The sequence below is a fragment of the Myxine glutinosa genome, chromosome 9 (genome assembly GCF_964187855.1).
Source record: "Myxine glutinosa chromosome 9, kmMyxGlut1.1, whole genome shotgun sequence".
NCBI classification, from domain to species: Eukaryota; Metazoa; Chordata; class Myxini; order Myxiniformes; family Myxinidae; genus Myxine; species Myxine glutinosa.
In genome coordinates this window covers 140,971,340-141,043,428 of record NC_136269.1, presented here as the reverse complement: position 1 = coordinate 141,043,428, position 72,089 = coordinate 140,971,340, and the positions used below count along the sequence as shown (strand labels likewise).

The 72,089-nt window shown below is 47.8% G+C and overlaps 2 protein-coding genes across 8 annotated transcripts in view; both read right to left on the bottom strand.

The window, feature by feature from the left end:
* LOC137434762 (sodium-dependent noradrenaline transporter-like) overlaps positions 1-259 on the bottom strand; it is a 179,667-nt gene extending 179,408 nt beyond the window's left edge. Inside the window, exon 1 of the mRNA XM_068127875.2 lies at positions 37-259. Coding sequence (XP_067983976.1) covers positions 37-259 — 223 coding nt within the window. The remainder of the gene's footprint in view (positions 1-36) is intronic.
* A 35,666-nt stretch (positions 260-35,925) lies between these two features.
* RMDN1 (regulator of microtubule dynamics 1) lies at positions 35,926-71,598 on the bottom strand. Of its 7 annotated transcripts, none has more exons than XR_010985956.2 (11): positions 71,123-71,598; positions 70,479-70,593; positions 69,363-69,459; positions 62,290-62,449; positions 62,066-62,155; positions 61,930-61,985; positions 51,176-51,263; positions 43,608-43,638; positions 37,949-38,018; positions 36,622-36,719; positions 35,926-36,434 (listed from the first exon to the last, which is right to left on the bottom strand). XR_010985956.2 is itself a non-coding variant. In XM_068127982.2 (11 exons), exons 1-10 carry the CDS (start codon positions 71,213-71,215, stop codon positions 36,669-36,671), a joined length of 915 nt encoding a protein of 304 aa, XP_067984083.2. In that variant the 5' UTR covers positions 71,216-71,598; the 3' UTR covers positions 35,926-36,434; positions 36,635-36,668. The 7 variants fall into 7 exon arrangements, 5 of the variants coding, with proteins under 5 accessions (XP_067984083.2, XP_067984085.2, XP_067984086.2 ...); XR_010985955.2 differs by having other exon boundaries at positions 36,635-36,719; XM_068127982.2 differs by having other exon boundaries at positions 36,635-36,719; positions 37,885-38,018.
* Positions 71,599-72,089: the final 491 nt, after the last annotated feature.

Sequence of the window (72,089 nt, the reverse complement as noted above, 5' to 3'; positions counted from 1 at the left end):
ATGAAGGGTGCACCTGTAAACGCTAATTACACGTACCACCTCCGTTTTTGTAGCAAAGGAAAGGGAACCGCCACAAGTTCGACAGGTCCACTGCGAAGCCAATGACAGACAGGAGGAAGTCGATCTTTTTCTCCCAGGTCTCTCGTGCGTTCACCTCAGTCTGCTGTGACCTTGCGCACTGCACACGACCCGGTGGGGCCTCTGCAGGTATCAGCGTCAAGGTGTGTGTCTGCAGTTCCTCCATGAGTATCCCGTCCATGGGTTCGGTGGGCGCAGCCATAGAATCCTCCCGGTCAAACACCAATTTGTCTTTTCTTCACTCCTGATACGCAGCCACTGGGCCCTGGATATAGAGCCCTTGCTCGACAAACGTCTGTCCACCAGATCTTGATCGCCAAACAAACAGATGAAAAATTCGATGGGGGAATACCTGTGCTTTCCTGGCAGGACTCACCTGCAGGTGATAAAAAGGTTTCCTATACTATAATTTTAGCCAAAATACACAATTCCACAGTTGGTACAAAAATCCATGTACTTGTAGACAATTTACCAGCGAATGTTTTACAGTTGTCAGTGCAGTCGGAGAGACATGGGCTCACATTCGCTCACAAATCAGATTTTTGAGAGATCGGAGAGACATGGGCTCCCATTCGCTCACAAATCAGATTTTGAGAGTTCGGAGAGACATGGGCTCCCATTCGCTCACAAATCAGATTTTGAAAGTTTGGAGAGACATGGGCTCACATTCGCTCACAAATCAGATTTTGAAAGTTCGGAGAGACATGGGCTCACACTCGCTCACAAATCAGATTTTGAGAGTTCGGAGAGACATGGGCTCACACTCGCTCACAAATCAGATTTTGAGAGTTCGGAGAGACATGGGCTCACATTCGCTCACAAATCAGATTTTGAAAGTTCGGAGAGACATGGGCTCACACTCGCTCACAAATCAGATTTTGAGAGTTCGGAGAGACATGGGCTCACATTTGCTCAGAAATCAGATTTTGAGAGTTCGGAGAGACATGGGCTCACATTTGCTCACAAATCAGATTTTGAGAGTTCGGAGAGACATGGGCTCACATTCGCTCACAAATCAGATTTTGAAAGTTCGGAGAGACATGGGCTCACATTCGCTCACAAATCAGATTTTGAAAGTTCGGAGAGACATGGGCTCACACTCGCTCACAAATCAGATTTTGAGAGTTCGGAGAGACATGGACTCACATTCGCTCACAAATCAGATTTTGAAAGTTCGGAGAGACATGGGCTCCCATTCGCTCACAAATCAGATTTTGAAAGTTCGGAGAGACATGGGCTCACACTCGCTCACAAATCAGATTTTGAAAGTTCGGAGAGACATAGGCTCACACTCGCTCACAAATCAGATTTTGAGAGTTCGGAGAGACATGGGCTCACATTCGCTCACAAATCAGATTTTGAAAGTTCGGAGAGACATGGGCTCCCATTCGCTCACAAATCAGATTTTGAAAGTTCGGAGAGACATGGGCTCACACTCGCTCACAAATCAGATTTTGAAAGTTCGGAGAGACATAGGCTCACACTCGCTCACAAATCAGATTTTGAGAGTTCGGAGAGACATGGGCTCACATTCGCTCACAAATCAGATTTTGAAAGTTCGGAGAGACATGGGCTCACACTCGCTCACAAATCAGATTTTGAGAGTTCGGAGAGACATGGGCTCACATTTGCTCAGAAATCAGATTTTGAGAGTTCGGAGAGACATGGGCTCACATTTGCTCAGAAATCAGATTTTGAGAGTTCAGAGAGACATGGGCTCACACTCGCTCACAAATCAGATTTTGAGAGTTCGGAGAGACATGGGCTCCTATTCGCTCACAAATCAGATTTTGAAAGTTCGGAGAGACATGGGCTCACACTCGCTCACAAATCAGATTTTGAAAGTTCGGAGAGACATGGGCTCACACTCGCTCACAAATCAGATTTTGAGAGTTCGGAGAGACCTGGGCTCACATTTGCTCAGAAATCAGATTTTGAGAGTTCGGAGAGACATGGGCTCACATTTGCTCAGAAATCAGATTTTGAGAGTTCAGAGAGACATGGGTTCACATTCGCTCACAAATCAGATTTTGAAAGTTCGGAGAGACATGGGCTCACATTCGCTCACAAATCTGATTTTGAAAGTTCGGAGAGACATGGGCTCACACTCGCTCACAAATCAGATTTTGAGAGTTCGGAGAGACATGGGCTCACATTCGCTCACAAATCAGATTTTGAAAGTTCGGAGAGACATGGGCTCCTATTCGCTCACAAATCAGATTTTGAAAGTTCGGAGAGACATGGGCTCACACTCGCTCACAAATCAGATTTTGAAAGTTCGGAGAGACATGGGCTCACACTCGCTCACAAATCAGATTTTGAGAGTTCGGAGAGACATGGGCTCACACTCGCTCACAAATCAGATTTTGAGAGTTCGGAGAGACATGGGCTCACATTCGCTCAGAAATCAGATTTTGAGAGTTCGGAGAGACATGGGCTCACATTCGCTCACAAATCAGATTTTGAAAGTTCGGAGAGACATGGGCTCACACTCGCTCACAAATCAGATTTTGAGAGTTCGGAGAGACATGGGCTCACATTCGCTCAGAAATCAGATTTTGAGAGTTCGGAGAGACATGGGCTCACATTCGCTCACAAATCAGATTTTGAAAGTTCGGAGAGACATGGGCTCCCATTCGCTCACAAATCAGATTTTGAAAGTTCGGAGAGACATGGGCTCACACTCGCTCACAAATCAGATTTTGAAAGTTCGGAGAGACATGGGCTCACACTCGCTCACAAATCAGATTTTGAGAGTTCGGAGAGACATGGGCTCACATTCGCTCACAAATCAGATTTTGAAAGTTCGGAGAGACATGGGCTCACATTTGCTCAGAAATCAGATTTTGAGAGTTCGGAGAGACATGGGCTCACATTCGCTCACAAATCAGGTTTTGAGAGTTCGGAGAGACATGGGCTCACAAATCAGATTTTGAGAGTTCGGAGAGACATGGGCTCACATTCGCTCACAAATCAGATTTTGAGAGTTCGGAGAGACATGGGCTCACATTTGCTCACAAATCAGATTTTGAGAGTTCGGAGAGACATGGGCTCACAAATCAGATTTTGAGAGTTCGGAGAGACATGGGCTCACATTCGCTCACAAATCAGATTTTGAGAGTTCGCAACCAGAATGAGAACAGATAAAGCATATTGAATCTCCAAGAAGTTTTTCAATAAAATTGATAATATAATGGCACAGGTGCGACGAGCAAAGTAGTGGCACCTCGTCCTCGACACGGAGGATGCTTTGCTCACCTTTGTAAGAGTCGCTCACCTTTGTAAGAGTCGCATTAAATGTGTTGGCAGTTGAAACGAGTGCTCCTCGTGAAGACGAACTTGATTTTTGGAATGGGTCAAAAACACTTTGTTTTTGGACGTCCAGAATGTGATCGGTGGGAGGAGCTCCAAGTACAGAGCAGGTTTTGTGAATCCCGGACCCACAGGTGCCAGGGCAGAGTGAGCGGATCCACTTCGAGCGAGAGTCCCATTTTGGCGAAATCTCGATGGTGGGGGTTGGATGGGCGGAGTGGTCTCTGTTCAAATTGGTTGGAGGGGCGGAGTGGTATGATGGCTGGCCAGGTCGCTCAGACAGGGGGAGGCGCCACACCTGTCCATCAAATTTCGTCCGAATCCATTCATAACATTTTGAGATGTCGTGATCACTGAAAAACAAACAAACAGACGAACAGACAGGGATGAAAACACAACTTCCGTCCACTGTTGGTGACGGACGGCCATAAAAATTGCAACGAAATAAGCGTCTGCTCAAAGCACCAAAGATGGCAAGTTGGAAATGACGAAAAACGGGCTGGGAGGAATGGAAATCCGAGATTTGTATTACTTACGAAAATGGAAGATTTTTCAAGTTGAACATCAAGTTGACAAAATCAAGACTCTCTGCTCACCTTCACTCTTTCACTCCTCTTTACTCCCGCCTCTGGAACAAACTCCCTCACTCTCTTCAATCCCACTCCTCCCTCCAGGTCTTTAAAACAGCTGTTCACCACCATCTCTTATCTTCCCCCATCCAAAACCTTGATCTTTTCTACCCCCGCTAATTCACCCCAGATCCACTTTTTTGAAATACCGACTTCTTTCCTGGAAGTCCTTGCAGCGTCCATGTGGTTTTTTTGTTACCTCTCCCAACCGCCCACCCGAAGGCCCCCCCCCCCCTTCCCATGCCTCCTCACCCCCAAGCCCTCTCCCTCCCACAGATCTCCCGATGTCCCTGTTCTCTGCTGTTGTACTTGTGTGCTTCCCTCTCTCTCCCCATCTTGTCTCCCGCTCCTCCCTTTATTGTTTGTTTTATGTATCCGTTTTTTTGTGATTGATGTTAGTTCTTACACAAGCCTCAATCAATCTTCTATACAAAAAAGAAGAAGAAGAAAAAAGAAAAGTATATTGGTCGTGTGTGGTATTCTGTTATTATGTTTGTATGTCAATTGCCTACAGGTCACAAGTTTAAACCGATCTTCACGAAACTTCACCAATTGCAGAGTTGTTCATAAGGAAGAAGCATCTCGACTTTCAGGCCGACATGGGCCAAAAGGTTGACATGGGCCAAAGGTCAACAACTTGGGTGTAATTTCTAAAATCTTCAATTTTCATCTGATTGACTTGAAATTTGAAGAGGATTTGCCAATCGGTTCACTGGGTTCCAACACTAATTATGTTTCAGGTCGAAAGGTAAACATGGACCAAATTTCTAAAATCCTCAGTTTTCATCTAATTGACTTGAAATTTGAAGACGATTTGCAGATTTGGTCATTCAATTCAACCACCAATTATTTTGAGGTCAACATAGGCCAAAAGGTCAACAACTTAGGTGTGTTTCTAGAATCCTTAATTTTCATCTGATTGACTTGAAATTTGAACAGGATTTGCAGATTTGGTCATTCAATTCAACCACCAATTATTTTGAGGTCAACATAGGCCAAAAGGTCAACAACTTAGGTGTGTTTCTAGAATCCTTAATTTTCATCTGATTGATTTGAAATTTGAACAGGATTTGCAGATTTGGTCATTCAATTCAACGACCAATTATTTTGAGGTCAACATGGGCCAAAAGGTCAACAACTTAGGTGTGTTTCTAGAATCCTTAATTTTCATATGATTGACTTGAAATTTGAACAGGATTTGCAGATTTGGTCATTCAATTCAACCACCAATTATTTTGAGGTCAACATAGGCCAAAAGGTCAACAACTGAGGTGTGTTTCTCGAATCCTTAATTTTCATATGATTGACTTGAAATTTGAACAGGATTTGCAGATTTGGTCATTCAATTCAACCACCAATTATTTTGAGGTCAACATAGGCCAAAAGGTCAACAACTGAGGTGTCTTTCTCGAATCCTTAATTTTCATCTGATTGATTTGAAATTTGAACAGGATTTGCAGATTTGGTCATTCAATTCAACCACCAATTATTTTGAGGTCATTTTTTTAGGGGCTTCACATGTATCGTGCTCTGCATGACGTCTTGTTTCATTATTTTTATTGGACGTGATCAAATGGTGATGTGATACTGTACACACAATCCTGGAGGCTGTGACGTGGCCTTCGGTGAGGCAAGGTCATGACGTCACACAGCCAATTGACTCGAGTGATACTTTGCATATCGCTCGAGGTCGCTCCAGGTGTATGGTAGGAAAACCCACGAGTGGAAGGGAACATTGCGTTTTTAGAAATGATTCGTACTTTCCATCCAATACGGGTTTTGCCCACAATACAAGGTGAGCCATAAGTCACATGACACGGTTTTAGCTTATACAAGATTTGTTAATACCACGGATTTATCGTTTTTTTTCAGATAATGCAAGTAATACATTAAACCAAGATGGCATACATCAAATTCATTCATAGTGGAAGAGAGGCTGGTAGCAGTTGGGTGATGCTACGAGAGGAGAAACACAAACGACGATGAAACACGTGTGAGAAGACTTTTTTTTTCTTTTTTTCTTCTGTATACAAGATCGAGGCTCGTGAAAGAGCGAACATTAATCACACAAAAAGTCAAACCGACACATAAAACATATAACATGGGGAGCGGTAGACAAGATGAGGAGCGAGGGGGAAGGACACAAACAAAAAACATTTGAGAGCAGGGCCATCGAGAGATCTGGGGGAGGGAGAGGGCTTTGGGGGGGGAGGCATGGGAAGGGTGGGGTGGTGTGGGAGAGGTATAAAACATATGGACACTGCCAGGACTTCCAGGAAAGAAGTTGGAATTTCAAACAAGGTGGATCTGGGGTGAATTAGCGGGGGTATAAAAGATCAAGGTTTTGGATGGGGGAAGATAAGAGATGGTGGTGAACAGCTGTTTTAAAGACGTGGAGGGAGGAGTGGGATTGAAGGGAGTGAGGGAGTTTGTTCCAGAGGCGGGAGAAAAGAGGAATGAAGGAGTGAAGGTGAGCAGAGAGTCTTGATTTTGGCAGTTTTACCATCAGAGGGTTGCAGGCAGATCTTGTGCGACCTGTAGGAATATTTGGGGGACAGGGCCCAGAGAGAGCTGGAGGAGCAAGGCCGGAGAGGAGTCGGTAGAAGACAGAAAGACCACCTACCTGCCTGCGGTGAGTGAGTGAAAGGCCCTCGGAGTTAGCTTCATCGTGGGAGATTCCAATGATTCTGAAACCTTTGGTTTCAACAGCGTGAAGACGAGCTAGGTGTGAGGCAGGAGCACCGGCCCAGAGGGAGAACAGTATTCCATTGAGCTGTAGATGAAAGCCTTGTATGTGGTGAGGAGCTCAGGTGTGCCTAGGAAGGACTTCGCACGACGGAGGATGCCCAGTCAGCGACTGGCTTTGGAGGCCAGCTTAGAAATGTGGTTTTCCCACGAAAGATTATGGCAGATAGTGAGACCCAAAAGCTTGAGCGACAGAACTTCTTGGAGAGGATTGTTGAGAAAGTAGATGGGAGGGTTTTCCAGTCGATCTTTTCGGAGAGACATAGTAAGAGTGTGAGATTTGTCAAGATTGAAAGACATGTTCCACTTGTTTGACCAGTCTGTGATTTTGTCCAGGTCTTCAGAGAGTGAGGAGGCTGCAGACTGCCGATCTGAGGGATGAGGAATGGAGCTGCAGATAGTGGAGTCATCAGCAAAGAGATAGAGAGGATTTCCCAGAGAGTCGGAGAGATCATTGATGAAGACCAGAAAAAGCACAGGGCCCAGAACACTACCTTGGGGAACTCCAGCCTGAACAGGAAGGGGAGATGAGAGAAATCCATTCAGGGCTACACATTGACTACGACCAGAGAGGAAGTCCGCAAGCCATGCATGGAGATTTCCATGGATACCATAGGAGGAGAGTTTGGTGAGCAGAGCTGGGTGCCAGACCGTATCGAAGGCACGTGATATGTCAAGGGAGACAGCTCTGATTTCCTGTTTGGCATTGAGGACCTCCATCCATTGTTGAGACAGCAGAAGCAGCATGTCCAGAGTAGAATGACCCGGTCTGAATCCAAATTGATGATCAGAGATCAAGCCATTGGAGAAGAGGAAGGATTTGATATCCGAAGCAATTATGGATTCCATGACTTTGCTGATAATTGGGAGCAGGCTGATTGGTCTGTAGTTCCACGGATCTGTTTTTGCACCTTTTTGTGTAAAGCGGTAATGTTTGCTGATTTCCAGGATGCTGGCAGATGACCTTGAGCAAAAGAGAGGGTGAAAAGAACAGAGAGGGGGTGAGATGGAGCGGCAGAGCAGGATTTTAGGACCAGTGGGGCTGATGTCGTCTGGTCCAGTTGCAGTATCAGAGTCGAGGTTTTTTTTTTTTTTTTTTTTTTTTTTTTTTTAAATACTGAATCGAGGCTCGTGAAAAAGCTAACATTTATTTCACTAACAAAACAACCAGACAAACAAAATATACAAAAAGAGGGAGCGGAAGACAAGATGGGGAGAGAAGGGGAAGCACACAACCACAACATTTGAGAGCAGGGAGAAGTGTGGGAGGGAGAGGGCTTGGGGGGAGGAGGCGTGGGAAGGGGGGGGAGAGGTATAAAACACAAGGCGACCGAAATTAGCGGGGGTAGAAAAGATCAAGGTTTTGGATGGGGGAGGATAAGAGATGGTGGTGAACAGCTGTTTTAAAGACCTGGAGGGTGGAGTGGGATTGAAGAGAGTGAGGGAGTTTGTTCCAGAGGTGGGAGAAAAGAAGAATGAAGGAGTGAAGGTGAGCAGAAAGTCTTGATTTTGGCAGTTTAACCATAAGAGGGTTGCAGGCAGATCTTGTGCGACCTGTAGGAATATTTGGGGGACAGAGCCCAGAGAGAGAGCTGGGGGGGGGGGGCAAGGCAAGAGAGGAGTCGGTAGAAGACGGAAAGACCACCAACCTGCCTGCGGTGAGTGAGTGAAAGGCCCTTGGAGTTAGCTTCATCGCGGGAGATTCCAATGATTCTGAACGCTTTGGTTTCAACAGCGTGAAGACGAGCTAGGTGTGAGGCAGGAGCACCAGACCAGAGGGGAGAGCAGTATTCCATAGAGCTGCGGATGAAAGCCTTGTATGTGGTGAGGAGCTCAGGTGTGCCAAGGAAGGACTTCGCACGACGGAGGATGCCCAGTCGGCGACTGGCTTTGGAGGCCAGATTTGAAATGTGGTTTTCCCAGGAAAGATCATGGCAAATAGTGAGACCCAAAAGCTTGAGTGACAGAACTTCTTGGAGAGGATTATTCAGAAAGTGGATGGGAGGGTTGTCCAGTCGGCCTTTTCGGAGAGACATCGTAAGAGTGTGAGATTTATCAGGATTGAAAGACATGTTCCATTTGGATGCCCAGTCTGTGATTTTGTCCAGGTCTGCAGAGAGTGAGGAGGCTGCAGACTGCCGATCTGAGGGATGAGGAATGGAGCGACAGAGAGTAGAGTCGTCTGCAAAGAGATAGAGAGGATTTTCAAGAGAGTCAGAGAGATCATTGATGAAGACCAGAAAAAGCACAGGGCCCAGAACACTATCTTGGGGAACTCCAGCCTGAACAGGAAGAGGAGATGAGAGAAACCCATTCAGGGCCACACATTGACTACGACCAGAGAGGAAGTCTGCCAGCCATGCGTGGAGATTTCCATGGACACCAAAGGAGGAGAGTTTGGTGAGCAGAGCAGGGTGCCAGACCATATCGAAGGTATGTGAAATGTCAAGGGAGACAGCTCTAATTTCCTGTTTGGCGTTGAGGACCTCCATCCATTGTTGAGAAAGCAGAAGCAGCATGTCCAGAGTAGAGTGACCAGGTCTGAAACCAAATTGATGATCAGAGATCAAGCCATTGGAGAAGAGGAAAGATTTCATATCTGAAGCAATGATGGATTCCATGACTTTGCTGATAATTGGGAGAAGGCTGCTTGGTCTGTAGTTGCTAGGATCTGTTTTTGCACCTTTTTTGTGCAAAGCGGTGATGCTGGCTGATTTCCAAGCAGGTGGCAGATGGCCTTGAGCAAAAGAGAGGGTGAAGAGACAGAAAGAGGGAGTGAAAGAGCGGAAGAACGTGATTTTAGGACCCGTGGGCTGATGCCGTCAGGACCAGTTGCAGAATCAGAGTCGAGGGTTGACAGAAACTTTTCCACCTTGTCAGGAGGAAAGGACACAGAGTCCAGGAGCAGCTGGGTACGACTGGGTACGGTGGGTACAGAGAGGGATGGATTTGGGACACAAGATTTAGAGGCAAACACAGAGTTGAGGCATTCAGGTTTTTCACGTGCGGAGTCAGCCGTTAAGCCATTTGAGGTGAGGGAGGGGATGGAGGGGGAACAAACACCAGAAACAGATTTGACCAGATGCCACCAGGATTTGGAAGAGGGAGACAGATAAGAGAGTTTTTTTTTTTTTTTTTTGTATACAAGATCGAGGCTCGTGAAAGAGCGAACATTAATCACACAGAAAGACAAACAGACACATAAAACAAATAACATCGGGAGCGGTAGACAAGATGGGGAGAGAGGGGGCAGGACACAAACACAACATTTGAGAGCAGGGACCGAGAGACATGGAGACATCGAGAGATCTGTGGGAGGGAGAGGGCTTTGGGGGGGAGGCATGTGAAGGGGGGGGGGGTGGGAGAGGTATAAACATATGGACACTGCCAGGACTTCCAGGAAAGAAGTTGGAATTTCAAACAAGGTGGATCTGGGGTGAATTAGTGGGGGTAGAAAAGATCAAGGTTTTGGATGGGGGAAGATAAGAGATGGTGGTGAACAGCTGTTTTAAAGACCTGGAGGGAGGAGTGGGATTGAAGGGAGTGTGGGAGTTTGTTCCAGAGGCGGGAGAAAAGAGGAATGAAAGAGTGAAGGTGAGCAGAAAGCCGAGATTTCGGCAGTTTAACCATCAGAGGGTTGCTGGCAGATCTTGTGCGACAAGACGTGGTATAATACATAGAGTTCGGTCTTGAGAACGGTGAGATATTGTTTCCTGTTTCCTGAGAGGTTTGACAAAAACTCCTCCACCTTGTCAGGAGAGAAGGACACAGAGTCCAGGACACACAGAGTCCAGACTTCGAGGAACGTTTTGGAAAGCAAGCACCGTCAAAATCAAATCTTCATCTTTGGAGAAAAAAAGGATTTCAGAATGGCGTGTACTCGACAGCAAACACGGTGGACAACCATGAAATCGTGATTTGGGAAATCAAAACATTAAAAAACATCCGTTCTCAGATCTATGGAAAAATCATTACAGAAACGTTCTGCGGAGTTTGGTGTTTCCTGTTCATCATTAGGTCTCTTGTGGTCACACAACGGTCACATAACGAAAGAAAACCTTCACATGAAACCATATAAACCAACTGTCATTTGTGAATTGTCAGATGGAAATCATGAAAGCAGGTTGAGAGCTTCTGTGACCACCACACAGTCCTGACCTGATCACCTGTGCAATGCTCTGTGTGATGCATCAAAGCTAAGGTTGCAGAACAGCGCATGGCATCTGTTGATTAACTGAAACAATGCATTCAGGAAGCATTTGGACCCATAATACATGATATTTTGGTACATAACACGTGGCAGTTTGGTACATAATACATGGTATTTTGGTCCATAACACATGGTATTTTGGTATATAACACGTGATATTTTGGTACATAACACGTGGTATTTTGGTATATAACACGTGGCATTTTGATTCATAACACGTGATATTTTGGTACATAATACATGATATTTTGGTACATAACACATGGTATTTTGGGACATAACACGTGGTATTTTGGTATATAACACGGTATTTTGGTATATAACACGGTATTTTGGTACATAACACATGGTATTTTGGTACATAACGTGGCATTTTGGTATATAACACGGTATTTTGGTACATAACACATGGTATTTTGGTACATAACACGGGCATTTTGGTACAAATTACATGATATTTTGGTACATAACACATGGTATTTTGGTACATAACACGTGGTAATTTGGTACATAACACGTGGTATTTTGGTACATAACATGTGGTATTTTGGTACATAACATGTGGTATTTTGGTACATAACACGTGGTATTTTGGTACATAACACATGGCATTTTGGTACATAACACGTGGTACATTGGTGCATAACACGGTATTTTGGTACATAACACATGGTATTTTGGTACATAACACGTGGTATTTTGGTACATAACACGTGGTATTTTGGTATGTAACACGTGGTATTTTGGTACATAACACGTGGTATTTTGGTACATAACACGTGGTATTTTGGTACATAACACATGGCATTTTGGTACATAACACGTGGTACATTGGTGCATAACACGGTATTTTGGTAAATAACACATGATATTTTGGTACATAACACATGGTATTTTGGTACATAATACGTGGTATTTTGGTACGTAATACGTGGTATTTTGGTATATAACACGGTATTTTGGTACATAACACATGGTATTTTGGTACATCACACGTGATATTTTGGTACATAATACATAGTATTTTGGTACATAACACGTAGTATTTTGGTGAATAACGTGGTATTTCGGTACATAACACATGGTATTTTGGTGCATAACACGTGGTATTTTGGTACATAATACGTGGTATTTTGGTACGTAATACGTGGTATTTTGGTATATAACATGGTATTTTGGTACATAATACATGGTATTTTTGCACATAACACGTGGTATTTTGGTACATAACAAATGGTATTTTGGTACATATCACGTGGTATTTTGGTGAATAACACGTGGTATTTTGGTACATAACACGTGGTCAAGCCCATGAAATGTGGGTCACGTGCCATCTATGTCCAACCATCTCATCGACAGAACTTGCCAGGAATGAAGGAATCATTCGATGCCAAGCTCATATAATCAATCCCCCGCCCCACCCCCCGCCCTACAGCATAGCGCTTATTGCTGTTCAAGGGTTTGTTTCTACAATCGGTGCCCCCAATTGAATGGTCCCACAGATTTTCTTAGACCCCCCCAGGAGTACTAAACCACCATTTAGAATTTTTTTCCCTGTGCTCCCAACACTCCAATTTTCCGAGCTGTATTAATTAGGGATGAGCAGGGACTTTCGAATGCAATTTTGCATCAATACTGGTAATATAAAGTATGCGGGTTTGACATAATTTTGAATGTGACCTAATTTTAAGGTCATGACCTTATAGTCATTTTAACATTTCTCACCATAACTCGACTCTCGTCACAATTTTAAAACGATCTTCACAAAACTTACCAAAAGGGTATAGTTCGTGGTCCGACAAAATTCTATATATTTTAGAGGTCAAAAGGTCAACATCGGCCAAAGGTCAACCACTTTTTTCAAATTTCAAAAATCCTCAATGTTCATCCGATCGACTTGAAATTTGAATCGGATTTTCATATCTTAACTGAATTCAACCGCCAATATTTTTGAGATAAACATAGGCCAAAAGGTCAACATAGGCCAAAAGGTCAACATAGGCCAAATTTCTAAAATTGAGAATTTTCATCCGATTAACTTAATTTGAAGAATATTTGCATATCAGGTCACGTAATTCAACCACCAAATGATTATTATTTATTTATTTTCATTATTAATCATTTATTTATTTTCTTTCTCATCTGGGCAATATCTCAGGCACCTTTTGAGCTAGAAAGTTGATATTTGGAAACGACAGTGACCAAGTGATGTGGCTATAAAGGATATTTTTGATTTATTGCTTAATCAATTAATTATTTATTGATTCGTAAATTAATCATTTAATGAGGTTGTTTTTTTCGATTAATGACTTGTTTAATTAATTTTGAAAAAGTTACAGCTTCTGATGAAGCACTGGTGGTTTAGGTAGGCTATTAGCCAATTGATTAAGAAAATATTATATGATCATTATTTGTTGATTTTAATTATGCAATTAACGAATCAATTATTGCACACCTCTCCCTCCCAATGCAGTCTCTATGAGCTGCACGGCAGCATCCCCAGCAATGCGATGCTGGAGGATGTTATTTATTTATTTGGCATGGGGCGGTGCACTTTGAATGTATCTGTACTTGTTCTCATTTTTTTTCTACCAATATCCGAGCTGGATCTCGGATCCGGCTGGGACTTTCCAAATTAAATTTTGCATCAATAATGGAAATAGAATGTATGCAGGGTTGACATAACTGTTTTTGATCTTGACCTTATTTTTAAGGTCATGACCCAATTATATACATTTTAACATTTTTCACTGCAACTCGACTACGGTTTGTCTTGTGGCGGACACAAAAGCCCACTGGCTTGGTGACATCATTCCGCGCACCAAGTGGGCGGTGGCCACGCCCGAGGGGTAGGCGTGGCCTCATGATATACACCGGGCGCGCAGCCCGGAGCGCGCCAGTGTTACAGTGAGCTCCTGAAATAAAGACGCTTATAAGTTACCGCTTGTCCGCTTCCTCCTTGCTCGCAAGCAGCGCGCGTAACGCCGCGCTTTACTGGTGACCCCCTTGACGTTGGATCTGCCGGAGCGATCCTTCCACACGCGACGCCATTGCCATGGCCAACTTCATCAAACTTCCCGAATTTTGGGAGGCTCAGGCCGAAGTCTGGTTCGTCCAGGCCGAAGCCCAATTTCAGCTTCGGCGCCTCACCGGCGATGACACGCGCTATTGCCACGTCGTCGCCTCCCTCGGGCCCGGCACGGCCGCTCGAGTTGTGTCCGTCCTTCGCCACCCACCGAACGGCCACAAGTACGAGGCACTCAAGCGGCTACTCCTAGCCACGTTCGGCCTCACGGACGACGCACAGGCCGACCGCCCCCTGGATCTCCCCGAGCTCGGTGACACGCGCCCGTCGGTCCGAATGGACCATATGCTGTCACTGTTGGGCGACGAAGCCCCCGGTTCTCTATTCCGGGCGCTTTTCCGTCGCTAACTTCCAGCGCAGGTTCGCCTCGCGTTGGCCGGGACCGGGCTAACGGAACCCCGAGCATTGGCGGCCGAGGCGGACAAGTACTTCGCCGCTTCGGACACGCGGGCGAGAGTCGGCGTGGCCGTCACGGCCCTCGTGGCTGATGCTGCTGATGCTGCTGCTGATGCTGCTGATCCACAGCAGCTTATACAGCATACGCAGCATGCTGATACGCACCTCGTGACCGCCACCACGCCCCGCCCACCGCCGCGGCTAAAACCGCCACCGCGGGGAAACCCGCCAACTCCACCGGCCTGGCGGAGCCAGCCGCGCTCCTCCAGCTCCACCACCTGGTGCTGGTTCCACGCCAAGTTCGGCCACGAAGCTCGGCAGTGTCATCCGCCATGCTCCTTCAACAGGTCAGGAAACGCCTGGGCCGGCGCTCAATAGTGGCGATGAGCGCCGGCCGTTCGAGCAGCCTGCTGTTCATAACGGACACCTTCTCCGGGCGCCGTTACCTGTGCGACACGGGAGCGCAGGTGAGTGTCGTTCCCGCCGGCACGTCAGACAAGCACGCCGCGGGTGGGGGCCCCGCGCTGCTTGCCGCGAACGGGACGCCCATCCGTACGTACGGAAAACGCTGCCTCTCTCTGCGGTTCGGAGGGCAGGTTTTCCAATGGACGTTCGTCACCGCCGATGTGCCCATGGCACTGCTTGGCGCGGACTTCCTGTGCGCTAATGGGTTCCTGGTCGACGTCAAGCGCAGACGTCTTGTCCAGGCCGAGACGTTCAGCTCGCTCGCTTGTGTGTTGCCCAGCTCAACGAGCGGCTTGCCAAGCGGCTTGCCGAACAGTTCGGTTCCGGCCACGTTGGTCTGTACGCTTCCGGCAGCGGACGCATTCACCCGCCTCCTCGCCGGCTTCCCGGCCCTCACGCGGCCCACCTTCTCGGCGGGGGCCGTCAAGCACGGGGTGGCCCATCACATCCCCACCGTTGGGCCACCGGTCTACGCCCGGGCACGCCGCCTCGAGCCGACGAAGCTGGCGGTGGCAAAAGCGGGGTTCGCTACCCTGGAGCGACTCGGCATTGTTCGGCGCTCAGAGAGCGCTTGGGCGTCGCCGCTGCACATCGTGCCGAAGCCCGGCGGGGGATGGCGACTGTGCGGGGACTATCGCCGTCTCAATGACGCCACGACTCCCGACCGCTACCCCGTCCCCCACATTCAGGACTTTTCCGCCCGTTTGGCGGGCATGTCCTTCTTCTCGAAGGTGGACCTCATACGCGGCTACCATCAGGTCCCCGTCAGGCCGGAGGACGTCCCGAAGACGGCGGTCATCACACCATTCGGACTCTTCGAGTTCCTGCGCATGCCCTTCGGTCTGAAGAATGCGGCTCAGGCGTTCCAGCGACTGATGGACAGCGTCCTGCGTGACTTGGATTTTGTCTACGTCTACCTGGACGATATCCTCGTCGCCAGCGCGTCCCGCGAAGAGCACCTACGCCACCTCCGCACGCTCTTCGAACGCCTGGGCCAGCATGGCCTGATTGTGAACCCCGCAAAGTGCCGGTTCGGCGCCACCATAATCGATTTTCTGGGGCACCGTGTCACCAGGCACGGAGCCGTCCCCCTGCCGGCCAAGGTGGAGGCGGTGAAGGGGTTTCCGCGCCCCCGCACGATCAGAGGGCTGCAGGAGTTCCTGGGCATGGTGAACTTTTACCATCGGTTCCTGCCCCATATCGCCCAGCTCCTGCGCCCCCTGCACGAAGCTCTCCGAGGTAAGCCGGGCAAAGGCGACGTTACCTGGACCGAGCAGATGGACACGGCGTTCACGGGCGCGAAGCTCGCCTTGGCTAACGCCACCATGCTCGCCCACCCGGCGCCCGATGCACCGATCGCCCTCACCACCGATGCCTTGGACTACGCGGTGGGCGCGGTGCATGAGCAATGGGTGCGTGGAGCTTGGCAACCGCTGGCGTTCTTTAGCCGGCAGCTTCGCCCGCCCGAACGCCGTTACAGTACCTTCGACCGCGAGTTGCTCGGGCTTCACTTGGCGGTCAGGCACTTCCGCCATCTGCTCGAGGGCCGTGCGTTCACTGCCTTCGTCGACCACAAGCCGCTGATCTTCACGATGGGCAAGGTCACCGAGCCGTGGTCAGCCCGGCAGCAGCGTCACCTCTCGGCCGTGTCCGAGTACACGACGGACATCCAGCACGTCGCGGGGAAGGACAACCCGGTGGCGGATTGCCTTTCCCGGGCCGTCGCCCACGCAGTCCACCTCGGCATCGACTATGCCCGGATGGCAGCGGACCAGGCCGCTGACCCCAACGTCCAGGCCTTGCGGACCGCTATCACGGGCCTCCGCGTCACCGAGGTGGCGTTCGACGGCGCGGGCGCGGCCCTCTTGTGCGACGTCTCCCTCGGGCGTCCTCGCCCCATCGTGCCCGCGGGCTGGCAGCGCCAGGTGTTTGACGCCATCCACGGCCTGTCCCACCCGGGCGCGAGGGCCTCCCAAAGGCTGATCGCCGACAAGTTCGTCTGGCATGGCCTCCGGAAGGCCGTCCGCGGCTGGGCCAGGACGTGCCTCGCGTGCCAGCGCGCCAAGGTGCACCGGCACACCCAGGCCCCGTTGGCCCCGTTCACGGTGCCGGAACGCCGGTTTGACCACGTCCACGTGGACCTGGTGGGACCTCTGCCCCCCTCGCGGGGTTTCACCTACGTCCTCACCATGGTGGACCGCACCACCCGGTGGCCGGAGGCCGTGCCCTTGGCATCGACAACGGCGGCCGATGTCGCGCAGGCTTTCATCGCCACCTGGGTCGCCCGGTTCGGCGCCCCCTCAGACATCTCGTCCGACCGCGGCCCCCAGTTCACCTCGGAGCTCTGGGGGGCAGTCGCGCAGGGGCTCGGGGTCCGGCTGCACCGAACCACGGCCTACCACCCCCAGGCTAACGGCCTGTGTGAGCGATTTCACCGCTCATTGAAGGCCGCGCTCCGGGCCACCCTCCGCGACGGCGGCTGGGTCGACAGGCTCCCCTGGGTCCTGCTGGGCCTCCGGACGGCGCCCAAGGAGGACCTGCGCGCATCCGCGGCGGAGTTGGTCTTCGGGCAACCGCTGCGGGTGCCGGGCGAGTTCCTCCCCGACTCCACGGCACCATGGTCCGCGGCACAGCAGCGCTCCGCTCTGCAAGAGACCGCCCAGAGGTTCGCCCCGGTGCCAACGGCAGGCCACGGGCACCCACCGACGCACGTCGCCCCGGAGCTTCGCACGGCGGAGTACGTCTTTGTCCGCCACGATGCCCACCGGACACCACTGCGGCCCCCGTATGACGGGCCTTTCCGCGTGCTGGAGACCGGGGCGAAGCACTTCACCCTGGACATCGGCGGTACTCCTGACCGCGTTTCGGTAGACCGCCTCAAGCCGGCCCACCTCGACGTGGACCATCCACCGCCAGTGGCCCGACCCCCACGTCGGGGCCGCCCCCCTGCGGGCGGACCCCCGGCACCGCCCAGCCCCGCCGCCACGCCGCCCCCCGGTCCTGCACCCATCCCAGGGGCAGCCAGGGGCATCCCACCTGGCATCCCTGCACCCCGGACGCCGCCGATCGCCAGGGGGCGCTTCGGCCGGGTCATTCGTCTGCCCCGCAAACTGGCCCTCCAGGTGCGCGGGAATTCTGGGGGGGCACGTGTGGCGGACACAAAAGCCCACTGGCGTGGTGACATCATTCCGCGCACCAAGTGGGTGGTGGCCACGCCAGAGGGGTAGGCGTGGCCTCATGATATACACCGGGCGCGCAGCCCGGAGCGCGCCAGTGTTAGTGAGCTCCTGAAATAAAGACGCTTATAAGTTACCGCTTGTCCGCTTCCTCCTTGCTCGCAAGCAGCGCGCGTAACGCCGCGCTTTAACATCAAAATTATGTCGATTTTAACGTTAAACTTTATTGTTACATGAGATACATTAATGGATTAGGTTTGCATAATCAATAACGGCCCAAATAATGTAAAACTTGTCGACAAATGCGTATGGAAATATCCTCATAAATGAAATACCATAAAAATAAACGAACAAAAATACACAAGCATTTCAGCACTTGGTGAACATCTCGACTAATTCAGAACTTTCCTTTCCTGGCCTTCAAAGCTGCGAACTTGTTAATGAAAAAGTTATTGATATAGGTTCACAAATACCAATTACCACAATATTGTAGCTAAAACACCAGAAAATTTGACAAAAGCAGCGACTACAAAAACACCAGCGCAAACGAAAACAGCGCGTGCTTGTGGCACGTGCAGACGAAACCAAGTGATTCGAAGCGTCATTGTAATTGGGTAATAATGACCGCTCTGACAGGAGCGCATTGGAAGGTTCAAAAAGGGAATTAGCATAAAGTTTTAGCCTTGTAGGTATATCGATACATGTAAGCTGAGCTTACGGAAAATGTTTTTGTTGTTATAACTAACTACAGGGATATTTTAATAAAAATTAATAAATTTCTGCTGAAACTGCAAAAAATTGGTGTTACCCCCTCAGATATTGTCACCCGGTGCGGTCCCGCACCCCCCGCACCCCCCTAGTGACGCCAGTGCTTCCAAGGGAGGACGCTGATTGCTGCTCCTTCTTCTTCTTCGTGCCGGAGGACATGACCCACCAATCTCAAACGCCTCTTCCTCACAACATCAGAAATGTTTGGCAAATTACCGAATATTCGCAACAATAACTACACCAACAACAGAATCGCGCCTGAAGAACAAACATTACCTCAACATTACCTTCACAACAGCATCGCTCCTGAAAAATATATTGTAGCGGTTACCGGAAGCATGACACAATCACCTTGCACCGGCCGATGACGTAACCGGCGGGCGGTTACTTGCCCGGACGTGTCCGGACTTGCCTTGCCCGGGCGGACTCACGATTTGCATACCACGCCTCGTTGAGAGGCGTGGCTGACTTATTTGCATACCACGCCCCGCCTGAGAGGCGTGCCTTTTGTGTGGTTAACTTTTGATATAAATTACCGCCCGTGTTAACGGGCTATTCAGTGCTTTTGAGTTCTTTCGAGTTGAGCTAGAATAAATAGCTCAGTGAAACTTCGTTCCTGGTGTCGTCCATTTTGTCCGGCTTTATCGTGCGAGCATAGCTCCACAATTGGTGACCCCTTTTCAAGAACACGGCGATGGAGTCATCTGTAGCTTTGAAGCTCCCTGGCTTCTGGGAATCACACGCAGCCGTCTGGTTCGCCCAGGCAAATTCTCTCTTCGCCCTGCGGAACATCACGGAGGACATGACGCGCTACCACCATGTGGTCTCCGTGCTCAACGCCTCCACTGCTGCCCAGGTCCTGAGCTTCCGACAGAACCCGCCGAGCGCCGACAAATACGGCGCGCTCAAAGGCCTACTCCTCGGTGCGTTTGGACTCACGGAGACCGAACGCGCGCGACAACTGCTCGACCTCCGGCACCTGGGTGAGGCCCGTCCATCCGAATGCATGGACCACATGCTTGCTCTACTCGGTGACCACAGCCCAGATTTCCTCTTCCACGAGCTGGTCCTCCGGCAGCTACCCAGGCAGGTACAATTAGCTTTGGCTAATTCACCCGTCACGGACCCTCGCGCCCTGGCCAAGGAAGCCGATACATTTTTCTCGGCCAGGCGACACGTCGGAGCGGCCGCCTGGAACCCTGGGCTGACCGAGGCAACGCCCGCGCCACGACCGGCGCCACCACCGGCCGAGTTAGCACCACTGGCGGCAGCGGCCGCCGCGACGCCCCGTCGACCGAACCCGACGCGACCGCCGGAGCCTCCACCAGTGCGGACCATGTGCTACTACCACGCCAGGTTCGGGCAGAAGGCCAGAACGTGCCGCCCACCGTGCACTTTCGGCAGGTCGGGAAACAACCAGGCCGGCGCTCGCTGCCTGCCATGAGCGTCGGCCATTCAGGCAGTCTTCTGTTTATTACGGACACAGCGTCCGGGCGGCGTTTTTGTGCGACACCGGCGCTCAGCTGAGCGTGATACCCGCCCTCGGTGCAGGACAAACAGGCCGCGCTTTGCAGCCCCGCCTTGGTCGCCGCAAACGGCTCCTCCATCCGCACCTTCGGTTCGCGCAGCGTCGCATTCTGCTTCGGGGGCCAGCGCTTCAGGTGGGACTTCATCACGGCGAACGTGCCCATGGCCTTGCTGGGTGCAGATTTTCTGTGCGCGCATGGGCTTTTGGTGGATGTCAAACGGCGTCGGCTCATCAACGCGGAGACCTTCAGCTCGCTCGCTTGCTCATTGAGTGGCTCCGCACCAACCAAGCTAGCCTGCGCGCTCCCGGCCGCGGACGATTTCACCCGCCTGCTCGCCGAGTTTCCCGCCCTCACGCAGCCGACGTTTTCGGCCGTCGCTGTCAAACATGGCGTCGAACACCACATCCCGACCACAGGTCCACCGGTCTACGCCAGGGCTCGTCACCTCGACCCGACCAAACTCGCCATGGCGAAGGCGGAATTCGACGCGCTGGAGCGATTGGGCATTGTGCAGTGCACGAATAGCGCGTGGGCCTCGCCCCTGCACATCGTGCCCAAACCGGGTGGCGGATGGCGACCATGCGGCGATTACCGCCGCCTCAACGACGCCACCACCCCCGACCAGTACCCGATACCACACATACAGGACTTTTCCGCCCGTTTGGCAGGTCGGGTGATCTTTTCCAAGGTCAACCTCATTCGGGGCTACCACCAGGTACCCGTCCGGCCGGCCGGCCGACGTGCCGAAGACGGCGGTAATTACACCTTTTGGCCTCTTCGAGTTCTTTTGCATGCCGTTCGGCCTTAAGAACATGGCCCAGGCCTTCCAGCGGCTGATGCACAGCGTGCTGCGCGACCTCACCTTCCTTTTTGTCTACTTGGACGACATTCTCGTCGCCAGCACTTCCCGGGCGGAGCACCTCATCCACCTGCGCATGCTTTTTGAGCGCCTCGGCCAGCACGGCCTCATCATCAACCCGGCGAAATGCCAGTTTGGCGTAACAGCCGTCGACTTCCTGGGGCACCGCAGCACGAAGCGTGGGGCCGTCCCACTGCCTACCAAGGTGGAGGCAGTCACAAGTGTCCCGCGCCCCCGCTCCATCAAGGCCCTAGAGGAACTTTTGGGGATGGTAAATTTCTACCACCGGTTCGTGCCTCGTGCCGCCCAACTCATGCGCCCCCTGTACGAAGCCCTCCGGGGCAAGCCGGCCAAGCACGACGTCGCCTGGACCAAAGAGATGGACGAGGCGTTCACGGGCGCTAAGCTGGCCTTCGCCAACACGACCATGCTGGCGCACCCGGCGCTCGACGCACCCATAACCCTCACCACGGACGCTTCCGACTACGCGGTGGGCGCCGTGCATGAACAATGGGTGAACGGGGCTTGGCAACCGCTGGCCTTCTTCAGCCAGCAGCTTCGCCCTAACGAGCGCAAGTATAGCGCTTTCGACCGCGAGCTCCTCGGCCTTTACCTGGCAGTTCGCCACTTCCGCCATCTTTTAGAGGGCCGCCCGTTCACGGCGTTTGTGGACCACAAACCCCTGGTCTTCGCCATGGCCGAGGTTGCAGAGCCGTGGTCGGCCCGCCAGCAGCGCCACCTCTCCGCCGTGTCCGAATTTATGACGGACATCCGGCATGTCGCGGGCAAGGACAACGCTGTGGCCGATTGCCTCTCCTGGTCCGGCGCGAACGCCGTCCACCTCGGTGTGGACTTCGCCCGCATGGTGGCCGACCAGACCGCTGACCCCACGGTGCAAGCCCTCCGGACAGCGGACACAGGCCTGCGGTTGGCCGACGTCCCCTTCGAGGACACAGGCACAGTTCTCCTGTGCGACGTTTCCCTGGGCCAACCTCGCCCCATCGTGCCCACCAGATGGCAGCGGCACATTTTTGACGCCCTCCACAGCCTTTCCCACCCGGGCCAGAAAGCGTCGCAGAAGCTCGTGGCAGCAAAGTTCGTCTGGCACGGGCTCCGTAAGGACGTCCGCGACTGGGCCAATGCCTGTGTCGCCTGCCAGCGCACGAAGGTCCACCGGCACACCCAGGCCCCGTTGGCACCATTCGACGTGCCCGCACGGCGCTTCGACCACGTCAATGTGGACCTGGTGGGACCCCTTCCCTCCTCGCGGGGCTTCACCCACCTCCTCATGATGGTGGGCAGGACCACCAGGTGGCCGGAGGCTGTCCCGCTGGCATCAACAACATCCGCCGACATGGCGCAGGCCTTCATTGGCACCTGGATTGCCCGTTTCGGCGCCCCCTCGGACATCTCCTCCGACAGAGGCCCGCAATTCACCTCCGAGCTTTGGGGCGCGGTCGCCCAGGCCTTGGGGGTCAAGCTACACCGCACCACGGCCTACCACCCCCAAGCCAACGGCTTGTGCGAGCGGTTCCACCGCTCGATGAAGGCCGCTCTCAGGGCCAGCCTCCAGGACGACGGTTCGGGCCGACAGGCTCCCGTGGGTCCTATTGGGCCTCCGAACGGCCCCTAAAGAGGACCTCCAGGCTTCCACCGCTGAGCTGGTCTTCGGCCAGCCACTGCGTGTGCCGGGTGAGTTCATCCCTGACGCCACCGGCCCCTGGTCCGCGGCTTGCCAAGGCTCGGTCCTCCAGGAGGCCGCCAGGAGATTTGCCCCCGTGCCTACGTCCCACCACGGCTGCCCCCAACCCCACGTCCCCCCAGCACTTCGCACTGCGGAGTACGTTTTTATCCGGAACGACGCACACCAGGGACCGCTCCGGCCACCGTACGATGGACCTTTCCGGGTCTTGAAGAAGGACGACAAGTCGTTCATCATTGACATCGGCGGCAAACCGGACCGCATCTCCGTGGACCGCCTCAAGCCGGCCCATTTGGACCTCGACCAACCTCCACGGTTGGCCCTTCCTCCACGACGGGGCCGTCCCCCATCAACCAAGCCCCCCACCCCACCATCCACCGCAAATCCACCTACCACCCCCACACGAATCGCCAAGAGTCGTTTCGGCCGGGTCATCAAGACCCCCCTCAAACTGACTCTCCCGGTGCAAGTTAATTCTGGGGGGGTGCATGTAGCAGTTACCGGAAGCATGACACAATCACCTTGCACCGGCCGATGACGTAACCGGCGGGCGGTTACTCGCCCGGACGTGTCCGGACTTGCCTTGCCCGGGCGGACTCTCGATTTGCATACCACGCTCCGTTGAGAGGCGTGGCTGACTTATTTGCATACCACGCCCCACCTGAGAGGCGTGGCTTTTGTGTGGTGAACTTTTGATATAAATTGCCGCCTGTGTTAACGGGCTATTCAGTGCTTTTGAGTTATTTCGAGTTGGGCTAGAATAAATAGCTCAGTGAAACTTCGTTCCTGGTGTCGTCCATTTTGTCCGGCTTTATCGTGCGAGCATAGCTCCACAATATAATAATAAATCTTTATTTTCCCATTTTCAGGGAAATTATTCTTTGGTGACAACGTAAGTTGACCATCATTCAAACATAAAACACAAAGGGAATAAGAAAACAATATAAAATATAAAATAAATATAAAATATGGAAGATTGACTAAACAGCAAAATGTCGAGTAATTTAAATTTAGCATTTGAATTTCTCATGGTACAAACGACTTTTTGAAAATGTTCCTCTTCATCCTCCTGACACGAAAGCGTCTCCCTGATGGAAGTTTTCCAAAAAGTCCGTTCAAGAAATGACATCAGTGCACACCTGCACCGCCTTCCTTTTCAATGCTCGCAAGTATAGAGACTCCAGACTGGTTGAAGGCCCACCCACTTTAAATGCCATTGTAATTACCTTTCTCAATCATGACTTATTCCGCACATTAAGATAACTGTACCAGGAAATCAAATTAAATGATAAAACACTGATCAGTAAGGAATTTGTTAACATCCGCATCACACGAGAGCTAACACCAAATGAATTCAACTTCCTGAGAAGATACAATCTTTGCATTGATTTCTTGTACACAGCATCAGTATTTCCATCAAAAGTTAGCTTGTTATCAATAAAAGTGCCCAGGTATTTAAATTTGCTAACAATTTCCACCTTATCACCATTTATGGTTACAGGCTCATGATGGTGACCTTTACGAAAGTCCAAAATCATCTCTTTAGTTTTGTCCACATTCAGAGTAAGACAAAAGCCCCCACACCACTTATTCAATGTGTCAATCTCATCAAGGTAATGATACAAAGGATGATTGATCGGAAAGACAGCCAACAATGGCGATATCGTCTGCATACTTAATAAAGTTACAAACTTCTTTAAGAGCCACGCATCCATTGGTGTACAAACTGAACAGTAGAGGTGACAACACACAGCTTTGTGGAGCACCAGTATTCGAGATTGATAACTTTGATAAACTACCATTCACCCTCACCTGCTGAGGACGGTCTCATAAAAAAACTTTCCACCCAGAGTATGATATGGGGGTTCAGGCACAGGTCACTCAACACTTTCAGAAAGGAACGAGTCTGACGAGGGAGGGGTGTAGTGTTGCGGTTTTGTGTTTTTACAAATAAAGGTTAATTTCCCCCTCATAGTTTAGTCACACTACAACACGTAGCCTCGCGATAGTTCAGTTATTTCTTAGTATGTGTAAGAATAGTCCATTTCCTGTGTTCGTTTTGCGTTGAGTAGAATAAAGAGAGTTAGGACCTTTCATTGCCTTATGCCGCCTTATGCCGCCTTTGACTTTTGGCGCAAATTAACACGAGGCAGGCCTGGCAAGTCGAGGCAAGACCGAAAGAGGGCGGAGGAGAAGCTGACGGTAAGAGCGAGCCGCCAATCTGGGCTCGAAGGGAGTGGCGGCGGCACTGCGTCACAAGGCGTGGTTGGAACATTCGAGAGAGCTAAGGGGGTTGGCAATATAACCCGTTGCGCGAAGCCCCCACCCCAGTTATGGGAGAGGCGCTTGACGAATGATTGAGTTCTGGTGGGAGAGGCGCTTGTGAGAGTTGAGTTCTGAGAGAAGACGTGCATGAACCGAGTTATAAGCGCTCTTACAACTTAAACACTCGGTTGAGCTTGAGGCAGAGCCTCTATTGGGTTACGCGAGTGAGCGCGCCGGTAATTAATCATGCTGTGGAAAACCGCCAAGCCTGGTGAGAGACGCGTACATTTCCCTCCCGCCTGCCTGATCTGCCCTTTGTTCGAGAGACGCGCTGCAAGGATCCCTCCCGCCACCTGCTTGCCTTCATCGCGGGACATGCTGTGACCGGGGAGAGCCACGCCGGGCGGGGCCGTTCCTGGACGACCAAGTCAGCACGTGAACATCATCCTCCCTTCATTTCCCCCTGTGAGTGTGATCGGGCCCGCGTATGGGAATAAGTATAAGACTGTATAAGGCTGCTCTGTGTCTCTGTGCTTCTACCGATCATTGTACATAATAGTGTAAATAATAATTAAACCTGTGTTCTTCCTTCCATTCGATCGTCCCCGTGTTTTCCATCACTGACTAAGCATGGTACGAATAAAACCGCTCTAATCGGGTTCCAATACCAAAGGTAACTGCACGGACCACGTGGTACGCAATCCGCTCGGTGTACTCAAATTACGCGTGACTCGTGTGAGGCTTGATTCCCCGCTTCCGCGGCGGCGCAGGTATTTAGGTATGTGCGAGAATTATCCCAAAACCCTACCTTGCGTTTGCCTGGGAGGGGCGATTCAAGTCTCTCGGTTGCGCCGACCCAAGAAGAACAAGGGGCTTAATCTCCCCTTGGTAATGATAGTGATAAGGTGCAGCAAAGGGTTTGTGGCAGCAAAGTGCTGCACATGTGTAGCAAAGTTACAGCAAAAGGATACGGCAGCAAAGTGCTGTGCCGTTCAGCTGCACAGATGTAGCAAGGTGCAGCAGGGATGCTGCACAGGTCGATGGTGCTGCACAGTTCCACCTCCGAAATGGTCCTGGGGTGGGGGGAGAGACAAGGCACAACAAGCAAAGCGGAAAAGACGCAATGGCACACAAAAACACAAGGTGATGTGATGCGAGGGGCGCGGAGCAGCGAGCAGAGCAGGCTCGTCCCTAGCCGTCCGTAACCCCCACCGTTGGCTTACACTACCCTAGCCCCCCGTGTATTTACAATCCGTCTCTACGTCTTGTCTCCCATATCCCCCTCTATCTCAAATTCGTCTCCCAATCCCTCCCAATAAGGAAGGAATGGAACAAACACAATGTCACTCTTACGTCGTGATGCGTCTCACCACTCAAACAGTTTCACAGAGCCTTGGTGTGGAGCTTCGTCCTCGGTGACTGGCTGTGGATGGTGCGAAGGGATTTCTCATCTCATAACTACACTACTGACATTTACTTTTAACCTACCCGGGGTTGTACCCTGCCAATCGGCCTCTTTAAACTATGTGGTTCTAAGAACGCGAATTCCCATTGCCCACCTGGTGCCCTCCAAAATTTGGGTCTCACTCCCAACGAATTTTCTCTCTGTGCCCTTGCACAATTTTGGGGCTGGGTCGTGTGGCTCCACCAGCAGGTCTACCTACCTGCGCACTTCCGCCACTGAAGTCGCCACCCGAGCTTACCTGCTCCTGCGACTACCTAAACTGGGGAAGGCCCCTCCTGGCACTTTACCCCCTGATGCCCACCTTGGCATTGGGCAACCCGGGTCCTTCCCTTGGATCCTCGGGCCCCACTCAACAACTTCACTACAACTAACCGGCTCCCAGAGCCTACCTGCGGCCTCACCTGGCCGACAAACTACCAGTGGCGGGGTGCCCCAATAACCACACGCACCAATTAAGGCACACGCCCAGCCATTCCACATACTCACGCACCCTACAAAGCACTACTTGCTACTGCCCGCACCACAGGTGTCAATATCCATACAAATTTTGCCTATGCCCTCTACCTGGCTTTACACTACCCACCCAGGCTTTCGCGAATGGGTTCCACCTCCCCCCATTCACTCCTTCGCACCATGCATTCCACACCTTCTATTCCACACCAAGCATTCCACACTACTTATTCGCACACCATTTATCTCACACACCTTTTGTCTCGCACACCTTTTGTGCTCACACACCTCAAACCAATTCCACTTATTGTCACACACAATTCCTCACACACACAGCATAATCTATCTGACTACTTCCCCTAATACTCGTGCTTCCCCGTCGTCCCGTTACATTATGCACTCCCTCGTCGTTATCAACCATCTAACCTCTCTACGTCCCCTCTATAGGTACAAGTGTCACGATTTAAATCTCATGTCTCTAAAGTCTGCTAGATCCCTATCATTATCCTAGCCCTCCCTCAGCTAGCTTCGGTGCCCCATGGAAGTAACCATTGCTGGCACCTCCATGTGCCTATCACTGCCATCCCCCTAAACTAATGCTCATGGGCCCTGGCCATGTGAGGAATGGTAACACTACCATTCCTCCACGTAGGGTACACTACTCTCTTCAGTCCACTACACTCAAGCCTCTCCATGTAGATGTTCTTTGTCATGGCTCGGCCTCGACGGGCCGAGCGGTCCATGCGGGTGGTTGGTCTCCTGTATGGGAGGTCCTTCCGGCATTTTCGATCCAGGGGAGGAGGTATGGATGGGCCAAGGTGCAGCGCCCCATCCCTGCATGGGGCCTCGCGGTCCCACGCACGATGGCCCAACCGCGAACGGTCGGAGCACCGCACCCGCCAAGGTGCGCGGCTCCGAAATCTCCTACCCCGCTTGAACCTCGCCGATTGCCTTTGCCGCCACGGCACGGCACCAACCATACAGTGTGGGGGCCAGCACGAATCGTGCACGCGGTCCTTGTGAGACTGCCGCGGCACCGATCCCCGCCGGTCCCTGCTGCACACCACTCACCGGGGGCTCGCGTCTGCTATCCGTCCCGCTAAACGCTACCCCCGATCGGTGTCGATGCTTGAGCCGCGTTCTCACACCTCGCGACCCACTCCGCACTCGCACACTCAGGCGTCCCCGTGCCTTCCATACACTCCGTTACTGCACAATCTCCTTCCACATCATCTGGTGTGCATTCTCCCTCACACTCCGCACTCGCACCTGTACACCTAGGCGCACTCACGCCTTTCACATACTTCAGTACACACTTTTCTTGCACAGTCTGGTGTGCATTCTCCCCCGTACTCCGTACTCTCTGGTGCACACCACCCAGGCGCACTCGCACCTTTCACGCACCTCATCGCACACTCTTTCGTTACACACTCTAACACCCCTGGGTGTGCACTCCTGCACACACTCTGCAACACGCTCTGGTTTGCACTCCTGCACACACTCAATCACCGCACACCCTGGCGCACACTTTTCTCGCTCACGCTTCGGCGCACACCCTCTCTCATACCGCGCACCAGTCGCCCTCGTGCACTGCACAATGGACCTTCCGCGAACGCCCGGGTCTCGCCTCTGCCCCAAGCGCGCCAAAAACCCGTTCGCGCCCCAAACACATTCGCGCCATTTTTTCCACTCACCTCGGGGTCCTCCTTCCCCGGCTGCACCTGCAAACTTTCAATTTCGTTAGTAAGCACAGCATCACGGTGCAAATGCAGACTTTGTGCGGATTCCATTTCTTTCGCCCGTGATTTTCTCACTTTCTCTCCCGTTTCTACCGTCTCTTCGGCCCCGATCATTTCCTTTTCCTCGACGACCGCCGGCATCCATAAAATATATTTGTCCAATTCGGCGACCGTCTCCTCTTCTACACCCCGCGTCGCGATTTCATCATCCCCGGTCAACTTGGCTGTGCCTCGCTCAAGCTCACTCCCCCCGCGTTCCTCACATCGCTTCACCTCGTCGCGTACCAATGCGACCTCCTCGCTCAACCCGCGCCTAATGTCCTCCCCCACCAATTCCATATCCCTCTTTGATGCTGCTTTCAATTTTTCCATATCACACCTTGCCTCGTCTCTCTGGGCGTCCATTTTGTTTTCCAACCCTTTTAACCCATCTTTCATTTCCTTGGTGGATTTGTCACCCATTTCTTTCATTTTATTCTCTTGGGTGTCCATTTTCCCATTTATTTTATTCATGTTATTATTTAGTCCCCGATTTTCGTCCTTCATATCGTCCTTTTGGGCATCCAATTTTTTCATTATTTGGGCCAGGTATAACCCAATGTCGAGCCCGGTCCACACAGCGGGCCCGGCTGCCACCGCCACGTGCAAGGCGCCGCCATTTTATTTGCCAGCTGCCGCCCCTCTTCGGCTTCCTCCACTATCAACTGTCTCTCCTGCAGGTCCTGGGTTATCCATTCCTCCTCTTCATCTACCCCCACCGGCATTCGACCGCCTTGGCCAGCCAGGGTACGAATACAATTTTGGATTTAACAACTAAATTTCGTCCGCTCGTAATTTCGAGTGCGTGAAGTGCACTCCAGGTCCAATCCCACTCCCGGACACCAAATGTTACGGTTTTGCACGACCCCTTTCCCTTACCAAGGGGAGATTAAGCCCCTTGTTCTCCTGGGGTCTTCGCAACCGCGAGAGTGAGTCGCCACTTCCGGTCAGACGCGGGACAGGGTTTCGGGACAATTTTCGCACGTACCTAAGTACCCACGCCGCCGTGGGAGCGGGGATCAAGTCTCGCACGAACCACGCGTAATTTGAGTATGTCCGAGCGGATGGCGTACCACGTGGTCCGTGCTGTTACCTTGTTATTGGAACCCGATCAGAGCGATATACTTCATACCATGCTAAGTCAATGATGGAAAACACGAGACGGTCGAATCAAATAAATAACAGGTTTAATAATTATTATTTACACAATGATTGGTAGAAGAAGCAGAGACACAGGGCAGGTCTTAGTCAGTCTTAACTTATTCCCCAGACAATGGGTCCATTCACACTCACAGGGGGATGAAGAAAGAATTCTTCATGCGCTGAACGCGCCGGCTTGGTCGCCCAGGAACAGCTCACCCGGCGTGGCCATCTGGCGGTCACCGCACGTCCCGGTGAAGGCAGGCAGGCAGGCGGGAAAATCCTCGCTGCGCGTATCTCGAACAAAGGCAGGCAGGAAAATATACGCGCGTCTCTGTAGCCCGGCACGGCTGTCTTTCACAGCACGATTAATACAACTGTGCGCTTTCACTCTCGTAACTCAATGGAGGATCTGACCTCAATCTCAACCGAGAACTCAACTTGTAACTCATGCGCGTTTCACCCGAGCTCATAACTTGTAATTCAACACCGCGCTTCTCCCCTCATAACTTGTAATTCAACACCGCGCTTCTCCCCTCATAACTTGACGAGTGCCTCTCCCTTCTCATAACTGAGGTGGGGGCTTCGGGCACAGGGTTATATTGCCCCGCCCTGGCCCGTATCGAATGTTCCAAACCACGCCTTTTGCCGCAGTGGTAAGCCAATCCCCTCGAGCCCTGATTGGTGGCTCGTGCTTACCGGTCACTCCCACTCTTCCTGTCCCGCCTTCCTTTGGCCTTGATCGACTTGTTCAGGCCGGCCTCGTGGGATTTCACGCCAAATCCAAAAGCATCGAGGCAGCATAAGCATTGGAAGGAGACCTAACTCTCATTATTCTACTCAACGCAAAACTAACACAGGAAAAGGACTACGCTTACATTTACTATGAAATAACTAAGCTTAAACGCGACTACATGTTGTAGTGTAACTAAACTATGAGGGGAAATTAACCTTTTATTGTAAAAACACAAAACTGCAACAATACAGTATATATATTGTTGCGGATCTCGAGCTTGTCGACGTACTGAGGAGGGGTTAAGCCCTGCTCCCCCTCGAGCTTCGAGTCCACGAGGCCGCTACCCACTCTACACTCGTGGGGAATTCCAGCCGCCAAACCCACAGCTAACGCGTGGAAGGGTTTCCGGTCACAACCCGAGTACCTTCAACACACGCCGCCGCGAGAACGGGGGCTGGACCTCACACGAGTCACGCGGGTATGGTACGCCCGAGCGGTTTGTGCGTCGTGTAACTCGTGCCGTTAATCACTACGAAACCGATCGAGCGGTTTTAACTCGTGCAATGTGAGGCCAATGGTGAAGGGATGAAAATGGCCAAGTTGGAAACAAAGCACAGGATTTATTCACAAATGTACAATGGTGATAGAAAAGGGACACAGAGGAGAATCTTAACCACCTTACTTACGTTTCCCAGACAAGGGCCCTCAGACTCGTTCGGGGAAGGGGAGGAAGAGGGGAATGCGCACAAAGCGCGGCCACTTGGAACAGTTCGTCTGGACGGCTCGTTGGGCGGTTCCCCCCCGAGGATGTTCGCGGCAGGGACGTCGATCGCAGTCGTGTACGAACGGGAATCCACGGAGCGTGTCCCAAAGCCAGCGAGGCAAAGCGCACGTGCAGGGAGTCCAGGCAGAGGTCGTCAGGGCAGATAGCGCGTTCAGAATCCCGGGTCAGAGAGTCTATATTAGGGAGTCCAGGCAGGGAGATTATCGGGCCAGAGAGAGCATCAGAGTCCAGGGCCAGAGAGAGTCCGGGCCAGAGAGAGAGAGAGAGAGTTCGGGGGTCCGGGCCGGGTTTTATATCCCCCGGAGTCCCACCAGAATGTTCCACGGGCCTCCACTGGCCGCCGGGGGTCACGTGTCGTGATAGCCCCTCATTAGTCACTCCCCTTAGCTCTCATTGGCCGCCGTTCTTGGCCACTCCCCCTAGCTCTCATTGGCCACCGTTCTTGGCCACTCCCCTTTAGCTCCCATTGGCTGTTTGCTGCTTACCAGCCACGCCCTCCTGCTCCTCCCTCGGGCCTGTTAGACTTGCGCTAGGCCCATCACATGGCATTCCAAGCTCCAATGAGGCCTACCCTTACTCTACTGCCTTAACGCATACTAACACTGGGAAGGAGACTATACTTCACATTTAATAAGAAATAACTGACTAAGCGAGGCTACATGTTGTGGTGCAACTAACTAAAGGGGGGTTGCCTTTATTCCAAAAAACACAACTATATATATACAGTGGTACCTCGGCTTACGAGTGCCCCAACGTACGAGTTTTTCGGGATACGAGCCGTCGCTCGGGCGGTTTGTTGCTTTGGGATACGAGCCGAGATCCGATGTACGAGCTCAAAAAAATTATTTTTTTGAATTTTCCGGTTGTGGCTTCCGGTTCCGGTCACGCGGTTATCTTGCCGTGAAAGCATCTCTGCTTGGATATAAAACACGCAATCGTCGAAATACATGAGCGAGGAATCTCCTTGCTCCAGCCGGTGACGTCATCGGCGGGGATCCCCGCCTCCAGAGTGGCTGGTCACGTGACCGCCAAAGCGTGTCGCGCGTGCGGGTATAATGAGCTACACCTGTGGATCACGTGACCACGGAAGCACGCCTCGCTTGAGAGGCATGGCTTTCGGTTTGCGTTTTGCTTTATAAGGCGCGATAAATGGGCTTTTGAGTGTTAGCGGTTCATGGCGTTGACGGTTCATGGCGGTTCATGGCGGTTGACGGTTCATGACGGTTCATGACGGTTCATGACGGTTCATGGCGTTGACGGTCAAAAACCCATTACATCAATTTTACCAGGCACTGTACAGTAAGTACAGTGGACACCAAATGCACGGTGGAAGGCTAGAAGTAGAAGATCGTCCAAGACAAGTGAGAATAAGCCATACTTTGGAGGAGATGATGTCATTCGCTGGTCCGATAACCAAAGATGTGGTATAAAAAACCAGGTGAGCTAACAATGCAGCAATGAAGGAATTCGGCCAAGGCACCGGCACACAACGACCTACCTACATCGAAAGACTCAATGCCAATGGTGACAGAAGCCAAGACGGCCGGCTTAAACACCGCCGAAAGACCACGGTGTACCAACTTACGATGCAGAACATCTTGCACTTAATATGATGACAACAGGTGCCATCCTCTGACGTACCATTACAGGTACAGGTACAGTACACGTGAGCACAGAGCAAAAGTTCACTGAAACCGAGATTAAGAAAAAAGAAAAAACACCTCGTGGTCCGTGCTCGATATCCGAGTTTCAATCTTTTCAAACACATGATGCTCTCGGTCACGGTATCTCCTGCGAGCTGCTTCTCCTTCAACCACACAAACAACAACTTCTCCATATCTTCATGGATAGAGGTCCGGAGCTTTGAAATAATCGTAACGCCCTTGGCTGGCGTTATAGCCTTTATGGACTCCTTCTGCTTCAAAATCGTACATATCGTAGAAGGAGTACGATCGTACTGCCTCGCCAAGTCGACAACACGCACACCTCACCTGGCATGCTCTTCTCCTCTGCTTAATAAAACCAGTTTATTTCTTTACATTCTCTTGTATTATGTACAGTATATACGAGGTCGTGCTTGTTTATACATTATTTGTTATTTATAAAGTACATTTTTGTTATTTAAAAGCACCTAACAAAAAAAATTGGTGTTTTTTTTTTGAGGCTGGAACGGATTAATAGCATTTCAATGCATTTGAATGGGAAAATTTGCTTTGACTTACGAGCGATTTGGCTTACGAGCTCCGTCACGGAACGGATTAAACTCGTAAGCCGAGGTACCACTGTATATATATATGTATGTATATATTGTTACGGACCGCGGATAAGATGTTGGTTTTGCCGAGCGGAGGCCCCGCGGCCCTAACAGTTACCCCGACTAACCCGATTCCTGAACGTTGGCCGGATCGCGCCACAGATATTCAATAGGGAAAAGACTGAGGTGACACGGATGTGAAGAAGAAGAAGACAAAAAGGTTGGAAATACGAATATAATTTATTTACTATTTACAGTCTCAAAAAAACCAAGGAGAAGGAAGGATAATAAAATAAAATAGACAGAGGGACGGACCAGAAGGACACAGTGAAAATCGCTAGCTTATCTATGCAGTCTTAATTAACCCAGGGACAGAACAAACAAGGACAGACTCACGCGGGGAATGATGATAGGACTGGCGGGAGATGGATGGCTGGAGGGAGAGGAAGGTCCAAGGGTACTGCAGCACGATCGGCGGTGCCGTTTCCTCAAAACTGCCGTCAAGGCCCCAAGCTGCTGTTGTTGCTGCTGTGGCCGCCGCTGCTGCTGCTCTGTGGACGTCGCGTGCTTTGCCAGGACTCGTCTGGTCCAACCACACAACTGAACAACGTGCTTGCTTCTTGCCCAACTCTCTTGCTTGGTCCAACTTTGGCGAGCAAGGCGACGAATAGCAGGCTTTGTGCTTCCCTGGATGATCTCCTTAATGTTCTCTCTGGATGATCTCTCTGGATGATCTTCTTACACAGTACCTTGCGCGCGCGCTTTTATAGCGCCTCCGGCGATCAAGCCGCCGGCCTTCAGGACACGCCCATCGGTGTGCTCACCTTGGCCCTGGTTGGTCGCGCGACCCTCTGGCTCCACTCTTGATGACGACGGGCGGCACGCCCTTCTTCCCCGACCCGAGCACATGTTCAATGGTGGTTTTGGAGGGGATGTAATTGGCAATCGAGGCTTGGCAATGATGAAAGGGGAATGTGAATGAAAGGGGATCTACTCTTATTTAATGCAGTGCAATGGAGTGTCATCTTAATGGAAGACAAGGCCTTACCCTAATACACATAATAAAGATATAACTATCAACTAGGGGGAAATCTATGATTGGCTGACGTGTATGCTTTATGACCTAATTATGGGACGCCCTTTGACCTTTATACAACACTGGAGGCAGGAGGGTCCAGAATAAAGCAATAATTCACAACAATTTACTATACAATACAACACAATAAAAAAAACACAATCCTCATATCCGCAACAATATATATATCCCTGCGCTTTTATCGTTCTCCCAGTTGTCGGTGTATATCTATTGATATTTCCTTTGACATATTTAACAAGCGGAACCAGTGGGAAAAGTACCACGATAGAAAAAACAAAAGGAAGCCTTTTATTCTCGTGCGGGTTGAAATAATTCAAAAATGGCAGAATATGTAAGGAATGTTTTGAGTTGTAATTATGTGCAGCTGACGCTTAAAGAAACTGGAAAGACACTCGGTAGCGCGCATACCTCCGCCAGGCTGAACAGTTTATGTTTTGTAACCCACTGATGCGGATCTGGATTCGGACCTGAACCAAAATCTAATCTGCTTGTTCTTGTCACCTAACCAGCTCATCCACCTAGTTTAGTCATAACTCATCCATTACTTTTTAAAATATCATGTTATATACATCGCTTTTCACCCGATCTCTCAATGGTGAAGAATCACTTAAAATTAAATAATTGTCGTATCCAAATCAAAATTCAGATCTTCACCAAAATCGAGTTGATTAGTCTTTATCACACACCCAAACTGTCCACCAGGTTTCGTCCAAATCCGTCCATAACCTTTTGAGATATCGTGCTATGTATTGTTTTTAGTCCCATCACTCAATGGTGAAGAATCACTTAAAAATTAATAATTATCGTATCTGAATCCATATTCAGATCTTCACCAAAATCGAATCGATTAGTCCTTGTCACACACACGACCTCTCTGCCAAAGTTTGTCCGAATCCGTCCACAATTTTGAGATATCTTGTTCACAGGCATAAAATCAAACAGCCAGGAGTGAAAACACAACCTCCGTCCACAATCAGTGGTGAAGGTAAAGAAGAGAGTAAAATGAGTTTAAAAACATATTGATTTATTGAAAACATTCCATTGGGTAAATCTCCGTTCCAAAATGTTGCACGATCTACACTTCGTATGCATGAAGATGCAATCAATCTCTTGTCGAAAAGTTTGTTTTTAATACATAGTCGAGGCTCATGGAAGAGCTGGTACATTGAATAGATCAGGACGAAACAGACAAAAACAAGATGCAAACCATGCATGGGGTGGAGAACATGGATAGAGAAGGAAATTCCAAGGAGGGAAAATTTTAATGAGGAGGCGTCTGTGTGGGATTAATGAGGGTAGAAAAGATCATGGTTTTGAATTGGGGATGATCTGAGATGATGGTGAACAGCTGTGTTGAAGACCTGGAGGGAACGATGAGATTGAAGAGGTTGGAAGTTGATTCCACAGGCAGGGAAAAAGAGGAACAAATGAGTGGAGGTGAGCAGTGATCCTGGATTTAGGTATTTTCACCAGAAGGGGGTTGATGGTGGACCATATGAGCCCTGTAGAAACCTGGGGGTTGGAGTGGGAACGAGGGGGAGGGGGGCACAGAAGGAGCAGAGGGTGCAAGACCAGAAAGGAGGTGGTAGAAGGCAGAGAGACCATAACCACCACCACACCCATTGTTATTATTATTATTATTATGACACTCATCAACTACACAGACAAAATCTAAAATCAGCTGGGGAGTGTTAACTACCATCATCAATCACCTAAACGTAGGGAAGGAAAGGACGACAAATCGAATCACGTCTTCCTGATGGCGTCCTTTAAGAGTTCCGCAGCTTCCTTTTGAACCTGAACAACAATTCAGATAAACTCGTTAAAGAAATCGTTTCAACCTCTGCATGTGTCTGCACAACATGGAAACAACTAATTCACTTTCTTCTCCATAACAAACCAGACTCATTTTACACTCTGCCAGGAATCACAAGCTCTTACTCTTACATTAGTTTGTTTCATTCCCCATCCTCACGACAAAGTTCTACGAACTGTAAAACTTCCACAATATTGTCAAACAAGGATCACCGAGGCAATCTTGGGTAATTGGACAACACACTTTGTTGTTTGACCTTCACTCTCTTAAACAGGCTTGCCAAGCAAGACTACCCCCGCCACATCGAGCAGTCCCCCCTTCTGCACCTAGTAACGACCGGTCCCGTCGCACCCAGTAACGACCGCCTCCGCCACACCGAGCAGTCGCCCCTTCTTCACCTTGTAACGACTGGTCCCATCGCACCCAGTAGCGACCGCCCCCACCACACCTAGCAGTCGCCCCTTCTTTGCCGAGTAATGACTGGTCGACTGGTCCCGTGGCACCCAGTAGCGACCGCCTCCGCCACACCTAGCAGTCGCCCCTTCTTTGCCTAGTAATGACTGGTCCCGTGGCACCCAGTAGCGACCGCCTCCGCCACACCTAGCAGTCGCCCCTTCTTCGCCTAGTAACGACCGGTCCCGTCGCACCCAGTAGCGACCGCCCCCGCCACACCTAGCATTCGCCCCTTCTTCGCTGAGTAAGACCGGTCCCGTCGCACCCAGTAGCGACCGCGTAGTAACGCGTAGTAACGACAGGTCCCGTCGCGTCTAGCAGCGACCGCCTCTGCCGCCTCTGCTGCGTCTTGTAGCGACCGCCTCTGCCGCGTCTAGTAGCGACCACCCCTGCCGTGTCTAGTAGCGACCACCCCTGCCGTGTCTAGTAGCGACCACCCCTGTCGTGTCTAGTAGCGACCACACCTGCCAACGACAGTCCAGTAGCTACTAGTCCATTTGCGTGTAGTGACCGCCACCACAGCACTTGCCTGTCCTCCTCATTTCATACCTGCCCGTTCTCCTCAGTTCATACCTGCCCGTTCTCCTCAGTTCATACCTGCCCGTTCTCCTCAGTTCATACCTGCCTGTTCTCCTCAGTTCATACCTGCCTGTTCTCCTCAGTTCATACCTGCCTGTTCTCCTCAATTCATACCTGCCTATCCTCTTCAGTTCTTGCAGGAAACTGCTGAGCCTTCGTCAGCCACAGCAGCGCATACCTCTGATTTCCCAGCTTCAGCAAGGTCTTGCCGAGCATGAGTAAGTTCTTGCTGTAAAAGTTTGGCTCAACTGCAAAAACCACAACACAATCACCATAACATCACTTGTTACTATAACATTAAATAAAAGGTGTAACTGTTCAATATGGGGAAACAACAGATCACATGAGATCTATTTTAGAAGGTCTTGGCCGTTTTTAGGGCAATAAAATGTCTGAGCCAGTTGGATAATTGTCCAATATGAGGTTTGTATCTTACTATAATTCACCAAATGTCCGTCCGTCCGTCTGTCTGTCTGTCTGTCTGTCCGTCCGTCCATCCGTCCGTCAGTCCGTCCATTCGAAGGTATGGCAAAAAACGGCTGAACCGATCGCAACGATATTTTGGGTGGGTAATCCTGGGATCTCCTGGAGTAAAATAGGCTATATTGTTTTTCCAATTTCAGCTTTGGCCTCCAGCATTTTCAGGTTTGGACTCCTGCATAACGTTATTTTCCCGGGTGCCGCACAAACGGCTGCACCGATGGGACTCGGTGACCTCGGACAAAGACCTTTTATAAGGACATGGGTTGAATCCCTGCTTGAGAGAATGCCAACCCCCTCCCCGCCATCACGGTCGTCTCTCCAACTCACAATCCCACAAGATATGCGGAAAGGACGACCCAAAACCAATTATCTTCTTTTTGATTCGTATATAAACATCATTAAAAGTAAATAATGACCTCGGCCAAAGTTCAAATGACGGGAGTTTAATCTCTACATGAGAGAATTCCACATAGCTATTTGGGCGGTGTATACGCTAACAGATCGCTGTCTCCATCAATCTTGCCAAAGCTGTAACACCTATCGGCTCAAAATCCTTTTAACTGTTGACTTGGTTGTTTTTACAATGAAGGAAACATTAACAATGTTGTTGAAAGTTTATTTTGTGATTAATTTGTGATTGGAGTTATGCTGTTTGGAATGAAAAAAGGAGATATCGAGTTCAAGTGAATGACGACATGCCGTGATGGTTTCTACCTTCTAAACGTGAACTTCGCGGATCGCCATATGCAGATTCGCCACGGACCCACGATCGATGTTTCTATACGTGAACGTACCCATTTGTTTGTGAACGGGTACGTTTTTCATGGAAGTCCTTCACGAACTTGCTGTCCATGTCTGACGTGCGACTGAGGGTGCCACAAGAATGTGGAATTTATTGGTTTCATGCTTTAGCATTTGCTGTATTTGCATTGCCTGTTTGCTTCCGGCCTCCCACCCGTGCGTAGCACGAGTATCTCACTAGTAATGATAATTATCCAAGTTAGGGCTTGTATAATGATAATTATCCAAGTTAGGGCTTGTATAATGATAAATTGTCCAAGTTAAGATTTGTATAATTATAATTGTCCAGGTTAGGGCTTGTGTCATGATAATTGTTTTTAAAACATTTGCACACATCCCCACCCCATTTAAGTTTCAAATTACTTTGATTTTGTTTCCACGTAATATTTTTGTGCAAGATATTTTTAGCTGCGACGAGCAGCTCTATGAGAGGACCGCGTTGTTGTTCTTGTTGTTGGGGTGCCTTTTTGAATAGCGCATGCGCAATGGCACATACACTCGGACGTGCGTTGGTATGAGGTAACGTATGCTTTGTAAGGCAATCAATGTAATTGTTATCATGTTGGGATATATACTGAAGCGCAAAAGAAACTTACCACCTTTGAAACCTTTAAATATCAACAATAACACTGCGTGTAGTAAATGTGTGAACTTATTTGTGGACAATAGTGTCCTCACTGTCAGACAAAACGGTCACGGATGGTCACTTGAACCTTCAATGGTCACTTCATAGCACAGCTGTTGAACAGCCGTTTTGACTGTCAGTGATTAGCCAAGGGGTACGGGATGATTTTAATGAGCTGCACGTGATGTCTTGATATTGGCTTTAAAAAGGCCAGTGCAAAATGGGCATTTCAATCAACATGCCACGATTGTCAAGGGATCAACGGCAGCGTGCCCTGGGCATGCTGCAAGGCGGACTGAGCTACCGTGAGGTGGCACGTCGCCTTGGCTGTTCACACCAGACGATATCGGCCCTGGTGGACAGAGACACCCTCCACAACTCTGCAGATGACAGACCTCGATCAGGGAGGCCAAGAGTCACCACTGCAAGGCAGGACAGGCAGATGGTCCGAAGTCACCTGCGGGATCGATTCCGTCCAGCATCCCGCACTGCGGCAGAAACTCCGGGGCGTGCAAACCCACGGATCTCCAATGATACTGCACGAAGACGACTGCATGACTATGGTCTGACTGCCAGAAGACCATACAGAGGCCCCGTGATGACGGCTGCCCATCGCCGCAACCGACAGATGGTGCCAGCAGCATCAGCGGTGGACCTTGGCACAGTGGAACGAGGTCGCTTTCAGCGATGTCAAGGTTCTGTGTGGACAGTCCTGATGGGCGTGAGCGTGTCTGGAGAAGAACTGGCGAGCGATATGCCGATTGTTGCGTGCGTCAGGCCAACAGGTGGGGTGGCCCAAGTGTGATGGTGTGGGCCGCCATATCAGGCCGGTACAGGACGCCGCTGGTGGTTGTGGATGGGAATCTTAACGCCCAGCGGTATGTGGATAACATCCTGCGACCTCATCTGCTGCCATTCCTGGTAGACCACCCAGAACTGAGAACCTTTCAGCATGACAACGCTCGTCCCCATGCTGCTCGCTTTACCACTGCATTTCTCCAAGGCGAGAACATCAACACCATGCAGTGGCCTGCGCTCTCCCCTGACCTGAATCCCATAGAGCACCTGTGGGATGAGCTTGGGAGACGCGTAGTTGGCAGGGCCAGGACACGGGCAGAGCTGCTTCAGACATTGAGGACAGAGTGGGACAGAATCCAGCAGCAATCCATCAAAAGACTGGTAGGCAGTATACGCCGACGATGCACTGCCTCTATCCAAAACAATGGTGGCCACACACGCTATTGAAAGGGGACTGACATTGCACCCTGTGCTGTTCTGTACTGTAGAACAAACTGATGAGATGGTGTATCTTGGTCAAAAACTTGACATGTCATCAATAAAATGCCAATGTTTCAATAAGCAATTGTTGGTTTGTTTTATTTTGAACTGTTACAATTTTATTACATTTCACTGCGCCAAGGTCCACCGCTGATGCTGCTGGCACCATATCTGTCGGTTGCGGCGATGGGCAGCCGTCATCACGGGGCCTCTGTATGGTCTTCTGGCAGTCAGACCATAGTCATGCAGTCGTCTTCGTGCAGTATCATTGGAGATCCGTGGGTTTGCATGCCCCGGAGTTTCTGCCGCAGTGCGGGATGCTGGACGGAATCGATCCCGAAGGTGACTTCGGACCATCTGCCTGTCCTGCCTTGCAGTGGTGACTCTTGGCCTCCCTGATCGAGGTCTGTCATCTGCAGAGTTGTGGAGGGTGTCTGTCCACCAGGGCCGATATCGTCTGGTGTGAACAGGAAAGGCGACGTGCCACCTCACGGTAGCTCAGTCCGCCTTGCAGCATGCCCAGGGCACGCTGCTGTTGATCCCTTGACAATCGTGGCATGTTGATTGAAATGCCCATTTTGCACTGGCCTTTTTAAAGCCAATATCAAGACATCACGTGCAGCTCATTAAAATCATCCCATACCCCTTGGCTAATCACTGACAGTCAAAACGGCTGTTCAACAGCTGTGCTATGAAGTGACCATTGAAGGTTCAAGTGACCATCCGTGACTGTTTTGTCTGACAGTGAGGACACTATTGTCCACAAATAAGTTCACACATTTACTACTCGCAGTGTTATTGTTGATATTTAAAGGTTTCAAAGGTGGTAAGTTTATTTTGCATTTCAGTATAGATAAATAACATTAATGACATTAATAACATTAATGAATTAACATTAACATTACCAGAAATAACATTCACGTCCATACATTATATGTAATCAGTTGATGAAGCATGTTGCGTCGCAAAACAAAGGACAACACCAGAACTGAAAGACAAAAAGACGCTAGTGCATGCGTATAATTTAATGACTGGTCGAATTTGGTTGCGCATATTGCAACGGATATCCTCATGATTCTACACGTCGCAGCTGGTGACCACACTGTGGTCATTTTTCTCTTGTTCTATTCCAAGAAATACTGCAAAAAGGACCTTTTTCCACCGTCTCATGGTGAAAGCTAGAAATGTGCAAATATAAACCTTCTGTATTTTCATGGGTTTATAAACATCAATGAGAAAATGAAGTGGGGGGTGGGGGGGTAGGGGTGGGGAGCATGAGAGAGGAGGTTCTCTACCACCCTTAACTGTATACAATTTGATCACAAGACAAGTAACAATCGATTCCTCTCTACACCATTTTAGAAATCTCTCTCCCGCCGATGCGGAACTTGTCACGTGCGGTGAAAATATGAAAGACAAGAAGTGAAAGAATTAATTTTTTTAAATCTTGTGATTATTTATCAGTGTATAATTTCCACGGATGCATCTATCTATAATTCCAGTAATCTCTGTGTGTATGTTTGTCTGTGACCGCTGTTTCTCGACAACCACGGGTCCGATATACTTGAAACTTGCCAGGTATATTGCTGGGGACCCGAGGATGTGCCTTTTCAAGGTTTCATATTAATCGGACAAGTAGTTACCGAGCTATGTCCAAAAAACGATTCAACCAATCAGAGAGCAGCGAGTTATCACGTGTGCCGAACGTGGCGAACAGACTCTGCCTCGGACGGCACATTTGAGAGCGTATTCATTTATTTCACGTTGGCAAACTATGTTGCCGCTATGTTGGCGTTAAACTATGTTTTAAAACTAATTAAAACTAATTTGCGATTCTTTCGCTTTCCTGCGCGTTTGTGCACGCTATGGCGATTTCTTTACCAAACTCCACAAGCCGTTCGCTTTGGACCAAACCATTTCATGTAAATAGAGGGGGGGGGATTGTCACCGTACTCGCAAGCCGTTCGCTTTGGACCAAACCATTTCATGTAAATAGAGGGGGGGGATTGTCACCGTACTCGCAAGCCGTTCGCTTTGGACCAAACCATTTCATGTAAATAGAGGGGGGGGATTGTCACCGTACTCGCAAGCCGTTCGCTTTGGCTTTGCGAATGGACCAAACCATTTCATGTAAATAGAGGGGGGGGATATAATTTTAGATATACGTATATATATAGTACGGGCATGCCCTAGTAGATGTAATCACACATTGTTGCAGTTTTTCGTATAAAATAGACATTTTGCGTATAGGTACGCATGTCTGTACATCATGTTACAAGCTCGTTCCAGATTAAATGTTTTGTGTTTTTTAGTATATGTAGTCAAGGTTCGAGGAAGAGCTAGTACTAGTACAATGAACCAATCAGGATGCAACAGGACAAAAGGAGCAGCAGAGAGAGACAGAGACAGACAAGGGGGGGGGATGGGGGGGGGGGACACCAACAAAAGAATTGAAGGCCAGGGATATAAGGAGACAGACAAACAATGCGTGTAGGAGCAATGGAGGATGCATGGGGTGGACAAGATGGATACAGAAAGAATCTCTCAGGAAGGAAAACTGGAAATTTGGGAGAAGGGGGGATTGGAGCGAGGGGAGAGGGGAGAGAACCGGGATGTGGTGGGATGATGATCATATAACAATAAGTCTTACCTTTCTCTGCTCTTGTAAAATACTGCAGCGCCTGTACAAACACATCAACAAAATGACCACAATGAAAGTGGATTAATACTCACACCAAGGAACAAACGATGCTTCAAATAACTCGTTAAAGGTGGGCGCGATTCGGAAAATTTTAAGTCCGCTTACCGCTTATCCGCTCCGCCAGCCCGTGTAGTCCGATTAGCTTATCCGCTTCAGCGGCCGAAAATCTTAGTCCGCTTACCGCTTATCCGCTTCGATTCGATTTTTTAAAAGCGCTTCGACGTTTTTAAAGCGCTTTTTGACGTTTCTAAACGGAATTTAATGCGTTTTAAGCCTAAATAGCCATTTCTAACTACTACAAAGACAAACAAAGCTTTTAAGATCAAAAATATACATTTTTATTTAAATAAAATTTATTCAAAATTTATTGAAATAAAGTTTTCCACTCGACTCTACTCTACTCTACAGTTAATTTAAATATAATTTTAATATATGCAAGTTACATTAAAGAAAAATCAATTTGCCCGTCCTTTCTTTGACAAGAGAGTCTACTAGTCAACAGACTAGCAGTCTGTTGACTAGTCCTCGTCTTCCTCCTCCACCTCGTGGGCCTTCTTGAGGAATTGTCTGTGTCCATTGTCACGTTGATCTCAGCCGACTCGATTGAGTCCAGCAACATCCTGCTCTCGCTGCGCGCGAGCTGAGGGGTCAGGGCGCAGATCTCCTGACTGTCCTCCACGTCCCCCATCATGTTGACCGCCGGGTTGTGGATGTCGCTGTGCTGGGACTGCTGGTTTGCGTCGCTCGTGTGCCTGTCCCTGGCACTGCCGCTGGGCTGGAGAGTCAGAAATCTCTCCATCTTGACGTTATTGCCGCTCTAGCGTCCAATAAAATATTCAGTTTTCACTTATTATTCACTTAAATAAATATTCACAATTCTAGAGTAACGGCTCAGGCTAACAGCTGATTTGGCGAATCGCGATGCGCTTTAATTTTTCGGTAGTCCGCTTACGCTTATCTGCTTCGGTTTCCGGGGGTTGTTCCGATTCGCTTATCCGCTTCGAAAACGTTAGTCCGCTGCAGCGGATAAGCGGATAAGCGGACTTTCGAAGCGGACCGCCCACCTTTGTAACTCGTCTGTTTAAAAATATATATACATTTTCATGTACCGAGTGGTGAATGATGCAAAAGGTTTTCCCAAATTATGATCAAGTGTTATCTGATGCACACCTTTTAAATCATCCTTACACATATACGGCAGTCAGGTACCAATGGAACTGTGAAGGACTTAAGTGAAGCTAATGTTCCATTGGTTTCGGAACGTTACAATGTCCTGGCCATCCAACGTTGGTGTTGTTCATCCTGATGGTAATTTACCTCCTGGGGCACTGAACTTGTTCATCTGCACATTAAGTTACTTCCTGTCGTGTTAAACGTGTAGTTGTACTGCACATTATGTCCTGATGTTTGGATCCTGTTTTGTTATATGGTAAGTTACATCCCATTATGTGGATCCTGCTTTCCTATATGGTAAGTTACATCCCATTATGTGGATCCTGTTTTCTTATATGGTAAGTCACATCCCATTATGTGGATCCTGTTTTCCTATATGGTAAGTTACATCCGATTATGTGGATCCTGTTTTCCTATATGGTAAGTTACATCCCATTATGTGGATCCTGTTTTCCTATATGGTAAGTTACATCCCATTATGTGGATCCTGTTTTCCTATATGGTAAGTTACATCCCATTATGTGGATCCTGTTTTCTTATATGGTAAGTCACATCCCATTATGTGGATCCTGTTTTCTTATATGGTAAGTTACATCCCATTATGTGGATCCTGTTTTCCTATATGGTAAGTTACATCCCATTATGTGGATCCTGTTTTCCTATATGGTAAGTTACATCCCATTATGTGGATCCTGTTTTCCTATATGGTAAGTTACATCCCATTATGTGGATCCTGTTTTCCTATATGGTAAGTTACATCCCATTATGTGGATCCTGTTTTCCTATATGGTAAGTTACATCCCATTATGTGGATCCTGTTTTCCTATATGGTAAGTTACATCCCATTATGTGGATCCCGTTTTCCTATATGGTAAGTTACATCCCATTATGTGGATCCTGTTTTCCTATATGGTAAGTTACATCCCATTATGTGGATCCTGTTTTCCTATATGGTAAGTTACATCCCATTATGTGGATCCTGTTTTCCTATATGGCAAGTTACATCCCAATATGTGGATCCTGTTTTCTTATATGGTAAGTTACATCCCATTATGTGGATCTTGTTTTCCTATATGGCAAGTTACATCCCATTATGTGGATCCTGTTTTCCTATATGGCAAGTTACATCCCAATATGTGGAACCTGTTTTCGCTATACAGTAAGTTACATCCCAGTATGTGGAACCTGGTTCCCTATACAGTAAGTTACATCCCAATATGTGGAACCTGGTTCCCCTATACAGTAAGTTACATCCCAGTATGTGGAACCTGGTTCCCCTATACAGTAAGTTACATCCCAGTATGTGGAACCTGGTTCCCTATACAGTAAGTTACATCCCAGTATGTGGAACCTGGTTCCCTATACAGTAAGTTACATCCCAATATGTGGAACCTGTTTTTGCTATACAGTAAGTTACATCCCAATATGTGGAACCTTTTTCCCTATACAGTAAGTTACATCCCAATATGTGGAACCTTTTTCCCTGTACAGTAAGTTACATCCCAATATGTGGAACCTGGTTCCCTATACAGTAAGTTACATCCCAATATGTGGAACCTGGTTCCCTATACAGTAAGTTACATCCCAATATGTGGTACCTGTTTTCGCTATACAGTAAGTTACATCCCAATATGTGGAACCTGGTTCCCTATACAGTAAGTTACATCCCAATATGTGAAACCTGTTTTCGCTATACAGTAATTTACATCCCAGTATGTGGAACCTGGTTCCCCTATACAGTAAGTTACATCCCAATATGTGGAACCTGTTTTCGCTATACAGTAATTTACATCCCAATATGTGGAACCTGGTTCCCTATACAGTAAGTTACATCCCAATATGTGGAACCTGTTTTCGCTATACAGTAAGTTACATCCCAATATGTGGACCCTTTTTCCCGATACAGTAAGTTACATCCCAGTATGTGGAACCTGGTTCCCCTATACAGTAAGTTACATCCCAATATGTGGAACCTGTTTTCGCTATACAGTAAGTTACATCCCAATATGTGGAACCTGGTTCCCTATACAGTAAGTTACATCCCAATATGTGGAACCTGTTTTCGCTATACAGTAAGTTACATCCCAATATGTGGACCCTTTTTCCCTATACAGTAAGTTACATCCCAGTATGTGGAACCTGGTTCCCCTATACAGTAAGTTACATCCCAATATGTGAAACCTGTTTTCGCTATACAGTAAGTTACATCCCGATATGTGGAACCTGGTTCCCTATACAGTAAGTTACATCCCGATATGTGGAACCTGTTTTCGCTATACAGTAAGTTACATCCCAATATGTGGAACCTGGTTCCCTATACAGTAAGTTACATCCCAATATGTGGTACCTGGTTCCCTATACAGTAAGTTACATCCCGATATGTGGAACCTGGTTCCCTATACAGTAAGTTACATCCCGATATGTGGAACCTGTTTTCGCTATACAGTAAGTTACATCCCAATATGTGGACCCTTTTTCCCTATACAGTAAGTTACATCCCAATATGTGGAACCTTTTTCCCTATACAGTAAGTTACATCCCAATATGTGGAACCTTTTTCCCTGTACAGTAAGTTACATCCCAATATGTGGAACCTTTTTCCCTATACAGTATACACTTTTCCCTATACAGTATACATTTCGCTACCTGATGAAAACTCGTGCTCGCCAACTTGAAAGACTCCGCAATAAAACAGGTCTCACAGTTCACTCCCAGGCCTACAAGGACCACATACAACACTATAAAGATGCCCTCTCCCACGCCCGCTCCGCCTACTACTCTCAAATTATCCACTCTGGCTCCGGAAACCCAAAAGCACTCTTCTCTACAATAAACAAACTCCTCAGCCCCCTGAACACCACCACCCAGTCATTCACAATAGACAACTGCATCTCCTTCCTTTCATTCTTCCAACGCAAAATTGAAAACATCTACAACAGCTTGACCACCGCCGCACCTGCTCCCCCTCAAACCACCTGCCCCCCCTTATCCTGCCATCCCCTGTCTCAATTCTCCCCAGTCTCCCCTACTGACCTCTCTGAACTCCTCATCGGAATGAAAACTGCCACCTGCACTCTTGACCCCATCCCCTCCAGCTTTGTCAAGGCCTCCCTTCCTGCTCTCTCTCCACTTATCATTGCAACAATAAACTCCTCCCTGTCTACAGGCATCGTCCCACCATCCCTCAAAATTGCTGCTGTTACCCCCATTCTGAAAAAACCTGGACTAAACCCTGACACCCTAAATAACTTCAGACCCATCTCCAACCTACCCTTTCTGTCAAAGGTTTTGGAACGCGCTGTAGCCACTCAACTCAAACATCACCTCTCTGCCAATAACCTGTATGAAACATTCCAATCCGGATTCCGCTCCAACCACAGTACTGAAACTGCTCTCCTCAAAATCACCAACGACCTTCTCCTCTCCTCTGACGCTGGCAACCTCAACATTCTCATCCTCCTCGACCTCAGCGCCGCCTTTGACACCATCGATCACACCATCCTCCTCACCCGACTTGAATCCACCTTTAACATTACCGGCACTGCCCTCTCTTGGATTAAATCATACCTCTCTGACAGACGTCAGTTCATCTCCATCAATAACTGCAAATCCCCCACTGCTCCCCTCCCCCAAGGTGTCCCCCAAGGTTCAGTTCTTGGCCCCCTCCTCTTCATCCTTTACCTGTCCCCCCTCGGTCACTTAATCCGCCGTCATGGTCTCCAATTCCACTGCTTCGCCGATGACATCCAGCTTTTCATCTCCACCAAGTCCATCTCCACCGCCACCCACTCTATCCTGACAAACTGCATCACTGAAATAAAATCCTGGCTTCAAATCAACTTCCTCAAACTTAACTGTGATAAATCTGAAATAATCATCATTGGCCCAAAAACGCTCACCAAGTCCACCCATAACTTTGCCCTCAACATCGACGGTTTCCCAGTATCCACCTCCCCTCACATCCGGAATCTTGGCATCATCTTTGACCAAACCCTCTCCTTCGACAAATACACTAAACAGATCACAAAGACAGCCTTCTTTCACCTGAAAAACATCGCCCGTCTCCGTCCATCCCTCTCCTCCGTGGCTGCAGAAACCCTCATCCACGCCTTCATCACTTCCCGTCTGGACTACTGCAATAGCCTCCTTTATGGTTCACCCTCAACAATCACCAATAAACTCCAATACATTCAGAACTCCGCTGCCCGTCTACTCACCCATTCCCGGACCCATGACCACATCACCCCCGTCCTTTACAAGCTTCACTGGCCCCCCATCTCCCAGAGAATCCAGTACAAAATCCTCCTCTTGACCTACAAAGCCCTCCATAACCTGGCCCCATCCTACCTGGCTGACCTCCTCTCCAGACACACTCCCACCCGCAACCTCCGCTCTGCTGGTACCAACCTCCTGACCCCCCCCATCCGGACCAAATTTAGATCCTGGGGGGACAGGGCCTTCTCCATCGCTGCTCCCACCCTCTGGAACTCGCTACCTCACACCATCAGAGACTCCTCCTCACTCACCACATTCAAAACATCACTCAAGACCCACCTGTTCAACACTGCATTCAACATTTAACCCACAGCATCTAACCCCTGACTATCTCCTCTCCTTCTCCCTCCTTTGTGCTTTGAATATTTCCCTATTGATTCTTCTTTTTTTTTGCAACTGTCTTTATGTTTTGCTATGCATTATGTTTTGCACTCTGTCAAAGCGTCTTTGGGCTTCCTGAAAAGCGCTATATAAAATAAATGCATTATTATTATTATTAATATGTGGAACCTGTTTTCGCTATACAGTAAGTTACATCCCAGTATGTGGAACCTGGTTCCCCTATACAGTAAGTTACATCCCAATATGTGGAACCTTTTTCCCTATACAGTAAGTTACATCCCAATATGTGGAACCTGTTTTCGCTATACAGTAAGTTACATCCCAGTATGTGGAACCTGGTTCCCCTATACAGTAAGTTACATCCCAATATGTGGAACCTGGTTCCCCTATACAGTAAGTTACATCCCAGTATGTGGAACCTGGTTCCCCTATACAGTAAGTTACATCCCAATATGTGGAACCTGTTTTCGCTATACAGTAAGTTACATCCCAATATGTGGAACCTGGTTCCCTATACAGTAAGTTACATCCCAATATGTGGAACCTGTTTTCGCTATACAGTAAGTTACATCCCAATATGTGGAACCTGGTTCCCTATACAGTAAGTTACATCCCAATATGTGGAACCTGGTTCCCTATACAGTAAGTTACATCCCAATATGTGGAACCTGTTTTCGCTATACAGTAAGTTACATCCCAATATGTGGAACCTGGTTCCCTATACAGTAAGTTACATCCCAATATGTGGAACCTGTTTTCGCTATACAGTAAGTTACATCCCAATATGTGGAACCTGTTTTCACTATACAGTAAGTTACATCCCAATATGTGGAACCTGGTTCCATATACAGTAAGTTACATCCCAATATGTGGAACCTGTTTTCGCTATACAGTAAGTTACATCCCAATATGTGGAACCTGTTTTCGCTATACAGTAAGTTACATCCCAATATGTGGAACCTGGTTCCCTATACAGTAAGTTACATCCCAATATGTGAACCCTGGTTCCCTATACAGTAAGTTACATCCCAATATGTGGAACCTGTTTTCGCTATACAGTAAGTTACATCCCAATATGTGGAACCTTTTTCCCTATACAGTAAGTTACATCCCAATATGTGGAACCTGTTTTCGCTATACAGTAAGTTACATCCCAATATGTGGAACCTGGTTCCCTATACAGTAAGTTACATCCCAATATGTGGAACCTGTTTTCGCTATACAGTAAGTTACATCCCAATATGTGGAACCTTTTTCCCTATACAGTAAGTTACATCCCAATATGTGGAACCTGTTTTCGCTATACAGTAAGTTACATCCCAATATGTGGAACCTTTTTCCCTATACAGTAAGTTACATCCCAATATGTGGAACCTGTTTTCGCTATACAGTAAGTTACATCCCAATATGTGGAACCTTTTTCCCTATACAGTAAGTTACATCCCAATATGTGGAACCTGTTTTCGCTATACAGTAAGTTACATCCCAATATGTGGAACCTGGTTCCCTATACAGTAAGTTACATCCCAATATGTGGAACCTGGTTCCCTATACAGTAAGTTACATCCCAATATGTGGAACCTGGTTCCCTATACAGTAAGTTACATCCCAATATGTGGAACCTGGTTCCCTATACAGTAAGTTACATCCCAATATGTGGAACCTGGTTCCCTATACAGTAAGTTACATCATCAGAGAAACGGTTCAGTTTGACTTATATTAGTTACCTCCTTAAATGTTGAACTTGGTGGTGTTGCAAAAAGCACAGATGCTATCCTGTGCTGATACCAGGGCATCTCCGCAAATGTATAACACCTGCGGGGTTGAGGGGGGGGGGGGGGACAAAGGATATAGTGCAAACATTAATAATGACGTCATGCAGAACAAATGTAGTTCAACAATAAACAAACCAAGGAGACTTGCTAATAACTGGTTGAAACTTGTTTTCCACAAATGAAAACTTTGCAGCACTTTGATCGATTAGTGCTGCATCAATAACTGCAGAGTTCATAGAACACGTCACCCCCATGGAGTCTTGAGAAAAAGGACATGGGAAGGGTCTTTTCAACTCTTGCTTTGCATTTCTGAGCACAACCTGTATTTCCTACGAGCTGCCATTTTGTCTGAGTCTCGATATTCCCCAATGCTGAGCAGGTGCAGCAAATTTGATTGGTTGAGATAGTGTAAAATTTTGGACAAGTAGTGTTAAACTGGAAGATTTTGGAAGTGCAAGCAAGGTGATTTGTGTTGTACAGTGTTCAAGTATGTAATTAAATTTGAATTTAAAAAAAGAGGATGTTTTAAAGGTTGGTGTAACAAAACAAAAAAAAAAAATTCGGAAGTTTACCACCAATGATACAGCATCTTTTACACCATCTTATTTATCCGTTACATTAGTTATTTGTGTCCCTTATGACATCCTTAAAAAAACAGGAGGTTTCCTGTTTGGAATGATTTACATTTTGTTTGGCTGCTCGACAGGCAGATAGAATAAAAACATCGCACCTGTGTCCGAAGGAAACGGTTCAGTTTGACATTTTTAATATGAAATAGGCAAAGCCTAGAAAAGAATGAAACCTTTTAGAATAACAATTTAGAACCCTTTATAATTACCCTTTAGAACAGTGGTTCTTAACCCTTTTAAAGGTGCCGAACCCTAACGAAACCCACCGAACACTCGTGGAACCCCTCAAATTTGACAAAAAAAATTTCAGAAGAATTGCATCTTAATGCGTTTTCTGTTCTTCTTTTCGGGAGACGATCTGGGAAATGCGTGGTTTTGTTTTGGCAAGGGCCACCCTCAAATCATTTTCGCATGCAAGCCTGCTCCTTTTCTTTGTTTTAATGTCCACCAGTTTCGAAAATGCATGCTCGCAGAGATACGTTGTAATGAACGGCGTGAGGATCTCAAGGGCAATTTTAGCGATGTGAGGATACCCTTCCATTTGGCAGCACCAAAACGTTGAGAGCGTTGTTGTGCCGAAGAGTTGTTGTTGAGTCTGGCTCTGCTGAAGTTCGATGAGGTCGTCGAGGTATTGGTCGTTGACATCTGCCGTTGCAACGTCGAAAGTAAACGGCTGCGGTACTCATGCTGGGTATTGCTCTTGGTCGGGGAAGTAGCCGTTGAATGACTTTCCCAGTTCATCCAAGTGCGTGGCAATCGCTTGCTTCAGCTCCCCCGGTACAGCAGTGCCTCCAACTTCAGACTCATCTTCGATCACGCTCGCGCACCCGTCCAGTAGCGAAATGTTCGTGAAGTTGTCGTTCTCTGTTTGCCGCCTCCACAACGGTAACTTCTTTCGGAAAGCGCTCAGCTTTTCTTCAGATTCGATGACATTCACTCCACCGCCCTGCATCTGGCAATTGAGTTGATTGAGTGCGTCGAAGATGTCAGCCGAGTACGCCAAGGCGAGGATGAACTCTGACTCTTGGAAGTGCGTTGCATGGCAATGCTGGTGTTCTCGCAAAAACAGGGCTAATTCTCCACGCAAGGCAAAAACACGGCTCACAACCTTCCCTCGTGATAACCATCGAACGTTAGAGTGGTAGAGAAGGACTTCGAATTCAGAGCCGATTTCATTGCACAGCTCTTTGAAGATGCGATGGTTCAGAGCACGGCTTCGCACGTAATTCACAGTTTCAACGACGATTTTCAGAACATTGGCCAGTTTTGGAGGCAGGGTTTGATGCCAGCGCGTGTCTGTGCAGGACGCAGTGCGTGACGATGATGTGTGGTGCATTGGCCTTCATCAGCGCTCCAAAACCGGAGTTGCATTCCAGCATGGCTGGAGCTCCGTCCGAGCAAACTGCAGACACCATGTTCCACGAGAGTCCGTTGTTTCTGAAGAAGTCGTCCACAAGCTTCTTCACGTCAGCTGCCTTCGTCGTTGTTGTGAGAGGCTTGCAGAACAGAAAGTCTTCCTTGATCTTGTCTCCTTTGACATAACGCACAAATAAGATGAGCTGGCTCAAATTCGAAACGTCGGTGGTCTCGTCGAGTTGAAGGCTGAATTTCGCCAGGCTCGCGACTAAATCTGCAACTATCTGGGCGAGGATGTCGTCGCTCATGTCGTCGATTCTGCATCTCACTGTGTCATTTGAGAGTGGAACGAGAGACAACTTGTTTTCAGCAGCTTTTCCCAGCATGATGTTGGCCATCTTCAACGCGGCCAGTTTGATGAGTGTCTCGCCAACGGTGTGCGGTTTGCCCTGCTTTGCGATCAGGTACGCAACTTCATACGACGCGGTGAGGATCGGTTTGTCAATTGGAACGAAGCTGAGAGTGGGCAAGGTAGCACTTGCGTCGACTCAGACTCTCTTCAATTTGAATTCATCCAGCGTTGCGTCATTGTACTGCCCCTCGCCGTGCAGTTTTTTTAAGTGTCCCGTAGTTTTGCTGGTGCTCGGCTGGAGTTGCTCAACTTGACATTGCAAAGCATGCATTGAGGACGCTGACTTCCGTCCCGTTCCGTCAAACACGTGAACCCGTACCGCACGTAATCCTCCGCCCACTTCCTTTTTTTGCTCGGCATACTGCAAAAAAAAAAACAAAAAAAAAAGTAACAAACTTATCTTAATCGAGTTCGGGCAAATAATTATAAGACAAAAATTAAAAAAGGAACATGCTTAAATATAATCAGTACCCCTCTGAAAACCGAGAAATTTTAACGAAGAAAACATAACATAGTTACGATGACGCGATTTATTAATATCTACTCAACTCTATGTCACCTCAAATCCCATTATAATATTACATAGAAAACTGTGAATTGTTAGTTTTGAATTGCGAACAAGAGTTATATCACCTCCACCCAATTTTTTGAGTAATTCAATCATATTTTATAATCACCATCCACTTTTGACTTTAATATAACTCTGAACCCGCCCTGCATATCCACAAACATTTCCAACTTACTTTTCAATTAATTAGTAACTCCAAAGTAAGGTGTGACCAATGACGCACGGCACACGGCAAGCTAATCGAGGCTATTCACTGGAATTTCCGAACACCTGCAAAGTCCAAAATCCAGTAAGTAAGTAAGTAAGTAAGCAAGTAAGTAAGCACCATCAACAGAATAATTAGCAAGTTGCTCATTGATTCAACTCACTACAGTCAGTGTGAAACAACGTATCTTAAACCAGAGAAACCATGAATGGGACGGGAATACAATTACAAATAACATTTCCATTCGTTCGTAGCATACATCGCAAAATAATAATAATATTAATAATAAGCGTAATTAGACATAGATTCAACATTGATATAAAACTTTTTAAAAAAAATTGCAATGCGTTTCGGAGGACCTCCGTCGAACCCCTGAGACTGCCTCACTGAACCCCTGGGGTTCGGTCGAACCCAGGTTAAGAACCATGGCTTTAGAATTACACTTTAGAATTACCCCTTATAATTACCCTTCAGATCCCTTTCAAATTACCCTTCAGAACCCTCCATAACTTTTAAAAACCCATTGGAATTACACTTTAGAACCCGTTATAATTACCCTTTATAATTAACCTTTAGAACCCTTTATAATTACCCTTTAGAATTACCCTTTAGAACACTTTAGAATTACCCTTTAGAATTAACCTTTAGAATTACACTTTAGAATTACCCTTTAGAATTAACCTTTAGAACCCTTTATAATTACCCTTTAGAACCCTTTGTAATTACGCTTTAGAATTACACTTTAGAATTACACTTTAGAATTACACTTTAGAATTAACCTTTAGAACCCTTTATAATTAGGTTTACTCTCCATGAAATGGAGAGAAACCTATTATTACTGCTAGAGTTTTTCTTATTATTATTCTTCCACCCTATTTTGCACCTCCGAAAACTTCATAATTAAGTTTCTCAGCAACCGCTGGTCAGATTGACAGGAAATTTTCATCAAATGATCGGCTAGGCTCGTAGAATTTTTTAATGCTAATGATGACGTCATAGGTCACGTGGTATGGGCGCCATCTTGTAAAACACCTTCAAATTTGCCCCTCTGTATCTCCGAAACGGCTCAATGGAAAAATTTGAGGAATGGCTCATTCTAAAGAACTCTGCAATGGGAACAAAAAACATGTGTATTGAGTATATCAAAAATGCTAACGTTAAGAGGTTAGAATTCGTCAAACACAGTTTTTCTCCCCCGAAAATGAGAGTTTTTCCCCAGATGCTTAGTTAAAAAAAACTCAGAATGCGAAAATTTTCGAAGTCATACGTCACATGGTTCGACCGCCATCTTGTTTTCCGTGAAAAAACACAAAAAACCCTTTTTCACCGCAACGGCTGAACGGATCGAGCCCAAACTTGGCATGCATATTCGGATACCCATGACGAACAAAAAAGTCAGCGAGCACGACGTCATCCGACACGTGGTTTCAGAGTTATGACGTTTTAAAATTTCAAACTAGAAATGGAATCACCTCCATAATTTGTGGAGATATCGAGTGCAAACTTTACACAAATGTTCCTCATGGGGGGGGTGTTTCATCGTTACTTGAGACGTTTTGATAAGTCACATGGTTTGGCCGCAATAAATAATGGAAGTTAAATTTTAAAAAGCTTGTAACTCTTGAAACACTGCATGGATCGACTTGAATTTTTAATGCAATGTAGCTCTCATCGGGTGGAACAAGTGTGCAAAATTTCAAGATGATTGGATGTACGGTCGCGAAGCTAAAGTCTTTATTGTTGAAAGAAGAAGAAACACACCATTTTGTCCTGCCAGGCCACGTCTCACAGTGCTATTGCCATTTTAAGTTTTAATTTCCTTTAAAAAACATTTTCTCTGCAATAATAGGGCCGATTGAGATAAAATTTTCACCATAGGAGGGACTCGGTCTGTCGAATATTTTAATGGTAAATATGACGTCGTAGGTCACGTGGTTCAGCCGCCATATTGTTTTTCGTGAACACACGAAAAACCCTTTTTCTCTGCAACGGCTGAACAGATCGAGGCCAAACTTTGCAAGCAGAATCGCATGCCCAGGACGAACAAAAAGGTCAGCGAGGGCGACGTCATCCGACACATGGTTTCAGAGTTATGACGGTTTAAAGCATGAACCTTTAAAACCTAGCTCCTCCCTCATTTTTGATCCAATCGAGGAGAAACGTCACAGATCTGTTCAGCATGTCAGTCTACTAAAATGCCATTTTAGAATTTGCGATAGGTCACGTGGTTTGGCAGATATCGTTAATTAAACGAATTTTTTTTTTTAATGGATATCTCTTGAATCGCTTTCTTGATCGACGTGAAACTTCATACTCTAGTAGAAGTCATGAAGAGTAACAAGTGTGCAAAATCTCAAGATGATTGGATGTACGGTCTGGAAACTAGAAGTTATTGCCTGAAGAAGAAGAACCACAACACTTTTTTTTGACCAGGCCATGTGACATAACCACCTCACGAGCTAAGGGTAGCTCGAAATTAAATTGTCTTCGGATTTGGCAGTCGCTAGAGGGTGTTAACATTCGAATGCAACAAATCTGGGCAAATTGTGATGAATTTTCGTAAAACTACACGATATTGTCATTTACATTGGAAAATAACATTGTAAAACTCTCCGCCGCCTCGGCTTATTTCTCGCTGTGAAGTTCATCCTGTCTTCAATTTTAAGGAGAAAGAGAGGTATCTGCAAGCAATGGTAACCTTTATTTTGTGGAAATCCGATTTAAAATGACGAAGTTATCCAAAATCTAACATTTTAAATGGAGCGCATTTCCAAAGTGAATCTTCCACAGGTAAAATATCCACACGTGCAGGCACACCTTACGGCGTCAATTTGGCTCCGATTTCAAATCGGATTTCGATTGTCGTATTGCCTCGGATGAGTTAACAAAATACCACAACAAATTTGGTGACAATCATGAAAAATTTGACCAAGTTCGATCGACGGGATACTTCGTTCTTCCGCTGACATACGGCACGGGCCACGGATGACGTCATGGCAGGACGTTCTTCCACGGGTGGCAGATATCGTTAATTAAACGAAAATATTTTTTTAAATGGATGGGGTGGGGGGGGGAGGGGATGTGTGTGTGTTTGTGTGTGTGTATGGATGTGCGTGTGTGCGGATGTCTGTGTGTGTGTGTGTGTGTGTGTGTGTGGGTTGGGGGAGGGGGGGGATATGTGTGTATGTGGGGGGGGGGGGAGGTTGGGGTGTGCGTGTGGAGGAGGGGGGTTGGATATGTGTGTGTGTGTGTGTGTGTGTGTGTGTGTGTGTGTGTGTGTGTATGTGTGTGGCTGTGTGTGGGGGGGGATGTGTGTGTGTGTGTAGGGATGTGTGTGGGGGGATGTGTGTGTGTGGGTGTGGGGGGGGGGGTGGATATGTGTGTGTGTGTGGAGGGGTTGGGGTGTGCATGTGGAGGAGGGGGGGATGGATATGTGTGTGTGTGTGTGTGTGTGTGTGTGGAGGGGTGTGTGTGTGTGTGTGTGTGTGTGTGTGTGTGTGTGTGTGTGTGTGTGTGTGTGTGTGTGTGTGTGTGTGTTGGGAGTGGGGTGGGGAGATGTGTGCATGTGTTTGTGTGTGGATGTGCGTGTATGTGTATGTGTGTGTGGGTGTGAGGGGGCGGGTGGATATGTGTGTGTGTGGAGGGGTGTATGTGTGGAGGGGTGTTCGTGTGGGGGGAGGGGTGTGGGGGTGTTTGTGTGTGTGCATGTGTGTTAGGGTTGGGGGGGGTGGGGGGATGTGTGCATGTGTTTGTGTGTGTGTTAGGGGTGGGGGATATGTGTGTGTGTTTGTGTGTGTGTGTTGGGGGTGGGGCGGATGTGTGCATGTGTGTGTGTTAGGGGTGGGGGGATATGTGTGTGTGTGTGTGTGTGTGTGTGTGTTGTGGGTGGGGGTGGGAGGACGTGTGCATGTGTTTGTGTGTGTGTATGTGTGTTTGTGTGTGGGTGTGGGTGGGGGTGGGAGGACGTGTGCATGTGTTTGTGTGTGTGTATGTGTGTTTGTGTGTGGGTGTGGGTGTGGGTGTGGGTGTGGGTGTGGGTGTGGGTGTGGGTGTGGGTGTGTGTGTGTGTGTGTGTGTGTGTGTGTGTGTGTGTGTGTGTGTGTGTGTGTGTGTGTCGGGGTTGTATCCAAGGGGGTTGTGTCAAAGCATGTCCAATGAAAGTGGGGTTGTATCACAAGTGGGGTTGTATCAAAAGTGGGGTTGTATCAACAGTGGGGTTGCATCAAAAGTGGGTGCGAGTAAACCGGTCATCACTGCCAGCAGTTTTAAAGTGGCAGGGGGTTGTGTCAAAGTCCAAGGGGGTTGTGTCAAAGCATGTCCAATGAAAGTGGGGTTGTATCACAAGTGGGGTTGTATCAAAAGTGGGGTTGTATCAACAGTGGGGTTGCATCAAAAGTGGGTGCGAGTAAACAGGTCATCACTGCCAGCAGTTTTAAAGTGGCAGTTCTAGTTAACCATTAGAATTACACTTTAGAATTACCCTTTATAATTACCCTTTATAATGAACCTTTAGAACACTTTAGAATTACCCTTTAGAACCCTTTATAATTACCCTTTAGAACCCTTTGTAATTACCCTTTAGAATTACACTTTAGAATTACATTTTATAACCCTTTATAATTACCCTTTATAATTAACCTTTAGAACCCTTTATAATTACCCTTTATAATTACCCTTTATAATTAACCTTTAGAATTACACTTTAGAATTACACTTGAGAACCCTTTATAATTACACTTTAGAATTACCCTTTATAATTAACCTTCAGAATTACCCTTTATAATTAACCTTTAGAATTAACCTTTAGAATTACACTTGAGAACCCTTTAGAATTACACTTTAGAATTACCCTTTATAATTAACCTTCAGAATTACACTTTATCATTAACCTTTATAATTAACCTTTAGAACCCTTTATAGTCAATATCGTCATCAACGTGTGGCCCTGAATGGATTTCTCTCATCTCCCCTTCCTGTTCAGGCTGGAGTTCCCCAAGGAAGTGTGCTGGGCCCTGTGCTTTTTCTGGTCTCTATCAATGATCTCTCCGACTCTCTGGAAAATCCTCTCTATCTCTTTGCTGATGGCTCCACTCTCTGCCGCTCCATTCCTCTTCCCTCAGATCGGCAGTCTGCAGCCTCCTCACTCTCTGAAGACCTGGACAAAATCACAGACTGGTCAAACAAGTGGAACATGTCTTTCAATCCTGACAAATCTCACTCTCTTACTATGTCTCTCCGAAAAGATCGACTGGACAACCCTCCCATCTACTTTCTCAACAATCCTCTCCAAGAAGTTCTGTCGCTCAAGCTTTTGGGTCTCACTATCTGCCATGATCTTTCTTGGGAAAACCACATTTCCAAGCTGGCCTCCAAAGCCAGTCGCCGACTGGGCATCCTCCGTCGTGCGAAGTCCTTCCTCGGCACACCTGAGCTCCTCACCACATACAAGGCTTTCATCCGCAGCTCAATGGAATACTGTTCTCCCCTATGGGCTGGTGCTCCTGCCTCACACCTGGCTCGGCTTCACGCTGTTGAATCCAAAGCTTTCAAAATCATTGGAATCTCCCGCGATGAAGCTATCTCTGAGGGCCTTTCACTCACTCACCGCAGGCAGGTAGGTGGTCTTTCTGTCTTCTACCGACTCCTCTCCGGCCTTGCACCCCCAGCTCTCTCTGTGCTCTGTCCCCCAAATATTCCTACAGGTCGCACAAGATCTGCCAGCAACCCTCTGATGGTTAAACTGCCGAAATCTCGGCTCTCTGCTCACCTTCACTCTTTCATTCCTATTTTCTCCCGCCTGTGGAACAAACTCCCACACTCCCTTCAATCCCCCTCCTCCCTCCAGGTCTTTAAAACAGCTGTTCACCACCATCTCTTATCTTCCCCCATCCATAACCTTGATCTTTTCTACCCCCACTAATTCACCCCAGATCCACCTTGTTTGAAATTCCAACTTCTTTCCTGGAAATCCTGGCAGTGTCCATATGTTTATACCTCTGCCACCCCCCCCCCCCCCCCCCCTTCACATGCCTCCGCCCCAAAGGCCTCTCCCTCCCACAGATCTCTCGATGTCTCCATGTCTCTCGGTCCCTGCTCTCAAATGTTGTGTTTGTGTCCTTCCCCCTCTCTCCCCATCTTGTCTACCGCTCCCGATGTTATATGTTTTATGTGTCTGTTTGTCTTTCTGTGTGATTAATGTTCGCTCTTTCACGAGCCTCGATCTTGTATACAAAAAAAAAAAAAAAAAAAAAAAAAAAAAAAAAAACCTTTAGATTTACACTTTAGAACCCTTTATAATTACACTTTAGAATTACACTTTAGAATAACACTTTAGAATTACCCCTTATAATTACCCTTTATAATTACCCTTTATAATTACCCTTTATAATTACCCTTTAGAATTACCCTTTAGAATTACCCTTTATAATTACCCTTTATAATTACCCTTTATAATTACCCTTTAGAATTACACTTTAGAACCCTTTCTAATTACCCTTTAGAATCACAATTTAGAATTACCCCTTATAATTACCCTTTATAATTACACTTTAGAATTACCCTTTATAATTAACCTTCAGAATTACACTTTATCATTAACCTTTAGAATTACACTTTAGAACCCTTTATAATTACACTTTATAATTACACTTTAGAACCCTTTATAATTACACTTTATAATTACACTTTAGAATTACCCCTTATAATTACCCTTTATAATTACCCATTAGAATTACACTTTAGAACCCTTTATAATTACACTTTATAATTACACTTTAGAACCCTTTATAATTACACTTTATAATTACACTTTAGAATTACCCCTTATAATTACCCTTTATAATTACCCTTTAGAATTACACTTTAGAACCCTTTATAATTACACTTTATAATTACACTTTAGAACCCTTTCTAATTACCCTTTAGAATCACAATTTAGAATTACCCCTTATAATTACCCTTTATAATTACCAAATAGAATTATCCCTTATAATTACCCTTTAGATTGACCATTTAGAACCCTTTAGAACATTTTAGAACCCATAAGAATTACCCTTTGGAATAACCCTTTAGAACCATTTATAATTACCCTTTAGAACCCTCTAGAATTAAACACGCAGGTTTTAAAAGGTTCTTCTTCATTTTTGACAGCCAAATGGAATGAAATAGCGAAATATTGAAGCGCCTTCACCGCTTGAAATGACCTCACTCCTCTCTGCACATGTGCAATCAGGACGAAGAGAGCAGAGCCAAACTACGGTAAAATTACACGTTTGTTTTCCGATTCATGTTCCGATTTGTGTTTAAAATTATGGAAAGGAAAAGTGACCCGATTGCTTAACCTCACTTTTCGCTTCGTGTTCGCGGGTTAATTACTGTTCATACAAATTATAGATCGAGCATCCACCAGACAGAAGAGTCATATTGTGCACATGTTATGATCTTCATGGAGATCGATTTTGATGTCCGAAGGCTCCAAATTACAGGTGATCTCAAACAGCAGTCCATTGAATCATGGTACGCAAAATGTGTATTCACCACAATCCCACGAGATGGACTGATGTCGCGTCATTGGGGTTCAACTCGATCGCCTTCTGCAATGGCAAAGAGGGTGGGTCAAACAACGTGCCAACGTGTCGGTGCATGTACAATGGTCCACAGTGGGTGTACACACCTGGAAGTGCTCTCGAATGACGTAGGCGTTGGCAATCTTTGTCTTGATACCTTCAAAGTCACCGACGTCACTGATGCAGATGGCGTACCACTGTGAAAGGAAAGGTCGTCATGTGGTTTCAAGTGCAGCACACAAAGTCCCATAGACTGCACACTTTTCTGAAAGTTAATCATGAAACGGATGATCCCTTGTGACTTGTGTGAGGGTTGCACAGCTCCGCTGACCTTGTGACAGGCAAAGTTCTGTGGGTTCCTGTCCAACGCCTGCTTGGAAAACTCGAGCGCTTCATAAGCAAATCTTCGTCTCTCTTCCACAGGTGTGCTGCTGAGCTGAGCAAGGTCCCGAGAGGCCCGAGCAAGCCGCCATAAAACTTCATCACTTGTGCTGCTCCAAAACCACACAGGAATCCAGAAATGGCGGTCCTACATCGTTTTAGGATCATGCCCCCACATCGTTTTAGGATCATGCCCCAACATCGTTTTAGGATCATGTCCCCAACATCGTTTTAGGATAATGCCCCCAACATCGTTTTAGGATCATGCCCCAACATCGTTTTAGGATCAGCCCCCAACATCGTTTTAGGATCATGCCCCAACATCGTTTTAGGATCATGCCGCAACATCGTTTTAGGATCATGCCCCAGCATCGTTTTAGGATCATGCCCAAGCATCGTTTTAGGATCATGCCCCAACATCGTTTTAGGATCATGCCCCAACATAGTTTTATGATCATGCCCCAACATCGTTTTAGGATCATGCCCCAGCATCGTTTTAGGATCATGCCCAAGCATCGTTTTAGGATCATGCCCCAACATCGTTTTAGGATCATGCCCCAACATCGTTTTAGGATCATGCCCCAACATCGTTTTAGGATCATGCCCCAACATCGTTTTAGGATCAGCCCCCAACATCGTTTTAGGATCATGCCCCAACATCGTTTTAGGATCATGCCCCAACATTGTTTTAGGATCAGCCCCCAGCATCGTTTTAGGATCATGCCCCAACATCGTTTTAGGATCATGCCCCAACATCGTTTTAGGATCATGCCCCAACATCGTTTTAGGATCAGCCCCCAACATAGTTTTAGGATCATGCCCCAACATCGTTTTGGACAGGACAGGACCCGGTTTGGTTGTCACATTGTCGCTATGATTTTGTGTCATGTTACTCATCGGGAAATAAGACGCCGATTAACAGGGTATTTTACTCGGTGGTGAAGAAAAGCATCTCCATTTAGAATAAGCATTCTGAGTATTGCGCTGCAATGCATGTCCCCTACCGGCAGTCTGTCGTCCGGAAAACTGTGTGAATTATATAATTACCAACTCACAGTCTGAGGTAACTCGGCTAAAAATTATCCGATTTGCACCAAATAAAGTTCATGAATGGTTGCACAGACCCCTACTTCTCACTAAAAGGGGAAAAAGAATGTAAATTGCAGTTAAAACAAGGAATATTAACAGCTTTAACGTACCGCACTCCAAATTATAGTCCGGAAAACTGTTGGGGAAATTACCAAAGTTCAAAGTGCCATAACTTTGTCAAAAATGATCGAAACGTCGTGAAGTTCGAACCTGATCTGTAACTTATCATGAGGAAACCATGTGCCAAGTTTGAAATCATTAGCATTCAGAGTTTAGAAAAAAAAGTCCGGAAAGCTGTTCTTTGCGTGACGGAGGGACGGACGGAGGGACGGAGTGCAAACCTATAGTCCCCTCCGGTGTACACCGGTAGGGGAGTAAAAAGCATTCTGAGTATTGCGTAGCAGTACATGTCCCCACCGGCAGTCTGTCATCCGGAAAACTGTTGGGGAAATTACCAAAGTTCAAAGTGCTATAACTTTGTCAAAAATGATCGAAACGTCGTGAAGTTCGAACTTGATCTGTAACTTATCATGAGGAAACCATGTGCCAAGTTTGAAATCATTAGCGTTAAGAGTTTAGAAAAAAAAGTCCGGAAAACTGTTCTTTGCGTGACGGACTGACAGACGGACAGACGGAGGGACGGAGTGCAAACCTATAGTCCCCTCCGGTGTACACCGGTCGGGGACTAATAACACAATAAATCCGTGTCTCCACTTTAAATCACAGAAAAAAAAAAGTCTTACGCAAGCAATGGGCACTGCCTCTACGGAAAGAACACACCTAATGGTGCCATCTATACCACATCCACCTCTCTTGTAACTCCCACAGACAGACCACACACCAGGAAGTGCCAAACACCATGGAGGTCTTCAAAGGCAGTGCAAAGCTCAAAAGGTGTGTGTGTGTGTGTGTGTGTGTGTGTGTGTGTGTGTGTCTGTGTGTGTGTGTCTGTGTGTGTGTGTCTGTGTGTGTGTGTCTGTGTGTGTGTGTGTCAGTGTGTGTCAGTATGTGTCAGTATGTGTCAGTGTGTGTGGTTAAAGTGGCTGCACCAGCTTTTATCGTTGAGCAAAACCAGTCCGTATTGTACAGTGCTTTCAGAAAGTATTCACACCCCTTGACTTTTTCCCTATTTTGTTGTGTTACACCCTCAATTTAAAATGTATTAAATTGAGATTTTGTTGTCATTGATCTACAGACAACACCACATAATGTCAATGTGCAATTATTTTTTGGAATTTTTGAAATAAAATTATTAAAAATGAAAAGCTGAAATGTCTTGAGTCAATAAATATTCAAACCCTTTGCAATGACCCTTTGCTAAATTGAGCTCAGGTGCATCCAATTTCCTTTGATCATCCTTGAGATGTCTCGACAACTCGATTGGAGTCCACCTGTGGCCATTTCAATTCATTGTACAAGATTTCGAAAGAAACACACCTTTCGATACAAGGTCCCACAGTTAACAGCGATATCAGAGCAGAAACTCCACCATTAAGTCCAAGGAACTGTCCATAGATCTATGATATAGAATTGTGAGGAGGCCTAGATCTGGGGAAGGGTGTAAAACAATTTCTAGAGTGTTGAAAGTTCCCAAGAGCACAGTGAGCGCCATCATTAGTATATGGAAAGAATATGGAACAACCCAGACTCTTCCTAGAACTGGCCGTCCGACCAAACTGAACAACCAGGCAGGGAAGGACCTTTATCAGGGAGGTGACCAAGAACACATTGACCACTCTGACAGAACTACAGAGTTTGTCGGCTGAGATGGAAGAACCTGCCGGAAGGACAGCAGTCCCTGCAGGCCTTTCGCAAATCTAGGCGTTATGGGAGAATGGCCAGACGGAAGCCACTCCTGGGAAAAAGCCACGTCAGCATGCCTGGAGTTTGCAAAAAGGCACGTGAAATACTCTGAGAGCACGAGGCAAAATATTCTGTGATCTGATGAGACGAAAATTGAACTATTTGGCATGAATGCAAAGCGATACGTCTGGCGAAAACTGAGCACATCTGATCACCCATCCAGCACCATCCCTACAGTGAAGCATGGTAGTGGCAGCATCATGCCATGGGGATGCTTTTCAGCGGCAAGGATTGGGAGACTTGTAAGGATAGAGGGAACAATGAATGGAGCCAAATACAAGCAAATCCTTGAGGAGAACCTGCTCCAGAGTGCAAAAAAACCTGAGACTGTCATGAAGATTTACGTTCCAAAAGAACAATGATCCCAAGCATACAGCCAAAGCAACAATGGAAAGACTTCAGGACAAGAACGTGAAACTCCTTGAGTGGCCCAGCCAAAGCCCAGACTTATACAAGATCGAGGCTTGTGGAAGAGCTAACATTCATGAGAAAAACAAACAAACGGACACATAAGAAAAAATAAAGGGAGTGGGAGACGAGATGGGGAGAGAGGGGGAAGCACACAAGTACAACATTTGAGAGCAGGGACATCAGGAGATCTGTGGGAGAGTGGGGGAGCTTGGGGGGAGGAGGGGTGACAAGAGTTGAGGTAAAAAAACACATGGACACTGCTCGGACTTCCAGGAAAGAAGTTGGTATTTAAAAAAAGTGGATCTGGGGTGAATTAACGGGGGTGGAAAAGATCAAGGTTTTGGATGGGGGAAGATAAGAGATGGTGGTGAACAGCTGTTTTAAAGACCTGGAGAGAGGATTGGGATTGAAGAGAGTGAGGGAGTTTGTTCCAGAGGCGGGAGAAAAGAGGAATGAAGAAGTGAAGGTGAGCAGAGAGTCTTGATTTTGGCAGTTTAACCATAAGAGGGTTGCTGCCAGATCTTGTGCGACCTGAAGGAATATTTGGGGGACAGAGCACAGACAGAGCTGGGGGAGCTAGGCCGGAGAGGAGTCGGTAGAAGACAGAAAGACCACCAACCTGCCTGCGGTGAGGGAGTGAAAGGCCTTCGGAGTTAGCTTCATCGTGGGAGATGAATCTAACTTCATCCGAGGGATGAATCTAACTTCATCCGGGGGATGAAACCAACTTCATCCATTTTCTTTGTGAAAGGAAATGAGATTGCCTTCCATTGGATTTGCCTTCCAGGAGGCAAAGGCAAGTTGTTTCAGGGCAACTGCCTCACCACAATATTCAGTGCACCATGGACGGGAGGAAGGGTATGACAACTGAAGATGAGATTGGATAAATCTGTGCATGAGAGAGAGCAGTTTACTTTGGAAGAATTCCCAGGAAGAGTTGATGTCAGAGGCAGTAGAGATGGGAGACCAGTCCAGATGATTGATGGCTGCTTGCAGACCGTGCCAGTCAGCCTGAGTGAAATGCCAGACTCGTCGACGCTGAGGAGGCTCTCTGAGAATGGCCAGAGAGATGTCCACTTTAACAAGCACATGATCAGAAGAACCGATTGGAGCAGAAGAAAAGCAGCAGACATTTGCAGGGAAGTTTGTCATAACCAAGTCCAGAAGAGAAGATACTCCATTGACTGATATCCGGGTTGGGAAATTGACAGATTGTGTCAATCCCAGTGAGTCACAGAAGCCCTTTGCTGAGTTGCCATGGCTGGTGAGAGAGGAAAACACACCCAGCTAGCTGGCATGATGACAGTTGAAGTCGCCACATATGAAGAAGAGAGAGTTGCGATGAGTCGATAGAAGTTGGTCCATGTTATAAAACAGAGAGATGTAGATGGAGTCATCACTGTTTGGTGGACGGTACAACACACACATGAACAAAGGGTGTGAGCGAAGGGGAAGCCGTAGCCAGAGGTACTCCTGGGGGTGTGGTGGAGAGAGGGCAGAGCAGGAAGAGTGAGGAAGATAATTTTTGATAAAGATAGCAACCCCACCTCCAGGACAAGGCTCAGGTCTATCATACTGGAGGAGGGAGTAACCCGGAAGAGATATTAAGGAATCAGAGACATCTTGAAGGAGGAAAGTTTCTGATAAGCAGATCAAGTCTGGTTTGTCAGAAGCAACCTGTATTGAGAGATCAGTCAGGTTTGAGCGAAGGCCCTGGATGTCTGAGGTCCTTACCGTTAAGGAAGGGGGAGCATCGGATACAGGACAGGGGAGGGGAGAGGTAAGGTAGTAAGGTAAGATGGGGAAGAGGACGAGGAGGTAGGGAGAGCTGTTGATGGTGTGTCAGAGATTTCAGAATAGCTAGGAGAAAGGGAAGGAGGAGGACAAAAGGTTTGATGGTGATTGGACGAGGCACAGTGAGGTGTTGTTTGAGGAGGGGGGGCAGAGCGAGGAAGAAGGTTGGAGGAGATGGAGGTAAGAGTTGGAATGGAGAGGAAGCGGGGAGGACGCTTTGAGGAGGGGTGAGAGGGGAGAATTGGAGAAAAAAGGAGGGTGGGGAGATTTGAAGTGGAGGGGGGAGGGGGAGTTTTGAAATGGAGGAGTGAGGGGGGAATTTAGGAGGGGAGGGGTGAGGGGGGAGTTTGGGAGGGGAGGGGTGAGGAGGAGAATTGAAACGGAGGGATGAGGGGGGAGTTTAGGAGGGGAAGGATGAGTTTGGATTTTCGAAAGTGTTGGACGATTCATGAAAAACGAACATTTATTGCAAAATGAGTTTCTTGTCATTTTCAAGTCAGAGATCCGTTTGAAAATGTTGGAGGAGGCGTGGAATGCAGGTGAGTTTAGGGAATGCAGGAAGGAAGAACTGAAAGATTGAATTTAAATTTTAAATGAAGAGATTTGGCGAGCAACTCGAAAACAACATTTTAAAGAAAAAGAAGAAACGTGTGTTATAATATACAGCAGAATATAACACTTCAGGGGAAAGTTTAAACATTTTTAAACTAAACCGGGAAAACTATCTGGGGAAATTCCCTAAATGAGGGCATGAAGGATTCCAGCACAGGTTCAGAAGCAGGAACAGAAGAATAGGAGATTGACAGCCAGGAGAGCAGAGTGAAGGAACAGGGAGGTGTATAAGCAAATGTGTTAGTACGGGAGGAGAGGCCTACTTTTTAAATTATTCGTTAATGTTTTTTTGAAGGTTTGGTGAAAGTGGATCAGAGGAAGAAGGATAAAGTTGAAGAAGTATGGTGAGAACTGGAATTGGAAAGGCGTCGACTGGAGAGCATTGAATTATGAAGGAAGGAGAGAAAAAAAAACGAGTGGGGCGAAACACGTGGTTAAAGAACGAACGAACGAACACAGGAGAGAAGGAAATTAGATTTTATTTTATTTTTTAAATTAAGACTTTAAACAAAGGGTAAAATGTTCGGGTAAGTATGGGGTGAAAAAAGACTGGAAAAAACAATGAGAGAACGAAAATAAATGAACCACAAACGACCGCCGAGAGGAGACAACAAAGCCTCGAGGCCTGGAAAACCAGGTCATAAAACGCAGCGGGAACCAACCGACGATTATACACAGGTATGAATTAACTTGACATTAACTTGACAAAGCTTGAGCAAATCTGCATGGAAGAATGGGGAAAAACTCCCCAAATCCAGATGTGCAAAACTGATAGATGTACTCAAGAAGACTTGAGGCTGTAATCAAAGGCGCTTCTTTGAAGTATTGGCTTAGGGGGTTGAATACTTATGTAAATGAGATATTTCTGTATTTCATTTTTAATTGTTTTGTAAAAATTTCGGGAAAAAATCATTTTCACATTATGGGGTATTATGTGTAGATCAGTGTCAAAAAAAATCTCAATTTTGTTCATTTTCAATACTCGATCAATAACTCGTGACACTCACCCGTCTATACTCGATCAGGAAATCGTGACACTCACCCGTCTATACTCGATCAGGAACTCCTGACACTCACCCGTCTATACTCGATCAAGAACTCGTGACACTCACCCGTCTATACTCAATAAAGAACTCGTGACACTCACCTGTCTATACTCGATCAAGAACTCGTGACACTCACCAGTCTGTATACTCTATGAAGAACTTGTGACGCTCACCTATCTATGTATATACTTGATAAAAAAGGACTCACCTGTCTGAATACTCAAACAAGAACTTGTAGAGTTTTTCAGTTTCAGATGCTCCGTAAAGATAGTCAGCCTTCTCTACAATCTCATCGACTTCCATCTCTGCAGACACAGACAGGTTACATGTAACAGAATAGTTGTCCCTGTGAAGGCTAGAGTTAGCAGACAAGATAAATGATGGATTTTTATCCATCGATAGTCCAGATGATGAGGGTAGGTAATATGTGGAAAAGTTGTACTGCTGATTGTTTGGGCATTCACCCTCTCCAGCTATTATGCCCCATGGATATAGAACTCCCCATGGATATAGAACTCCCCCGGGATATAGAACTCCCCCGGGATATAGAACTCCCCTGGGATATAGAACTCCCCTGGGATATAGAACTCCCCTGGGATATAGAACTCCCCTGGGATATAGAACTCCCCTGGGATGTACAACTCCCCTGGGATGTACAACTCCCCTGGGATGTACAACTCCCCTGGGATGTACAACGCCCCTGGGATGTAGAACGCCCCTCGGATGTAGAACGCCCCTGGGATGTGGAACGCCCCTCGGATGTGGAACGCCCCTCGGATGTGGAACGCCCCTCGGATGTCGAACGCCCCTCGGATGTGGAACGCCCCTCGGATATACAAGGCCCCTCGGATATACAACGCCCCTCGGATGTGGAACGCCCCTCGGATGTCGAACGCCCCTCGGATGTGGAACGCCCCTCGGATATACAACGCCCCTCGGATATACAACGCCCCTCGGATATACAAGGCCCCTCGGATATACAAGGCCCCTCGGATATACAAGGCCCCTCGGATATACAAGGCCCCTCGGATATACAACGCCCCTCGGATATACAACGCCCCTCGGATATACAACGCCCCTCGGATATACAACGCCCCTCGGATATACAACGCCCCTCGGATATACAACGCCCCTCGGATATTCAATTCCCCTTGGCTCTTTTCCTTTGAAGGGCTGACACTCAAAACCTCAGCACCTCGATTCCCACGATGGTAAATGTATGGTAAGAGTTATAATTGAGAGGACCGAATGTTTAGGTCACACAAACAAGTACAGACCAGTTTTCTATGAAACACCAAAGCCATCTGTGACCCAAGAATGGCACCTTTGGTAAGACAGGCTGCTGTACGGGGCCATTGGTGGAACCAAGTGAAGCCTCCAAGGCCAAGCAATGAGACTTGGGCGGTCGTGCACAGAGTGTTCGTGATCCGAGCAGCGTACTGGGGGAATCCAGGGAAGAGAACATAAAATGACATTGTCGGTTTCATTCCTAAAACTATTAAATAAACCACAAGTGGAAACCCCTCGCGGCTCAATGTAATGATTCACACGTGTTGATACGTCATTACATCACACGGAAACCCCTCGATGTATTGAATGACACATGTTAATACGTCATTACATCACACGGAAACCCCTCCATTGTGTATACGTCATTACATCACACGGCTTCAAACATATTTAATCACAAATCGAAAATCCCGATGGGGAGGCCGTCGGGACATGACAAGACGACTGGGGATAAGACCGCTTGCGTGCTCAGTGAGGGATGTGTCCCATTACCAACCAAGCAGCTTGTTATCGCTTACCAAGCGAGCCGTTCCCCATCAATCGTTTCGTTGGAGTGCTTGCTTCAGTGCTTAAGCCGCTTTGCGAGCGCTCAACAAGCTGATTGGTAATGGAACACACACCAGGTACCACCGATCAGAAGGACTAAGGTCGGGCAAGGACCAATCAGCGTGTACACACCTGCGCGCCGCGAAAGAACTGTGGGCGCGTTCGTCCACCTGAGATTCGCACAAACCATCGAATGCCTGGCCACGTGACAAACCGCACAGCCATCTGCGTTACCACCAAGGTCTCCCAAATGAGTCGAACCTGCCTCCTTGTCTTCCCGTATATTCAGATGTTGTTGTTTTACGACCAGGAGTTACAGCAGATATTCTATAATAATAAGATCAACACGATTCTCCAAAATATCCTATTATTAAAACCTATATTTATACACGTTTGCAAAACTTTGTGCGGAACAATCTAATAATCTCCACCAGACGAAGAAGACTCAGCTACGAACTATACTGATGAGGCCATATACATTGCACAAGTTAAAGATGTGACTTCTGGGACGCAGTCGCTCTCCAGCTCTCCTATGTCGCCAACTTGTTTATATGACTTCTGGGAAGCAATCGCTCTCCAGCTCTCCTATGTCGCCAACTTGTTTATATGACTTCTGGGAAGCAATCGCTCTCCAGCTCTCCTATGTCGCTAACTTGTTTATACGATTTCTGGGAAGCCATCGCTCTCCTATGTCGCTGACTTGTTTACATGTCTTTTGGGACCCAGTCGCTCTCCTATGTCGCTGACTTGTTTACATGTCTTTTGGGACCCAGTCGCTCTCCTATGTCGCTAATTTGTTCATACGATTTCTGGGAAGCAATCGCTCTCCTATGTCGCTGACTTGTTTACATGTCTTTTGGGACCCAGTCGCTCTCCTATGTCGCTGACTTGTTTACATGTCTTTTGGGACCCAGTCGCTCTCCTATGTCGCTGACTTGTTTATATGATTTCTGGGACCCAGTCGCTCTCCTATGTCGCTGACTTGTTTATATGATTTCTGGGACCCATTCGCTCTCCTATGTCGCTAACTTGTTTATATGATTTCTGGGACCCAGTCGCTCTCCTATGTCGCTAACTTGTTTATATGACTTCTGGGACC

Coding starts and splice junctions, on each gene's coding strand:
- RMDN1 (XM_068127982.2), bottom strand. CDS start 71,215: ATGGCTGTGCGGTTTGTCACGTGGCCAGGCATTCGATGGTTTGTGCGA. Junction 70,594..71,122: donor AGTTCTTTCGCGGCGCGCAG/GTGTGTACACGC, acceptor GGATTCCCCCAG/TACGCTGCTCGGATCACGAA. Junction 62,450..69,362: donor TTGTTTGAGTATTCAGACAG/GTGAGTCCTTTT, acceptor GTTTTGGAGCAG/CACAAGTGATGAAGTTTTAT.